The sequence below is a fragment of the Lutra lutra genome, chromosome 3, assembly GCF_902655055.1.
Source record: "Lutra lutra chromosome 3, mLutLut1.2, whole genome shotgun sequence".
Classification (NCBI taxonomy): domain Eukaryota; kingdom Metazoa; phylum Chordata; class Mammalia; order Carnivora; family Mustelidae; genus Lutra; species Lutra lutra.
In genome coordinates this window covers 176,792,788-176,864,876 of record NC_062280.1, presented here as the reverse complement: position 1 = coordinate 176,864,876, position 72,089 = coordinate 176,792,788, and positions in this window count along the sequence as shown.

The following is a 72,089-nucleotide window of genomic DNA, read 5'->3' as shown; positions in this document are numbered from 1 at the left end:
TATTACAATTTTACCTAGAATTACTCAAGCCTGTGATTACAAAGCAAAGCCATATGTCCTTCACTTTTTGTGAAATTATGGTGGCCTCTGGAACTTTATTGTTGGGAATTACACATTCTTCATTGTGTTTTTCCCAATCTTAGGGGAGTTCACAATCAAGTGTTTCACATATGCTCAAAAGCAAAACAAAAACAAAACCTTGTCATTTCTATTCACTTTAATGTCTGCGTTCTTTCTTCTTTCCAATTTTGACTCTACTTGTTTGTGTCTGCTGCTCACAAAGTGATTTGGGAAGCCTCCTTGTTGCTGATGTCCATTATTGGCACATTAGTATTCATGCACAGCCTACTTTTCTTGATGCTATGAAAATTTCTAAGTATTCTTGAAACCCAAACATTGATAACTTCTATGGAGAGGTAAGAAGAATGGCTTTATTTATGACACTCTGCAAAATTTTATCACTTGTGGCCCTGCATATAAAGGTTTACACCAAGATACCCCAGCCATACTAGTTCCTTCAGCTACAAACCATAATTTCTTATCAAAATTTCACCAACGTCTCTCTATTAAGATTTTTTTAACCTCTAAACATAGGAATCAACTCAAATTTAAGGAGATATAAAATATAGTTGCAATAAAACAATCTTCATCATCTGATATCACATAGTTCCTCTACCCCCAGTATAATGGGTGTAAATCAACCCAAAACAACCCAACACGTTGTTGTTGTTGTTGTCGTTGTTACATGATTACCAACTATTCAGGACATAAATCAAAAATTGGGAAGAAAGAAAAAATGATTCATAAATATTCAAAAAAATATCGTGCCAATGAAATATAAGTCAAAACGTGTGTGTGAAGACAGGATGCCAAAAACATTAATATTGTACCTGAAATACACTATTTTCCTTTGTAAATTAATAAATACTTTCCACAAAGCATTTTTGAGTTTTGTCCTTTGCCATAGTAAGATTTGAAATGCCCTTCATGAGTGGTGCCTGGGTGGAGCAGTCAGTTGAGCGATGGACTCTTGGTTTCCGCTCCGGTCGTGATCTCAGTGTTGTAAAAGGGAGCCTCATGTTGTGCTCTGCACTCAGCACGGAGTCTGCTTAGATGTCTTTCTCCCTCTACCTCTGCCCCTCTCCCCCACCTCAAATAAATAAAAAATATAAATTAATCTAAAAAAATACCTCCCTTAATGATATCCAATGCCACAGAGCTTCAACAGTAAAGATAATTATCATGTCTAAAAATATTCATATACTGGGAAAAGGGAAACAAAGTCATCATTTTTTGACATGTCTGATATGTCTGATATGACATTTTGATATGTCTGATTTTGACATATTGGGATATAAGTTAAAGACATATATTGTAAATAATGCATTCAAAGTGTTTAGTATTTGTTGATAATACCAGATAAGCATTTTCTCCTTTATGCCTTGCCTTATATTTATGAATATTCTGTTGTGAGAAATGTCTTACCCAAAGGAGATTTGAATGAATCTGAATCAGGAACACAAATCACACAACGTTGCATTTGTGTACTTTTGTTAAGGAATAAAAACAATTTCAAATATTACAACAGATTAGTACAAACAATTTACATATGGCATCTTGTACTTTCTATCATCCTAGAATTTGTAAAATACTTACACTTTCTCAAACTGTTATCACAGTTGTTGAGACACATGATGTTGACAGGTTATGGGTAATTACTTCTATTTTATAATAAGAGAAATGGTAAGATTGGAATACAATTTCATTAGTTTTCTTAACAGTATATTATTTGAAAGATTTGGACCAGTGAAACACTAATGGAGGGATATGACTGAAGTGGTGGTGTGAAAGATACATGATATAGGCAATAATAGATGACCCAGAGAAGGGACACAGGCTTACAAGTGAGAATCTTTTGATTTCAATTTCAGTGGTCTGTGATGTGTGAAAATTCATTTACTATTTCAGAATCAGTTTTCTCCTTAATAAAAGTCAGATAATAAAGAGTCCCCCATTGGTCTTCTGGGAGGATTTAATAAGGAAAAAAACCTCATTAAATTCCATTTAAGTGTTTAGCACATAACATAAAACCTCAGTCAATAGTTTTCCTTTGCCATTTTGTTTATGTTAGCCACAACCACAATTGTATTAATCACTTTCCCTGGACCCACTAAAACACACACATGTACACACATGCACACAAACACAGTTTATTTGATCTTCTTGTAAATAATTCATAAATAACTAAGGTCTGAGAATGTTTTGTTATAAATAGCTTTATCTTCTGATTTTTTAAAGAAAGCTTTCAAGCTATTAAGTCAAACTTAAACCCATGCTTTTTAGAAATGAACATGGTGTCTACTAGTTAAATAATAAATGCATATGTTTTCATTCCTTCTAGCCTAATGGATACTTAATGATAGAGAAATCTATTTTAAATACTGTAGAATGTTGTTCCTTTGAGCAGGGGTTGAAGATGAAATTTTATATGGCATTAGAGTGGCTTACAATCTTCAAATTATTCTTTTTTTTTTAAAAGATTTTATTTATTTGACGCAGAGAGAGATATCACAAATAGGCAAAGAGGCAGGCAGAGAGAGAGGGGGAAGCAGGCTCCCCACTGAGCAGAGAGCCGGATGTGGGGCTCTATCCCAGGACCCGAGATCATGACCTGGACTGAACGCAGAGGCTTAATCCACTAAGCCACCCAGACACCCCTACAAGTCTTTAAATTGTTCTTAAGGCCTTCCACTCCAGAATTGCACTTTCTTTGTTACCTTATGATCAAAAACCAAGAGTGGAAAAAAAAATCAGTTAGTGATCACTTGATAATGATTTAAGCAAAACTTCACAAATAACAGCCCCATGTTGCTTTTACTTATATCTAACCCCTGCTAAATGTGTTAAAAGCTGGTCATCACTAGTTCAGAATTTATTTTAAGTGTGTATTTATAAATGTAATATTGTGTAGACATTTAATCTTTGACAATTCAAAGGGAATTTCTTTTTTGAAAAATCAATAAAGTAGCAACAGCTGCCTTGGCATTGTATACCAAGTGGACAGGTTTCTAAGATCAAGGAGTGGTTAAGGTCAATATCTCAATTACCCTTTGTCCTGTAAATGATTCTTTCTATGTACAAAGAAAAGTGTCCTGTCAGGATAACATGAGAGAAGATTGTACACTTAGTGCCCAGAATCTATTTTTCTTTGGATAAACAGAATACTTCACTTTCTTCCCTTTCTGCCAATCTTCCTTTCACAAGGACTAAATTACCTAAACGGAGAGCCGGTTGTTACCTGTCTGAATTTCAAAATCCTTAAAGCAATGGCAATTTGCCATATTGAAGACATGACAAAGACTGGCCTTGTTTTTACTTAAACACTCCTCCCCATTTAGATATTGACAATGAGTCTGTCCTGTTATATCCTGCCACTGTTTATGTTCATTGGGAGGAACCAATATCTTCATAGAACTTTTGTTTTTCATTTCTTTTCATTATGGCTTCTTCTAAAGTATTCATTAGAGTGGAAATTTGCACAGATCTGATTACTCTAAAAACAGGTATCAGAAGATTATAACCCTGAACTATAGTTTTAATTATTGCTCTACCTGGAGTGAATTGAAAAGACAAAATAAAAACAGGAAAGTAGGGACTGGGAAAAATGATGACAGGGGTATGAAGAAATAGGAAGGTGGTACTATCTTCAACTTAGATAATACTGATATCTAGGTCTGGTCACCATATTCCCACTGAAAGATAAACACTGCAGTATATATACATCAAAGGTTGGATTTTAATCCAATTTCCAACATTTATTAAATTTGTGACTTCTATTTGAGGAGTTTGCACACTTATCTTTGCTTCCATTTATGTATTTCCAAAATAAAGGTAAAAGGAGTCAAGTATGTAAAGTGTGTGGGTAGCTAGCTAGAGCGTAGTAAATGGTCAATGAATTTGCTGATATTGTCATGGCCTAGCTTCTTTCAGAAATATTTCCCTTGACAAATCCCTTCAAATTTAAGCCATTCTTTGGTCAGATTTCTTACAGTAATTCTATAGTGATACCGTATCCCAAATCTGACTGCAGCTAAAAGTATGAAGTGCAATTTTCTTTTATCTCCCTCTTAAAAGTTATGTAAAAATTCAGAAACATGTATTTAAAGAGTTTAAGTAGCACTAACAAATTTTATAGATTTTTTTATGGGGGAAAATACTACTTCAAGTGACTATTACTCAACTCCTAATTTTCCCAAATTTTACCTTGTTGCCAAAGTGCAATTTTAAATTGCGAAAGCCTAAAATACCAAGCAGAGCACAGGGGATATTGCAAAGAAAAAAATAAAAAAACACATAGATAAACATAGGAAGAAGCAAGCATTTTGTTTGAAGTGTCTGTGTTGGACTTATAGCCTTCGTCATTGTGTGTGAAATACCTAGTTGAGGTGATTCACAATAATGTATTCAGCTATATACAAATAACATTTTTTTTTAATTTTATTTATTTATTTGACAGAGTGAGAGATCACAAGTAGGCAGAGAGTGGCGGGGGGGAGGAGGCTCTCTGCTGAGCAGAGAGCCCGATGTGGGGCTTGATCCCAGGACCCTAAGATCATGACCTGAGCTGAAGGCAGAAGCTTAACACACTGAGCCACCCAGGTGTCCCTACAAATACCATTAATTGCTCATTTAGAAAGAGCTGCCAGGTGAAACAGAAAACATGCTAAACACACTAGTTTAAAGATATCCTCTGATACTTTCCAAATATCATATTATTAAATAAATTCATTCCAAATGAGTAGAAAATGTTGAAATTTTGAACTATGAATCATCTTGCATTAGTCTCTCTCATACACACACACACATGCACACACATACATTTTACATATCTAATATTTTATGTACAAAAATATAAATTTAATATTTTGATGGTTTTCAGTACAGTCCATGTGTTGTAAGTATATTGCATGCGACAGAATGAAGTGAAATGCCCTTTTGTTCTTCTTTCTTTTTTTTTATTTTTTATTTTTTATAAACATATAATATATTTTTATCCCCAGGGGTACAGGTCTGTGAATGCCAGGTTTACACACTTCACAGCACTCACCATGGCACATACCCTCCCTAATGTCCATAAACCCAGCCCCCATTCCCAACCTCCCTCCCCTCAGCAACCCTCAGTTTGTTTTGTGAGATTAAGAGTCACTTATGGTTTGTCTCCCTCCCAATCCCATCTTATTTCATTTATTCTACTCCTACCCCCTTAGCCCCCCATGTTGCAGCTCCACTTCCTCATATCAGGGAGATCATATGATAGTTGTCTTTCTCCGATTGACTTATTTCACTAAGCACGATACCCTCTAGTTCCATCCACGTCATCGCAAAAGGCAAGATTTCATTTCTTTTGATGGCTGCATAGTATTCCACTGTGTATATATACATCTTCTTTATCCATTCATCTGTTGATGGGCATCTAGGTTCTTTCCATAGTTTGGCTATTGTAGACATTGCTGCTATAAACATTCGGGTACACGTGCCCCTTTGGATCACTATGTTTGTATCTTTAGGGTAAATAACCAGTAGTGCAATTGCTGGGTCATAGGGTAGTTCTATTTTCAACATTTTGAGGAACCTCCATGCTGTTTTCCAGAGTGGTTGCACCAGCTTGCATTCCCACCAACAGTGTAGGAGGGTTCCCCTCTCTCCGCATCCTCGTCAGCATCTGTCATTTCCTGACTTGTTCATTTTAGCCATGCTGACTGGTGTGAGGTGATATCTCGTTGTGGTTTTGATTTGTATTTCCCTGATGCCGAGTGATATGGAGCACTTTTTCATGTGTCTGTTGGCCATCTGGATGTCTTCTTTGCAGAAATGTCTGTTCATGTCCTCTGCCCATTTCTTGATTGGATTATTTGTTCTTTGGGTGTTGAGTTTGCTAAGTTCTTTATAGATTTTGGACACTAGCCCTTTATCTGATATGTCGTTTGCAAATATCTTCTCCCATTCTGTCAGTTGCCTTTTGGTTTTGGTAACTGTTTCCTTTGCTGTGCCAAAGCTTTTGATCTTGATGAAATCCCAATAGTTCATTTTTGCCCTTGCTTCCCTTGCCTTTGGCGATGTTCCTAGGAAGATGTTCTGCAGGTGAGGTCAAAGAGGTTGCTGCCTGTGTTCTCCTCGAGGATTTTGATGGATTCCTTTCTCACATTGAGGTCCTTCATCCATTTTGAGTCTATTTTCGTGTGTGGTGTAAGGAAATGGTCCGATTTCATTTTTCTACATGTGGCTGTCCAATTTTCCCAACACCATTTGTTGAAGAGGCTGTCTTTTTTCCATTGGACATTCTTTCCTGCTTTGTCGAAGATGAGTTGACCATAGAGTTGAGGGTCTATTTCTGGGATCTCTATTCTGTTCCATCGATCTGTGTGCTGTTTTTGTGTCAGTACTATGCTGTCTTGATGATGACAGCTTTGTAATAGAGCTTGATTTCTGGAATTGTGATGCCACCAACTTTGGCTTTCTTTTTCAATTTTCCTTTGGCTATTCGAGGTCTTTTTTGGTTCCTTATAAATTTTAGGATTATTTGTTCCATTTCTTTGAAAAAAATGGATGGTACTTTGATAGGAATTGCATTAAATGTGTAGATTGCTTTATGTAGCATAGACATTTTCACAATATCTGTTCTTCCAATCCAGGAGCATGGAATATTTTTCCATTTCTTTGTGTCTTCCTCAATTTCTTTCATGAGTACTTTATAGTTTTCTGAGTATAGATTCTTAGGCTCTTTGGTTAGGTTTATTCCTAGGTATCTTATAGTATTGGGTGCAATTGTAAATGGGATTGACTCCTTAATTTCTCTTTCTTCTGTCTTGTCGTTGGTGTAGAGAAATGCAACTGATTTCTGTGTATTGATTTTATATCCTGACACTTTACTGAATTCCTGTACAAGTTCTAGTAGCTTTGGAGTGGAGTCTTTTGGGTTTTCCACATATAGTATCATATCATCTGCGAAGAGTGATAGTTTGACTTCTTCTTTGCCGATTTGGATGCCTTTAATTTCCTTTTGTTGTCTGATTGCTGAGGCTAGGACTTCTAGTACTATGTTGAATAGCAGTGGTGATAACGGACATCCCTGCCGTGTTCCTGACCTTAGCGGAAAAGCTTTCAGTTTTTCTCCATTGAGAATGATATTTGCGGTGGGTTTTTCATAGATGGCTTTGATAATATTGAGGTATGTACCCTCTATCCCTACACTTTGAAGAGTTTTGATCAGGAAGGGATGCTGTACTTTGTCAAATGCTTTTTCAGCATCTATGGAGAGTATCATATGGTTCTCGTTCTTTCTTTTATTAATGTGTTGTATCACATTGATTTGCGGATGTTGAACCAACCTTGCAGCCCTGGAATAAATCCCACTTGGTCGTGGTGAATAATCCTTTTAATGTACTGTTGAATTCTATTGGCTAGTATTTTGGTGAGAATTTTCGCATCTGTGTTCATCGAGGATATTGGTCTGTAGTTCTCTTTTTTGATGGGATCCTTGTCTGGTTTTGGGGTCAAGGTGATGCTGGCCTCATAAAATGAGCTTGGAAGTTTTCCTTCCATTTCTATTTTTTGGAACAGTTTCAGGAGAACAGGAATTAGTTCTCCTTTAAATGTATGGTAGAATTCCCCTGGGAAGCTGTCTGGTCCTGGACTTCTGTTTGTTTGGAGATTTTTGATGACTGTTTCAATCTCCTTACTGGTTATGGGTCTGTTCAGGCTTTCTATTTCTTCCTGGTTCAGTTGTGGTAGTTTATATATCTCTAGGAATGCATCCATTTCTTCCAGGTTGTCAAATTTGTTTGCGTAGAGTTGCTCATAGTATATTCTTATAATTGTCTGTATTTCTTTGGTGTTAGTTGTGATCTCTCCTTTTTCATTCATGTTTTTATTTATTTGGGTCCTTTCTCTTTTCTTTTTGAGAAGTCTGGCCAGGGGTTTATCAATCTTATTAATTCTTTCAAAGAACCAGCTCCTAGTTTCGTTGATTTGCTCTATTGTTTTTTTGGTTTCTATTTCATTGATTTCTGCTCTGATCTTTATGATTTCTCTTCTCCTGCTGGGTTTAGGGTTTCTTTCTTGTTCTTTCTCCAGCTCCTTTAGGTGTAGGGTTAGGTTGTGTACGTGAGACCTTTCTTGTTTCTTGAGAAAGGCTTGTACCGCTATATATTTTCCTCTCAGGACTGCCTTTGCTGTATCCCACAGATTTTGAACCGTTGTGTTTTCATTATCATTTGCTTCCATGAATTTTTTCAATTCTTCTTTAATTTCCTGGTTGACCCATTCTTTCTTTAGAAGGATGCTGTTTAGTCTCCATGTATTTGGGTTCTTTCCAAATTTCCTCTTGTGATTGAGTTCTAGCTTCAGAGCATTGTGGTCTGAAAATATTCAGAGAATGATTCCAATCTTTTGATACCAGTTGAGACCTGATTTAGGACCCAGGATGTGATCTATTCTGGAGATGGTTCCATGTGCACTAAAGAAGAATGTGTATTCTGTTGCTTTGGGATGAAATTTTCTGAATATATCTGTGATGTCCATCTGGTCCAGTGTGTCATTTAAGGCCTTTATTTCCTGTTGATCTTTTGCTTGGATGATCTGTCCATTTCAGTGAAGGGAGTGTTAAAGTCCCCTACTATTATTGTATTATTGTTGATGTGTTTCTTTGATTTTGTTATTAATTGGTTTATATAGTTGGCTGCTCCCACGTTAGGGGCATACATATTTAAAATTGTTATATCTTCTTGTCGGACAGACCCTTTGAGTATGATATAGTGTCCTTCCTCATCTCTTATTATAGTCTTTGGCTTAAAATCTAATTGATCTGATCTAAGGATTTCCACTCCTGCTTTCTTCTGATGTCCATTAGCATGGTAAATTGTTTTCCACCACCTCACTTTAAATCTGGAGGTGTCTTCTGGTCTAAAATGAGTTTCTTGTAAGCAACATATAGATGTGTTTTGTTTTTTATCCATTCTGATACCCTGTGTCCTTTGATTGGGGCATTTAGCCCATTAACATTCAGGGTAACTATTGAGAGATATGAATTTAGTGCCATTGTATTGCCTGTAGGGTGATTGTTCCTTTATATTGTCTCTGTTCCTTTCTGATCTACTACTTTTAGGGTCTCTCTTTGCTTAGAGGACCCCTTTCAATATTTCTTGTGGAGCTGGTTTGGTGTTTGCAACTTCTTTCAGTTTTTGTTTGTCCTGGAAGCTTTTAATCTCTCCTTCTATTTTCAATGATAGCCTAGCTGGATATAGTATTCTTGGCTGCACGTTTTTCTCGTTTAGTGCTCTGAATATATCATGCCAGCTCTTTCTGGCCTGCCAGGTCTCCCTGGATAAGTCTGCTGCCAATCTAATATTTTTACCATTGTATGTTACAGACTTCTTTTCCCGGGCTGCTTTCAGGATTTTCTCTTTGTCCCTAAGACTTGTAAATTTTACTATTAGGTGACGGGGTGTGGACCTATTCTTATTGATTTTGAGGGGGTTTCTCTGCACCTCCTGGATTTTGATGCTTGTTCCCTTTGCCATATTGGGGAAATTCTCTCCGATAATTCTATCCAATATACCTTCTGCTCCCATCTCTCTTTCTTCTTCTTCTGGAATCCCAATTATTCTAATGTTGTTTCGTCTTATGGTGTCACTTATCTCTCGAATTCTCCCCTCGTGGTCCAGTAGCTGTTTGTCCCTCTTTTGCTCAGCTTCTTTATTCTCTGTCATTTGGTCTTCTATATCACTAATTCTTTCTTCTGCCTCATTTATCCTAGCAGTGAGAGCCTCCATTTTTTATTGCACCTTATTAATAGCTTTTTTTATTTCAACTTGGTTAGATTTTAGTTCTTTTATTTCTCCAGAAAGGGCTTTTATATCTCCAGAGAGGGTTTCTCTAATATCTTCCATGTGTTTTTTGAGCCTGGCTAGAACCTTGAGAATCATCATTCTAAACTCTAGATCTGTCATTTTACCAATGTCTGTATTGAAAAAATATAAAAAAGATAAAAAAAATATGCATATTAGATAAACTAGTTAAAAATGTTAAAAAAGAAAAGGGTAAAAGTTAAAAAAAATTTAGCAGAAGAAGAAAAAAAATTGAAAAAAATTAATTTAACTGCAAGACTAAAGAATCATGGGGAGAAAGCCATGAGTTCTGTGGTTTGTTTTCTCCTCCTCTGGAATTCCACTGCTCTCCTTGGTATTGAACCTGCACTCCTTGGTAGGTGAACTTGGTCCTGGCTGGATTTCTTGTTGATCTTCTGGCGGAGGGGCCTGTTGTAGTGATTCTCAAGTGTCTTTGCCCCAGGCAGAATTGCACCGCCCTTACCAGGGGCGGGGCTGAGTAATCCGCTCAGGTTTGCTTTTGGGACCTTTTGTCCGCTGAACGCTTTCCGTAGAGTTCCAGAGGACGGGAATGAAAATGGCGGGCTCCCAGTCTCCGGCCTGGAGAAGCTGAGAGCTTGGGGCCCCACTCCTCAGTGTGCTTTCAGAGAATAGCACCCAAATCTTCCGTCTCCCTGGCATCTAGCTGTGCTCAGAGCTCACCCAGCCTGTAACCGGTTCAAGGTAACCCTGAGCTGAGAGCTCACTCCTTGGCTCTGTCTCTGTAGCCGGCTTCCCCATTGTAATACCTGCAAGCTCTGCGACACTCAGACACCCCAGATCCTTCTCTGACCCTGCGGGACCTGGGGCCACACTGACCCCGCGTGGGCTTCACCCTGGTTTAACATCTGGAGCGATGTCCCTCAGCGGAACAGACTTTTAAAAGTCCTGATTTAGTGCTCCGTTGCTCCGCCACTTGCCAGGAGCTGGCCCCTCCCACCGCAGTCTATCTTCCCATCACTTTCATTTCACTTCTCCGCCAGTCCTACCTTTCAGAAAGTGGTTGATTTTCTGTTTCTAGAATTGCTGTTCTTCTTCTCTTCGATCTCCCGTTGGATTTGTAGGTGTTTGCAATCTTTAAATAAGCTATCTAACTGATCTTCTGCTACCTGATGTAGTCTCAGCCTGCTACTTCTCCGCCATCTTGACTCCTCCCCTTGTTCTTCTTTCTTTATGGTTTTGATTCATATCTCCTAATTTATTAAGAACATATTTTGTTTTTATTTTCTTTTAAGCATCTTCCAATGTCTTTGAGTATCCTTCAGAATATTATAGTTGCATCAAACAAATTAAAGTTTAGATTTAAGCTCTACTGTCATACAGCTTTCTTACCATAGTGATTTAGAGGTGCCACTCTATTGTGCACTTAAAGATCAATGTAATAAATAATAAGAAATGATCCATAAAGGGTTATGTATTAAGTACTCAAGAGTATAGATCTCCTATCCTTTTTTCCACTAGTCAACCATTGTTTTCTTCCTTCTCACCATCCCCCATTACTAACAAGAAAAGTTGTAGTCTGACATTTTATTTGGATTACTGAGACTTTTTCTAATTTCTTTATTAATTGTAGTTCCTTTGAATGTAAATTATTGTTAAATTGCACATCTTCTTTCTTGTCTTACTTCCATCCCTGTTATAAAAATCCATTTATAAATAAAAGCAAATTTATTAAGTAAAAAAAATAATAATAATTACTGTTAAGTTTAGTCAACCAGAAGTGCACAAATCAAAGTTTGAAGTGATACTGGGTTTCTCACAAATATACATGAAAATAAATAATTTCTGAAAGATTTTTAACACATATTTTAATGAAAGCCCAGCTTTCTCAAGGCCAGGAAGGCTCTCTATTCAGTCATAATGTCTATAGTTTTGCTAGCTCAACTTGAGACATCACTTGCGAAGGTGCACTAAACCAGCTTTGAAGCATTACAATGATTTCTGTAATCAAAATATTTACTAACTTTGGTCAAAAAGCTAAACATTTAATGAAATCTAAAATCATAAAAGCAGTATAAATGTACAAATACTTCATTCGTTCATAAGAAGTGCAGCTTATGTTCCAGAAGTCTCCTACCTGATATCTCTTTCCTCCAATGGAACTATCCCAAATCTTTGCTTTCATCAAATTTGAATAGAAGATTTAGGAAAACTCATTTTCTTACAAACTCGTGAAGTGAACTTTGGATTTATGAAACTGTATGTATGAGAAAGAAGTGTTTTGAATATTTGCTATTTGTACTCAGCTTTCTAATTTATAGAGGCACACATTTCTGAATTTTTATTATGAATTTTAAAAATAATTTTTCAGTGAACATACTGAAAAGTCAGCAATTTTACATATAAATACTTTTTTATCAGCCAATTTATCAGTTTAGCTGATCCTTTATATGATTACAAAGGCCTAGTGCATTCATTTATAAACTTCAAAATCTTTTCTATTTCGTTTAAATATTCTTTTTCCAAACATCTAAAATATATAAAAACAACCAAATAATCACATTGACTCTGTCTAGAATGTTCAATGTAAACATTATCTTAAATGTATTAATACACCACATAATATACTGAAAGCAGTGCTGTTAAAAATAAAAATATACTGATCAATAGAAGATCATTTAAAATAAATGAAGAATGAAATGACCTTTAATATGTAATTGCTTCTAAAATAATATCAACTTAATGGCAAATGGGGTGGTAGGTAGAGGTCATTGTGAACTGAAGTATGCATTATCACTTTGATTTTACTGTGGTACAGTAACTTAATCATTTGACCCTGCTTACGGCCCAAACATTTGGCAGTCCTTGCTATTCTTGCACTTTCTTTATTTGAGCACTTTAGAATAGTATGCCTTTTCCCCTTCTTTTCATCTAAACCATATTGTTCTTCAAGGTTTAGCTCAAAATCCACAATATGCTCCTCTAAACCTCCAGCCTGCTTTCATTCAGCTCTAGGTCAATGTGCCTAAATGTGGTTCTCCTCATTTTTGTTTTTCTTTCCCTGCTTCTTTCTCTTCTTTCCTCTTCTTCTTCATCTTTCATTAAACTCACTCATCATCAACCTTCCAAAGATGCATAGTTGCTGCTGTCATTATTTGGATCTTTTCTTCCACAATTAGATTTTAAACTACTATTATGTCTTAGTGCTTTAAAAATGCAATTATAAACTTGCAAGATCATTATTTTACTCTATTACATTATTTACTCTATTGTTTCATTAGTATATAAGGTGAAATGAGTAATTCGGTGACCTTCAAATTTTATTTGTTAGAGAAGTCATAGGTGAATAGTCAGTTTAAGAAAAAGAATAACATAGAAGATGTTCCCAAACCTGAACAACTGAAGAGGTTGCAATATCTGTTTATTAATATGAGAATATGTGTGAAATAGTAGTTTTGGAGTGGAATTTAGAAGTTTTGCTTCAAGTCTGATACATTTAAAATATGATAAGGGCACCTGAGTAGTTCAGTCAGTTGGGCGACTGACTTGTTTCAGCTCAGATGGTGATCTCAGGGTCCCCTCCCAGTGCTTGCTCACTCTCTTTCTCTGAAATAAAGAAATTAATTTAAATAAAGAAAGTATGATAAATTTAAAGTGGTTATTGGAGCAGGTAGTTTATATATCAGTATGGAGTTCAGAGGAGAGTTTATGTTAGAGATAAAAACTGGATATATCAATCAAGGTTTAATTAGAGAAGCAAAAATATTAGCATGTGTATATTGTATTGCATATACACACATACACACTTCATTCATTCATTCACTTTTGGTTATAGGAATTTGAGCTTTAAGCAATTTGGGATGCTACTTATTAGTCCCTAAAGCTCTTCTAATAAAGTATGATGCCAAAAATAAAAGCAGACAGAGCAGGCAAGTCAAGAAAGAAAGCGGGATGTAAAGTGGGAGAGATCATGAAAGATCAAGCTGGAGCCCATTAACATGAGCTGACTCCCATTAAGATGGACTCTGAAACCTGGATCCATTCCTGTTGCCTCTGATCTTGATAGGGGAGGAAGCTTGTAGAAATTGGGTCCTTTGTCATTCCAATAAACACACTCTTTGGACCCAGAAGTGTGAGAAGGAAAGAGAGAATCCAAAGGAAAGTGAAGGCAGTCCAAGCCCAGCCACTGCCTCAAGTCATTGAATAAAGCCAGCAGATAAGCAACAATATGTGTGACCTACAGAACAGCCACTGCTTTACTTTTACCTTACAGTTGTCAATAGGATATCTTTTGTGAAATCTTTGAGAAATCAAGGTTTTTCTGTTAAGGTAAGTAGTGGTACCTTAACGAAATTGAATGTTGACAGAGAAGTTCTGGGACTGATTCTTGAGACATTCCAGGCTTTTTATATGGTTTATCTTCTAGAATTGTTTTTAAGAGAAAGAGAGAGAATACTTAGCCATTTTGTTTACTGGAAACTATTTAAAAAATATTTCCAGTGAGAATGCATTAAGGTCTCTATCACTTTTTATTTAGAGCATTAGTAATGCCCATTTCTTTTTCTTTGTCATGGAGAGATAAAATAAGAAAAAATCAGATACTGCATAATATAAAGATGGAGGAAATATACTATATTGAAGCAATTTTAAAAATACCTAGATATTAGGACACTATTTTCTCAAAAGTTAAATGAAATCCCAAAGCACAAGCAAGGCTCTGGGCAAGACATTCAATGTCTCCATAAGAAGCAGAGTGAGAATTTGAAGGATTTATAGCCTAACTGGAATTGAATTTTATCTAAGAAGTAATACTTAGGTGAAGAATGAAAGAGAATAGATCCAGAAGTTTGAAATTTACCTGCTTTGGGATGTCACCCCCTTTGTCTATTAGCCTATTCCAAATGTATGTGCTTTCTTTAATTCCATCACCCATCTCCACATGGACGCTCTCTGAAAAGGTTCCTGTCTCTATTAAATACTCATCACTCTCAATTTGTTAAATATTTATTCATTTCAGTAACAAGAGGGACAACAATGTAGAACAAATGTCTCTATGCTTCTGACCCTCAAACTCTTTCTCCTTCACTTTTCATTCAAATTTAGAGTCATTTCTTGGATCTCATTCACTTCTGACATTTAAAAAATCCAACAATTTAATTTCTTGCTCCATGCCTGAATTCAAAAATATTCTCCGTAAAGAAATTAAAAGCTTCCTAGGTACCAAGTTTAATGAAAAGCATTTTCATCCCTGTATGACTGTATCTTTCTATGGTTTTGTCAACACTGCAGAACTCTAACTCCATGTTCATCTGTACTCTCTTTGTTTGCTTTCATTAATCTGGTGCTTATTTGACAATTTCTTCTCAGTTTTCTTTTTGCATCTTAAGTTTATAATCTCTATTTTCTCTTTTTCTCTTGCTTTTCTTTTTCTCTCACTTCTCTGGGTGCTTTACACATTTTACACGTGAATATTTGATTGTATTCTTGACATCCTTTCCTGAGCATACAATGGTTTCATCTTTACTCCTGCCTAAATTGTAACTCTAATTACAATTCAATTTACCAAAAGCTTTTATGCTAGCAATGAAATCTAACATGTGCCACGTTCTTCTTTGTTTGTCTTTATATCAATTAATTCAATATTATGATCTTAATCTTCATATTAGCAACTAAGAATGAAGACATAAGTAACTTGGCCAAGGTCACACAGTTAGCACATGGTTAACCTGGAATTTGAACCCAAGCAGATTGTACCAAGAGCCTTTTTTTTTTTTTTAAAGTACTTTACTTTAATAAAGAACAAAACAGATCAATACACATTTTAAGTAGATACAAAAATAAATATCCCTTTAGCCCATTCAAGATCTATCCTTTACTGTTTGAGCTAGAGACCAAAACCCGCTGTTCTGACATAATTTCAGAAAACAGATCTGTTCTCCTTAACAATACGATGTCAGCTTTGTTGGCCAAAGAGGAAAAGCCACTTCTGTTAATCTCCCTCGATTTTCAGGTGGATTCAAACACAGCTCGAGGGAGCCACAATGACTAAGTCTTGATACACATGCGAAGGCGGCATCACCTTCACGAAGTGGCCATGGGGAATGTGAACAAGGCTTCTCCGGCTTGGATTTCCAGAGACCCTGGTTATAAGGCTGCCGATGGGCTAATTGCTCTATTCTGTGCCCCCTCAACTAGTACAATTACTTGAAAATCACACTCATTTAACTCCCTGTCTACATCAGATGGAATACCCCTTTGGAAAAAATTAAATAAATCAACCAAAATGACATTTTATTTGAAGATTTACTTAGCTCTTGTTCAGTTTATGAAAACTGCAGGTTTGAGTCTCTAAGACTTAGAAACAGAATCCTCAGTTGGAAAGAATTCAGTTATTTCAGCCAGTAGGTAAAGTTTAGGCACATAAAAGCACTCAAAAATATGTGTTGAATAAGCCAATGAGTGAATGAATAATGAATCATAGGATGATTGAAAATGGAGTTCATCTAACAAAGTGAAATTTCTTAACTTCAGAATATATCATGGAATAATTAGAAGTCTTAGGGATTTATATCACTTTTTTATTAATATTCTAGATTAGAACTGAGCCTGTTTATCGTTGGCTTTCCCATACTATACAATTCAAGAATTTGTACTGGTAGCTCCTAGTCTAGGAATACAGATAGAAAATAAAAACCTTTAAGATAGATTTGTCTATAATTAAAATAATAAACAAATAACTCTTATCACTCTCATCAAATTCATTTACATTTCCAAACTCATTCTATCCTCTTCATACACTGAGTGGAGAAACTTCCTTCTGTTGGATGACTCAGCACCAGAAAGAGCGGTTAGCAAAGCCTCTAATATGTAGGGGATCAAAAATCGAATAACAAGCTCCTGGAACATGAAGGTGGAAGGAAGCATTATCCCTTAAAATGATCTTGGGATTTTAGAAATGTGCTTTTATTATATTCTTTCTGGGATTTCTAGATAGATGGGACAAAGTGTTACAGCAAAAAGGAAACTGGACTTGGAAGAAGAAATGACTCTCATTTTAAGCACTTTCACTCTATGACCTTGGCAATAAAAAGACAAGCTCGAATGATGTAATGTTTAAGGTTTGCCCAGCTCTAATGTTCTATGAATTAAATAAAGATTCTAGCTTTTAAGCAACAGAAAATCATTAGCTATCTCACATGTGTGACTGATTTGTGCGCCTGTGTACATGCATATGTATAAGTTTAGATAGCAAGTGGATTAGTGTTTGACTGCAGGGTTTTTTCTTTATTCTGCAATTTACTTTTACTGCCAAAATAAACAAAAAGAGATTTAACGTATTCCACTGAATTCCAAGTAAGATATTGATTTTTCCCCAAACTTCTAAATAACACTTTTATTCAGTATAAATAATGGCCAATATTGCCAGTAATTCTTACAGTGTACATTTTGATGTTATTGTTTGTATCCATTAGTAAACCAAATAAACTATCACATGTCAAGTGTGACATTAATACATCAGTATGATACAAATCATTTTTTTGTCTCTGCTCTCTTTCTTTTTGAAGAGATTACAAAAATACCTTAGTAAATAAATGGATGGAGTTCCAAGAATGAGAAACTAAAGCAGGATTACTTGGTTAACAAAAACAAGGTACCTGCTATCTTTTAAGTTTTTATTTAAATTCCAGTTAATTAACATACAGTATAGTATTAGTTTGAGTTGTACAATATAGTGATTCAGTACTTCCATACAGGTGCTCATCCCCATCACCTATTAAACCCATGCTCCCACCCACCTTTCCACTGGTAACCATCAGTTTGTTCTCTATAGTTAGGAGTCTTTCTTGGTTAGCCTCTCTCTCTGTGTGTGTCTCTCTTTCTCTAATTTCCCCTTCTGCTCATTTGCTTTATTTCTTAAATTCCATGTATGAGTGAAATCATATGGTATGTTTCTTTGACTGACTTATTTCACTTAACATCATACTCTCTAGGTCCATCCATGTTGTTGCAAATGACAAGATTTCATTCTTTTTATGGCTGAGTAATATTCTGTTGTGTATATATACCACAACTTCTTTATCCATTCAGAAGTTGATGGACACTTGCACTCTTTCCATAATTTGGCTATTGTAGGTAATGCTACTATAAGCATCAAGATGCATGTATCCCTTTTAATTAGTATTTTTGTATTTGTGTAAATATCTAGTAGTGCAATTGCTGGATCCTGGGTAGTTCTGTTTTTAACTTTTTGAGGAAACTCCATACCATTTTCAAGAGTGGCTGTACTAGTTAGGACGTTTTCTCTTTGTCCACACCCTTGCCAATAACTGTTATTTCCTGTGTTGTTAATTTTAGCCATTCTGGTAGGTGTGAGGTGGTATTTCAGTGTAGTTTTGATTTGCATTTCCCTGATGATGATGTTGAGCATATTTTCATGTGTCTGTTGGCCATCTGTATGTCATCTTTGAAAATATGTTTATTCGTGTCTTCTGTTCATTTTTTAACTGGATTATTTGTTTTTTGGGGTGTTGAGTTTTATAAATTCCTTATATATTTTGGATGCTAACCCTTTATCAGATATGTCATTTGCCCATAACTTCTATTCCTCAGGTTGTCTTTTAGTTTTGTCTATTGTTTCCTTCATTATCCAGAAGATTTTTATTTTGATGAAGTCCTAATAAGTTTATTTTTACCTCTGTTTCCCTTGTCTCAGGAGGCATATCTTGTAAGAAATTGCTATGGCCAATGCCAAAAGGTTGTTCCCTATGTTCCCTATGATTTTAATGGTTTCTATCTCACATTTAGGTCTTTAATCCACTTGGAATCTATTTTTAATGTGTGGCATGAGAAAGTGGTCCAGTTTCATTCTTTTGTGTCCAGTTTTTCCAGTGTTATTTGTTGAAGACCCAGTCTTTTTCCCATTCGATATTTTTTCCTGCTTTGTCAAAGATTAGTTGACTGTTTGGTTGTGGGTTCATTTCTGGGTTTTCTATTCTGTTCAACTGATCTATGTGTCTATTTTCATGTAGTACCATACTGTTTTGTTTACTACAGATTTGTAATGTAACTTGAAGTTAGGAATTGTGATACCTCCAGCTCTGTTTTTTTTTTTTTTTTTTTTTTTCAAGGTTGCTTTGGCTCCTTGGGGTCTTTTGTGGTTCCATACAAATTTTAAGATTGTTTGTTCTAGTTCTGTGAAAAATGCTAGTGGTATTGGGATAGGGATTGCATTAAATGTATAGATTGCTTCAATATAGTGACGATAGCTAATTGGATTTTTCAGGGTATGTTATGTCATGTATTGATGTTGAAATACAAATCCTCAAATCTCAATAATCAGAGCAATAAAAACTTACTTCTCATACTGGGCACACATCTTCCATGGAGTATAAGGGATCACTGTTCAATATAGTCCTTGAGAGAACTAGACTGACAAAACAGTTACCATTTTAGTTTTGCTGGTTACATTGTGAGAGGCAAAGAATGTCCTGAAGGATCTTGCATTAGCAATGAAATATTGTAGCCCAGAAATGGAGCTTATCTTTTCTGCTCAGTCTTATTTAGCCATAAGGCCCCATTCAACTCTGAAGGAGTTAAGTACAATCCTACTGTGTTTTTGGAGTCTGGGAGTTAGTAATACTCAGCAGGAAATTCTTAAGACTACCTATCTGAAAATACTTTTATGTTAATGCCCATTCCTTCCCTTAGAAGATGTATTGCTTACTTATGAGCATGCCACACAGATTACTCAAAGTGAGGTTCCATGGGTTATGGCGAGTATTTGTGATTAAACATGAAATACAAAACATCATTCCCAAGTCTCAATCCTCATGTTGGCTCTGTGTGATTAGCAAGAAGTCATAAGAATTGCAGCTGAGACAAAAAGTTTGCTCAGACTTTCTTGTTTGGGAACAATGAACTCAAGATTATTTTCTTATTTTCTTTCTTCTGTCCATGGTTACAATGTAAAAAATTAAAATCCTTAGAAAGGGCATCAAATTAACTAAACAGTAATTATAGTTTGAGAGTGGAGAAAGGGATTGCAAAAACCTGATTAGAGAGAGGGACCTTCTAGGAACTCCCCTAGGATTCTGTTCTGTAGGATAGGCAGCTAGATTTACAACTCTATCAAAGTTACACTACTTGGGAAGCAGTGATTTCCAAAAGGAAAGTAGAGTTAGAAATGAGAACTGAAAAACAACAATTAACTCTTGCTAGGGAATAAAATTTGCTCAAGACCAGTTTTTACCAACAAGTAAAATGTTTTCCCTGATTCATTTCCTAAAAACAGTGCTGTTGGGGACCATTTGTGTACACAAAAGACCCTGAATATGGTCAGTTAGTGTTAATTAACAGCAAATATTTTAAGACAAATGTTGGTCTACCTTATTTAGTTTTTATCTACATAAAAATAACATTTCTCTTACTAAGTTTAGACATATTGAATGAGTTCCAAAACTTTTCAAGTTTGAAAGGCCTTAGGATTTAAAGTTTACTAAATTATCACGTTGTCCAGTTGATTCACATTGGAGATTTCAAATCTTATTGACCATATTAACAATGAAATCTACACTGACGTCAAGGTTATACAAACATTAATAGTTCTTGAATTCTTTATCTGATGGAACTCTAACTCATCACTAGATGGCACTCTAAATTTAGACTGTAATGTATGTTCAAATAGAAGCTACTCAACTTGTGTTTTATAAGGAATTCATCATATGAAATAAATAATCTGATTCCCTCCCCATACACAAAGTTGCTATTTCTTCTACTGTTTTATCAGCAATAAGTAAGGAAACCTACAATACTTAATTTAACAAATTAATGACTGCCAGTATAAGAATAAAAAAGACTAGAATATGAAGAAAATATTATGGTTTTTAAAAATATTTCTCACAAACTTTTTAAGCTTTTTGTTTAAATTTTTCATTTTAGAGCAGCATTTAGAGCATAATTTATATATTTTTTGATATATTTATATATCCAAGAAATAATTAAAGCATCTTTATTTCTATAAATCTAAAACGACTTACCCACCTTTGAACAAGCTGCCTTATTAAAAATTACATTTTCTTTCACAAATATACAAATAGGATGGAAACAATAAAAAGGAATGTACTTCAATTAAAATATGCTTTCCTAATCAAATATAACTCTATGTGTGCTGCCTCAAATACAAGACGATAAGCATGATTCCTGTTTTTCCAGATGCTTAAGTTCATCAAATTCTTAGTTTCTATAGAGATTTTTAGCTTCATGTAAAGGCCAAGTGCTTTCTTATCTTACTCTCATGTAAGTGATGACATCCCACATGAAATTATAAAAATGAATCTTTGGAAATGTGATCATGAACATTTGAAAAGTAACCAGGCAATGATCTTCTGACTCTGGCATAATTGAAACTATCAACTGTTCTCTGTCCAGGGACATCGGCCCGGATGGTTAACATAAGGGGTGGTGAGGTGGTTCGGCCTCACATTCAGACTGTCAATTAGATCACATTAAGGAACACTTCTAGCAGAGCTAATGTCACTGCTAGAGAAAGGCAGGCATTTAAAGATAGCCAATACTGACTTAGAAATATTCTATATTAGAAGCCAGCATTTTCTACGGATGAAAGTCAATATATTTATCTCTTATTCTATGCTAAGGTCATGACTCCAATTATTATGTAAAAATGGATGAACTCTGAATGGTTTTGGCTTTGCTGATGACTGCAGATTTTTTTTTTCTTTTTCTGACTGCACACTAAAGTTTGACTCTTTAATTCTCTAGGTCAGACATGTGGGAAAAGACTGTTAGAGTCTTTCTTTCCACATCAGAGAATGAGATCTTCTGGACAAAGGAAAAAAAAAAAAAGAAGAAGAAGAAGAAGAGTCATATTTCATTACAGCATAATTTCTTTCCTACTGCATAAATTTCTTTACAATGTAAAATGAGAAGAAAATCCATCATTGTTAACACTGGCAAATAGGTAGAATTTTAATATTCAATAATATTGCTAATCAGTTACATGAATGTGACATAAAAGAAGAACGCAAAATACTATGTTGCTTTGAGATACCTGAAATACATATTTCAGAAGAAGGATAAAATACTCTTAGGAAAGAATTATAATTCCTTTAAATGCCCCCAAAAATGTTTAATGTATTATAAAATATAAAGAAAATTAATTTACTTTAAGATTTCATTTGGTTTTAAATCAAAAGTTATCTCTGTCGATACTGATCTATTATGGATAATTTTTAAAAAGACCAGGAATTTGGGAAAATTATTATTATACATAGCATGTGAGAACAAAATTTAAGACAAATATTTACTGACTAATATTAAGTTTATAAAATTTGACACAGGATGCAATAAAAGCTTTATAAAGTTAAAGTGCATTGTTGAAGAATAAAGTATATTTTCCAAATGGTCAAAAACAAAGAGAAATAAAGAATTGTGTCAGAGGATAGGACTTTAGAAAAGATACCCAAAACAAACACAAACTTTGACCTCAAATTCCTCACAGATATCAGATTGGAAGCTACAAATGTCTCATTCGATACATCAATGCATCAGAAGTCTTTCCAATAACCGCAGGCACATTTGTCAAAAGATAAAGACACTTGGAATTAGCCAACCTATTTTTGAATCCTGACTTTGTTCTTGCTAGTTTTGGGAACTTGGACACGTGATTTTATCCTTCTAAGCCTAGGCTTCCTCATCTTAAAATAAGAAAAAATAATGCCCAAACAATCCTACTGTCAATTGCCTATTTGGCAAAAGACCTAGAATTGAAATGTCTGGAAACCATGACCAAGCATTCATTACTTAGATTAACTCTAGCTTCTTCAGGAAGTAGAGTGGAAATGTGTTTTTGAATTATTTTAAAATGCTACAAGTAACCCTATTTATTATATAAAAATGTTCTGCTTATTGCAAAATGTGTTTGAGGCAGCTGCATGTATACTTTGCTTTGAGATATATATTGGCTAATACACTTGGTGACTTGTTGATTTACTTACTAATTCCTTTAGGAATAATTACCCAGGAGATTACCAACTTTAGAACATACTTTTTTAAAATCAAGAAATAAAAAAACTAAAATATGCATAAATGAAATAAGAATATGGGAATCAAAAATGTGTGTATTCTAAGGATTTGAGTTAGAAAAGAGTACTGTAGCTCAGACAAATGTAATTCCACTTCTTGATGATCTGTCCTAAACTCTTGCTGACCAAAATGTTGGTTTACAGATGTGCAGCATATGTACCACTTGGGGTCCTATGTGTAATGCACATTTTCAGGTCTTATACCAAACCTATGTTTTAGCAACATCTCCAGATGTTCCATAAAGACAAAGGTTTGAGATGCATTGCTACTTATATAATTTCCATGGGTTAATAAATTGAACATATTATCTTTCCATTATTTTACCCTTTTGTCATCATTTCAGCATTTCATAGAGCCCATGGAGAGCAATAAACTGTTAGTCACAAGTGTTTATGATGGGGCACCTGGGTGGCTCAGTTGGTTAAATGATTGCCTTCAGCTCAGGTCATGATCCTGAAATCCCGGGATCAAGTCCCACATCAGGGTCCCAGCTCGGCAGGGACTCTGTTTCTCTCTTTGACCTTCTCCCATCTCACGCTCTCCCTCATTCTCCCTCTCACATAAATAAATAAAATCTTTTTTAAAAAAGTGTTTATGACAGAGTAACTCAAGCCTGCTTTTCTTTACAAATAGAAAGATGGAGCTCATGTGGTTCCATTGTTTTCAAGACTGCAGCCATTGGATAAATTGAAAAACTTTCCATACAGTGAGAAAAATATTCAACTATTGATTTTCCTCGAATGAAAAGTCATTGAGTTTATTCTACTTACATCTCTATATAGCAGTCTGTTCCTTCCTGAACCAGTGTGGTTTCTGAATATACATAAGAACAATCATCTTTTCTCTGTCCCTTTTCAAACTTTCTTCTTATCTTTTTATCCTCCAACATACAATACATACAATATGGTCAAGGAACCATAGTGGATAGAGAACAACCTTACAAAAATGTTTCATTTCTAGATTAAAAGCCATCTTTGGTTTCACTCCTAGGCCAAATAATTATAGTCATTATCATTGCAAATATCTGTGTTTAATGTAAAATGACATTGCCAACCTACTCTTGGGGTGGTGACAGTTTAATACCCAGCTCAACCCTCATCGTTGTAGGGTGATCTTCTCTGCTTCATACAGGAAAATTGCATTGTTATGTTAAATTTAAATTTGTTTGAAATTAAATAGCATACAATGTTGACAACAATAGCATGGCTTAGAATATAAACCACTTTGTAAGCAATTATTAAATATCAGACTTGCAATTGTCAATTTATTTCCCGTAGCACTGTGAAATAGTTATCTTTATTATCCTCATTTTATAGATGAGAAAACAAAGATTCAGAAAAGTTAAGTAACTTTCCCAAAACTTGAATCTTCCTATGTACTTTAACTCCAAAAGTCTTTCTAATAATTGTAACTATGCCCTACCTCAACCAAAAAATTCACACCTTAAGAGGAAAACAAAATATATCTTTCTATATTTCCATAAGACTTAAGCATTGAAAATATAAAACAACTATTTGTAATTGTTCAAATGGCTTTGCCTCAAAATATATTGGTTTAGAAATTTTATAAATAGAAAAGCATGAATGGAATTATTAGGTAAATAAATCTTGTATATAAATTTTGTGAAGTTCCTGTATGCATTTACTATTTGTCCAAATATTTGTTTCCTTTAGTTATTCAAGTTGCCAAACAATAGTCTATGCTTCTGAAAACAATGAACTAATCCTTCTATTTAGTCAATTTTGTGTTACACACTGAAGAGAACCAAAAATAGATGGTTAATATAACGTAATACCATATAGGTCGTGACCAGCTTATCTAAAATTATACTCGTTCTGCACTTTCAATGCATCACAGTAGATTTGTCTTAAATATTTTGCACTACCAACAGAACTAGGAGATAGATTATCTGATTTCTATTATCTTCTTCAACTACAATCTGCAAAGGAAGCACTGATAAGAAATTTTTCTCATGGATATAGAGATTGAGAATTATCTTCTTAAGTATCATTGCTTTTGTTAATTTATTATTATTATTGAAGATTTTATTATAATATATAAATAAATGACTCAAATTTCATACAGCAACATATCATATAAATGATAATACAGTCAATGGCTAAATTTAGAGGGAAAAATCCAGTTATTTATAAATTATCACCTGTATTTTGTTCATAGAAAATCATATTTACTATTGCTTATTTTTTCTAGTTAAAAAATCTTTAAAAAAATCTTATAGAGAGGGGAGGAAGAGGAAAGGAAGAGAGAGAAAGATGGATGAAGGGAAGGAAGAACAAAAGAAGAATATTTAATACATTACTTATGTTCACAGCATGAAGCACCAACCCTATAACAGAATGGGTACTTAATTAATGGCTTTTTTTTTTTAAGATTTTTTATTTATTTATTTGACAGAGAGAGATCACAAGTAGACAGAGAGGCAGGCAGAGAGAGAGAGAGGGAAGCAGGATCTCTGCTGAGCAGAGAACCCGATGCGGGACCCGATCCCAGGACCCTGAGATCATGACCTGAGCCAAAGGCAGTGGCTTAACCCACTGAGCCACCCAGGCGCCCAATTAATGGCTTTTTTTTTTTTCCTGCTACTAACTAGTTAGGCAACATTTGGCATCTAGTTTAGTCTGTTAGTACTTTATATTAGTAATCTATCAATTTAAAAGATTGGTTAGGTGATATACTCAGGTATATTTAATATCATTAATCATGCACTTTTAGTATATAATGTAGCCACATTTGTTAAGAGAACATAATTTCAAGAAAAGTTTGTTGTGGAATATGGATTATACTAAATGCTGCAAAATCCTTCCGAAGTTTGAGGCTAGATTAGTTAAATAACATATAACAGTAAAATTGTAGGCAGTTATACCCTGAGAATATTTTTTAAGTAATCATATTTAACTTTCCAATATGTAGTAACCTCTAATTTAATTCAGTAGGATACAAAGAGTTTGAAAATCACAGGCTTACCAAAAAAAAAAAAAAAAAAAGAAGAAGAAGAAGAAGAAAGAAAAAGAAAAATGCAAGGAAAGCAAAGAAAGAAAACGTACTATGACCCAATGGCTAGTGACAAAGAACCACACAAAAGAAAAAAAAATTAAAACCACAGAAAAAAACAAAACAAACAAAAACAGGAAAACAACACTTGTGATACCCATATTCAATTACAGCTGACCCTTGTGGTCCCATTTAGTAGGAAAAAAGCTGCAACAGAATGTGTTTTTCAAAACTGGTTGTAGGGACGCCTGGGTGGCTCAGTTGGTTAAGCAGCTGCCTTCGGCTCAGGTCATGATCCCAGCATCCTGGGATCGAGTCCCACATCGGGCTCCTTGCTTGGCGGGGAACCTGCTTGTCCCTCTGCCTCTGCCTGCCACTCTGTCTGCCTGTGCTCGCTCTCGCTTCTCTCTCTATGACAAATAAATAAATAAAATCTTAAAAAAAAAAAAAAACTGGTTGTATTCCCCATTGCAGATGTACTTCAAGAATTTTACCACCCTCCTACCAACAAGAATCTATGCCTTCTCATGAATCTAAGTGGACCCTTGTGACGGCCATGTGATTTCTGACACTAGCTCATAAAAGGTAACACAGAAGTTGGGTCCAGTTGTCAAATGGTGAATAATAACTGCTCTAACCTTATCATGTTGAATAGAACAGAAATCTGATAAAATAGTAAGAAGGACTTTAATTTGGGAAAAATGGATATGAAGATGGAGATCAGATTATGGGACAAAAGAGACAGTGGAAATAGTGATATATCAAATCACACTAAATTAATATGCATATTTAAGGAATGCCAACTTGAAGCAAGTTAAGAAAATATGAAAGGAATACAAATTTCAGCTGTGAAATCTACATGGTGTAACATATATAGCATATTAATAGGAACTTTATATACATGTAAACAAATACTTTTGAAAGAAACAAGAAAAATAGCATTTCAAATATGTTATTTATATGTTATAACATTTCAAAAGCCGTCGTCATATTTTCAAAGTTTTCTATGCTGACTTATAATTGCTGTTTATATATTGAGCATATGCTAACTAATAATATAATTAGAAATGTTTCTCATTTTATGCTTTTCTTTACAAATTGACATTCATCCTGGAGAAAAAATTTAGTTAGAAATATACTCATAATAATATCATATCTAATCTTCATTGTTTCCTGTCTTCGTTTGCATGAGTTTGTTTTACTACATAAAAGTATTCCCTTTTAGAAATCAAAATCTTTTTTTTTAAGATTTTATTTATTTATTTGACAGAGAGAGATCACAAGTAGACAGAGAGGCAGGCAGAGAGAGAGAGAGAGAGAGAGAAGCAGGCTCCCCGCTGAGCAGAGAGCCCAATGCGGGACTCGATCCTAGGACCCTGAGATCATGACCTGAGCCGAAGGCAGCGGCTTAACCCACTGAGCCACCCAGGCGCCCCTAAAAATCAAAATCTTAATTATTCAATGTTTTAACTAAAAATTGAATTCAGCATAGAATGGAAATAGTAACCTTGGTATTACCAAGCAGTTGAGTGATGTTTTAGGATTTATGAAGGATTATAAGGTTTTTTTAAGAAATAAGTAACATAAATATATATGCATATATATGCAGAACACTTTTGCACCTGTATTTTTAATTGTCTATTATGAAGAAAGATAAGTTTTAGTATTCAATGTAAGTCACACTTTTAATCATATAATAATGCCTAGTTCTGAAAGTGAAGGGTGAAAGAAATTCAAATAGATGTTTTTCATGACACTGTGTCATCTATGGGGTTATCTGGGATTATGCAGTTTTTCATTACACAACTAGGCTTTAAAACATATTACCCTCTAATTTGGAAAAGAAGCTGGTAAATCATGATCTGTGGAAGCAATGAAGCTAAGTTTAATCATAAATTTGCCTCTTTCCAGCTATGTCACTAAGTACCTCTAAACCTCAGTTTCCAAATCTTTAAAATGAATATAAGTTTCACTAAGCTACTTTAAAGATTAAGTGGAAATATATTACAATAGTTCATATAAGATGTGACTGTCATAAATAATCACAAGATTCAGTGTCTCTCTCTGGGAAAAAATGGGCAAACAGGCTAATCACTGCCAATGGGAACCAGGCTTCTCATACATTTCACTTATGCTTGTATTCAGTTTGGGGTTTATATGAATCTTAGGATAGTATGTGTTTTTCAGCTGCAGTGATTCAATTGTCAGGAGGCAGGGAAGAGGGGTATGAAATAAATTTTGAAATATTTTTATGAAGGATTAAAATTTCAACTGTGAGTCAGATATTCTAGTTAAAATTTTATAAGCAGATTATCTAAGCTGATTTTATTTTGACTTAGCGTTTCTGGTCCTTCATATTAAAATATAGCCGAATTTATTTAATTTCTATCAATGTGAGCATAGGTTCCCTCCTCCAGGTAATTGTGGCTTCCACAGATCTCACCATGAAACAGCACAGGTGTTTCCATACAGTGTGAGCAACCATTTGGAGAATCTGGTTCATTATCACCAAGGACACAATTTATTCTGCACTTGACACACTTTTCAATAGTTTGGGGATCATTCTTCATGCGGTGGTAAATCATTGAGGTTTCTTACCAAATGGATAACACAAACAAGATGGTATCTTACCGATGTATAAAAATGTGCACATATTAGATTTTTGTGTATGGCCTCAAAAAAACATGTTTGGGGTTTAAATATCTTACCCATAATAACAAATAACTTGAGAGGGGATGAGGAATGATTTTTAATTGAATATTCAGGGCAATAATCTATTTCAATAATCTGTATGAAATAATAGGATCTAGCTTATATACCGTAAGATTAAAAAGCATGAAGAAAAGGTCAACGTTATAAAGGTTATAAAGGCCAACATTATAAACATTAAAAAGCTCTGATAAATATTGAAACTGTGACATGGAGAGATGGAGTTCAAAGATAGATAATGAGGCAGAAAGAAGACAACAGAGAGGAGACTTTGCAAATAATAATGTTTTGTTATCATTATGTAGCCATTGATGTGCATTGGAATTTGCATTGTTCATGTTCTGCTGATCTTTATCTTTCTTTCCTTTTCCCTAGGGTGGTGTTTAATTTCTCTAGACTGTGGCAGCTGGTAGAATGTACTTGTTTGGGGACTGGGGTAATGCATAATCTTAAATTACTAGTCCTTATCAGCACATTTAAACCTAGATTCACTCATTCCGATGTTCTGGAAAAATGACACCTGTAGTCAATTTTTGTCATTCCCAGTAGTTATGTTCTATGAACTCTCCACAAAATCTGAATTAGGAAATACTGAACCATTGTTCCCAGGATAAATCCAATACTAGGTTCCTGTAAGCTTCTCGTGATAACATTTTTTTGCCAACAAATCAACACTTAACTTTGTTTTATGTGTGTTTCTTTTAAAGACATCTTACTTAATATATAGTTGACTTATTAACATGGAACTTAGAGCCAACAGCACTAGAACTCATGCCTGAACAAAGCCTGATACACATACCTTGTATTTATATGATACATGAGAAACTTCTTGCATTTAGGAATGAACACTAGAGAGCAATTCTGCATTATGCTTGGAGGTCATATTAAAAATGAAATCATCAACAAAAGGAACAAAAGTGGGGAAAATGTAGGGTGCCTAGGTGGCTCAGTTGGTTAGGAAACTGCCTTCAGCTCAGGTCATGATCCTAGAGTCCCAGGATTGAATCCCACATTGGGCTCCCTACCCGGCAGGGAGTCTGCTTCCCTCACTGACCTCTCTCCTCTCATGCTCTCTCTCTCTCTCTAATAAATAAATAAGAAAAACATTTTTAAAAAATAAAAAAAATGGAAAAATGTGACACTAAATAGACCAGTGAAAGGTTACTTGTTTGTAGTATAAGAACTAAAACAAGAAGGTAGGGCATCATCTTGTTTGACACCAGCTGGGAATAGATGTGTTAAGTGATTCAAATTTCTTGCTACTCTGTACATATCCCCAAATGACCAAAAAAAAAGCACCATGAGTATTGAACTGGGAGGTCATACAGAAATTTTAGTTAAAAGGGGAGTTCTCAAATACAGAATCTGTGAAAAATGAGAATCCATGATATACTGTTTTATTTATCATCCTTAGAATGACTGTTTTTTTTTTCTTGAAAATTGAATTTTCCTCTAATCAGATGTTTTCTTATCTGTGACTACTCAATTTTTATGTGTGTGGGGTCTTTATGGTGATTTGGCATAAGAAGAAAATATTTAAATGAAATTTTAATGAGCAGAGTTGGTTTCTCATTTTTTTTGTTCAAGCTGAGAAAGGCAGCTCATCATAACACCACTTTTCTTTATCATCACTAAGCATCTGTCTCCCATTGAGTCTTGGAGCTCAGGAAATGTTCCTATGTATATTTTATGCTCAGTATTATATAGGTTGTACTACATTGGTAAAAGCACAAAGTTAAGAAAATAATACAATTTTGGCAATCATATAAACTACAAATAAAAATTTACGCTGACATTTATTAACTCTACAACTTTAAAATACTGGCGTATATGTTCCAATACCTGCAATTCCTAATTATTAAGTAGGCTTAATATTTTGCAATAATGTCCTTCAGATTTAATGAGAATATATATTTTAAATCATGCATTGTTTCTGCCATAGAGTAGGCAGTAAATAAATGTTATACTTTCTCCTATTCAATAAATTTGTATTATGATGAGGCACCTGGGTGGCTCAGTTGTTAAGGGTCTGACTTTGGCCAGATCATGATCCCAGGGTCCTGGGATTAAGACCCGCATCTGGTTCCCCATTCAGCAGGAAGCCTGCATCTCCCTCTTTCACTACCCCTGTTTGTGCTCTCTCTCTCTCTCACTGTCTCTTTCTCTATGTCAAATAAATAAAATCTTTAAAAAATGTATTATAGTTATAAAAAGGCACAATACTGGGGCGCCTGGGTGGCTCAGTGGGTTAAAGTCTCTGCCTTCGGCTCAGGTCATGATCCCAGGGTTCTGGGATTGAGCCCCGCATCGGGCCCCCTGCTCCGCAGGGAGCCTGCTACCTCCTCTCTCTCTGCCTGCCTCTCTGCCTACTTGTGATCTCTGTCTGTCAAATAAATAAATAAAATCTTAAAAAAAAAAGGCACAATACAAAAAACACTCTCTTCCCACAGGAAATAAAGTCTACTTTACAAAAAGTTAAAAACTTAAAATTTAATTAATTTAGATCTCTTAAGCATACATTTTTTAAAAAGAAGAAGAAAGAAAAATCTTATTATCTACCACTTGTTTTTCCAAATGCAGTGATTTGCAGAGCGAGTTCACAGGGTCATGAGGGAAGTATGGGAATTTCGCTTGATGACATCTGAAATATATCAAGTAATACATCATTTTTTTTTACTCTAAAACAAAATCAAGTTGAAAAGTGGTTGGTTTAAAAAAACGTAAAAGGTTTAACAAGCTTCAAGTGAACTTGGCAAAGCATTTCTAAAAAGCACCATTAAGGGAAGTATGTCTAAGGAATCAGTTGTCAGGTGTGGCAAAACAACTTGCTGAAAGTGGGAAAATATATCCTTGGGCAAAGCATCTTGACATAGAAAATTTCAAAAGCATCAAATACAATATGAACATTTTTCACTTCCTTGAGTCACTTCATTTGAGCTACCTGACTCACAAAGGAATATATTTTTTTAATTAACCAGGGTCATCATGCCTAAAGCTATAAAATAGCAGGCCAAAAAAAGAAAAAAAGTACAATCAATAATAGCAACAGAAGGGAAAATATGGTATTTTTCCCTTTTATCTAATGATAATGAAGGAACTTTAAGATAGGCAAAATATATTATCCCCATGGGAGTTTTACAGAGTCTCTAAGAACAAAAGATTTTTCCTGATGATAGTAAATATTTGAAATGAGGTTTTCCAAGACATTGTTGTAATGCATTACAAAATAGACATGTGCTAACAGAAGATAATTAATAGTTGATTGGTTAAAAAAACATGATTTTTTCCTAATCTCTCAAAAAGAAGTATAACAGGCATTTATAATTATTCCAGCATAGCATATTTTATTCATTTAGAACAAACACCCAGAAAGTTTTATAGGTAACAAATATCATATTACATTATATGATGTTGCAAAAGTTTATAATGGAAACATTTGTTCTTGTAGCTTGGCAATAAGAATCTTTAAACTAGGAATGAGAGTCATTTTAATGGACCTTTGATTTCTACAAGTTTCAGTCCTCCAAGTCCTCCAATAAAAAACTCAAATGGTATTGAAGATAAATGGTTTGATGAATTAAGCCAGTGCAAACACTGGCATCAATATTTTGTATCATTCAGATGAAAAAGTGGTAGGGAAAGGAAGGAGTTTTGGAAAATCCTAACCATGTCACACATCATATATATGAGAAATGGCAGAAAGCAAGCAATCTCATTCTCTCTCATTTTCTCTTTTAATCCAAAGCAGTGAATTTCAGAAGTAACCAAAGTGAACTAGTTTAAATGATTTGTATTAGAGAAGACATTAAATAACCAAGACAGCATCAAGGATTCTATTTGTGTCTCAGAGTGAAGTGTTTCCCTTCACTTGTTTAAACTTTTCAAAGCAACATGGGAGGATTACCTCCATTCCTGTTCAGCCTTTTAAATCCACCTGCAAATTTAAGTTTTGTAAAATTTTTGCCAGTTCTGTCTTTTGAAGTTTTACCTTTTCAAGAATGTTTGATGGACTCCATTGCATTTATGTCGGGTAGTTTGTGGCCAGAGAAAAATAGAAACTACTGATGGAATTGCTGACCTACATGAAACATTTTTTCACTGAGATGCAGAGGGCCACACTGGCAAATATAATGGGTTTCCTATCTCAGCTTATCTTGGGTATGCTTTGCTGAGCCTTTTACTCTGTGTCTGTTTATTTGCTAGTCTCTCCTTGACTCACTTTGAACTATTTTTCACCCAGATGATAGGAAGTATTTTGGAGTTAAGCAGGCACTTCAGTGAAACCAAAATGGTTTCTGTGTTCAGTGTTCTCTAAGCTGCCCCTAATAATTCACATTGCAAAGTTCCTCCATTTGGTGACTCTTCAGTTTCCAGAGCTAGTCAGGTGTGTCAGGCTAAGGGCTTGTGTTAGAAAAAAAGTACTGTATGTTCCCAGTTCTCCTTTGAACCATAGCTGTTTGGTAAAAGGACTTCTCAGTAGAAGAAATGCACAGAAATCAAAACTTACGGGTGGGCTGCTTCTTTTTGATTCCTAAAGAGGATGGTTCCACATCAGAATAAGTGAGGACCCAAGGCTGCAGCATCTACTTGAGCCTGGATGTGTCACCGCTACTTTAAGGAAAAAAAAAAAAAAAAGGAATTCAAATAAATTTAGTCACTAGACTAGTAAGAAATTGTTTTCACTTTGCCTTTTAAGCTGCTCTAGAATCACAATAATGCAGATGTTCTGAGAAGGAAACTTACAGTATGAGTCAATGAAATTTTGATTAAAATTCTACCTTCTCTGAAACATCCAAACATCGCTTCTCGGCCTTTTGGCTAAGATCAAGTGTGAAACATCTAAACATTTCCTGTTTTAAATGCTCTATATGCTGATGACTAAAGCTGATATAATTAAAAACCAAACTGCTAAGCGTGTAAATGTGGATATTTAGAAAGCTGGGGAGTATTCAAGGTTCTAAGAGCATACCTTATTCTTTAAGTATTTTATCCATATTAAAATATGTAATAAGGGTTGTTCACAGTTAACTAAAAAAAAAACAAACAAACAAACTTGGAATAATCGATTTAAAAAGGTCGACTCTAATAGGAATTTGCCATGATTTCTCCTATGACTAATGATTCACTTTATAAGCCTAAGTTTATTTTTCTATAAACTAGGACATACTCTAAATATTCTGCCAACTATTGAGTTGTTTTAAAGCCAAAAAAAAAAAAAAAGACTTCATGTCAGTGAACTTTGAAATGAGCTGTCTTATCTTTCAGATAAATAAAATTCATATAAACTATGAAATTGGAGCTTTTCATTTTCCTTCCTTCTTTACCTCCTCTCTTTTATTTCTTTCATTGGCTTCTTTGTTCATAATGATGTTATTGTGGTATAAAGCCACTATTATATTGAAAAATACAATTTGGCACTTATATGATATGGATGTTAAAGGATATAGTTTTTCATGATGATGACTTTGACAAGCAAGTTATCCTTGTTAACAACTCTCAGATCTTATTTAGAATATGAACTCTGAAATAGTTACCTAAGGACCTTCATATTTAACTTTAAAAACTGTTCTCAGTATACAAAGAACATTATTTGTATTGTATTTAACAATCAGAATACTGAATAAAAATTTTGAATTCTGCCTAGTCATTAATGCATTAATGGGATTGAGTCCCAAAATTAAAGCCAATCTACAGAAAGATATGCTATCTAAGGTAATGCCATAACAAAATGTGCTGTAATTTAATTCACTCTCCATATAGAAGAAAGAGAATCACTTGAAAATCTATAATGAAGGCCCACATTTGCTATTGTGGGAACAAATTAAAAAAAATATTTTCTAGAATTATTTTTTAAACTATTAGCTTCTGTGTTCTCATGTTATACTATTAACAGTAACCTAACTGAAACATTTTTCATTTGTTTGCATGTTATTTTGATTGTTGCTGTTGTTGCACTTGACTAAAGAAAATACAAAACATTTACATAAATTTACCATAATGACCGAAAAAAAGGGGGAAAAAGGGTTATTTGTTCAAGTAAAACAATATATATTAATATGCAACTTCAATTCTTTAAACTCAGATTTAAAAATATAACTTCTGACTAACCTATTTTCTTCTGTATAATCACTGCTTTCTTTTGGGCATGAAGGGAGGAAATTAGCATTTTGTCTCCTGATTAATAGTGATACAAACTATCAGTAAAATGTAGCCAATTAATACACAGATATTATCTACTGTCTCCTGAAATTCCAATAATGTAAGAGAAAGGAGAAAAAAAGCAGAGGGGTGGCTAAGGGGATGAAATTCACAAAACCAAAGAAACAGGAAAGGAACATAAAATTTTAGAAGTTGGTTGTTAATGTATATGTGGTAACTGATTTATCAGACAAGAAAAAGCTTAGACTTAAGTTGGTGCATTAGACTGCAGGTTTGCTCTCTGGAAGGTTTGAACAACATGCGTCATGTTGGACACGCTAAACATGGCTTTTGGCAGTAACACATGCTGAAAACAGAGATGAGTAGAAACTTGCACATTGAAAGTTGAGAGGGCTAACCAGTGTGTGCTCAACTCCCCATGGGAGGTTTAGATATCCCCCTTCTTACCCATAGGAAGGACAATCAAAGATTTCTCTTTAGAAATTAATCAGGGATAATGAATTATAAATATTTTTAGTCAGAGGCCCAGCCAGATCAATCTATAGAAATGTTCCAATCTATAACCATGCCTAGTCTCACAGAGATTTTGGTGGATTTTATTGTTCTTTATTCTTGACTATGGATAGAGGACCGGGAATCCTTAGGCAATTGAGGAAATTTTCTAATATGAAAGATTAATTAATATAATGAAGAAACACTCTGGAAACAGACAATGCATGGGATAGTAAAGATCTTTTAAAAATCTGACTATTGTATATTTGGTATCTTTCAAAAAAGTACAATGATATTCTATCTATTCTAAAGGCTGTATATAGTAAAATATTTAGAAAACACTTGCATTGAAAATAAATATGATGGCAGTAAGAAAAAAATTAAGATAAGTATTGGAACTTAGAGTTGAGAAACTATTCCATATTGAGAACAAAACTACATCAATATTAAAAATACAAGAAGAGACATAAGGTTAGAAAACCAGGGCATGTTATACTATATGGTTAATAAGAGTTCCAGAAACAGGGAGTAGAGGAAATGATAGGATGTTTTCAAGGGATTGTATTTTACTTACCAGAATTAAGGCATGTTTTTCTTGATTGAAATTGTCCTTAGCTAAGTGGCAAGCAACAAAGAAAACCCACACTGATACAAAATATTAGCACCTTAGGATTAAAGCCCTAAATCATCCAAATTTTAGAAGAAAGTCCTTACTTCAACCAAAGAATAGAAAAAAAAAGGCACATTCTACTTTATCCAATACCATAAGTTAGAAGATAGTACTCTTTCTTCAAAATTTTGATGAACCTTATTCCCAGCCATAATTCTATATAGAAGCAAACTGGCAACTAATTTACTCATTCAATTATTCAATTATTCAAGTATTTTTGAATGCCTATTATGACTCAGGCAGTCATAATAAGAAGAAAATGTATTATAAAATAGAAAAAATTCTACTTTAATGTAGTAAATATTTTAATAGTGGAGAAAAAATAAATAAGTAAAACTAGAGAATTTGAGACCATGATAAGTGATGAGGACAACAAATAAAGTAGACCAAAAAAATTAATTAATTAAATCAGTCCTAATCTTCTGAACAAAAATAGCATATCTTTAATAAAATGCAAATTATAAGATAAAATATGCACCAAATTTAGACTTTTAACATGTGTATTCACATTTCTGAATGAATCATTAGAAGTATAGATACATATAAATTTCAAATTAAAGAAAAAAAACCGGAAAGGATAAAATTTTTGAATCCATTTAAAAGATGACAGGAAAAGTAAAAGAAACAATGTTAAAACAATTTTGACAATTCTGAGATGACACAAAACTGAGATGGAAAGTAACCCACAGTTTCAGTGATTCCTTGAGCAAAAAATGCTAGGTTTTTATTTTGTTTTAGTTGAAATATATTTAACATGTAACATTGGATACATTTAACATTGAAATATATTTGACATGTAACATTGTACACATTTAAAGTGTATAAATATTAATTTGATACATGTATATATTGTAATATGATTGTCATTTTAACAATAATAACACCATATAATTACCTTTTTCTTTTTCTCTTAGTGGTTGGAGTAATTACGTTCTAATCTGTAGCAAGTTTGATTATTGTAGTACAGTATTGTCTGAATTCACTATAACATGTATTAGCTTTGTAGAACTTACTACTGTTATGAGTTTGTATCCTGAACATCTGTCCTATACCCCTACCCCTTATCCCCTGTTAACACTCAGATGTGGAATCTTAAAAAAAAAAAGAGAGAGAAAAAACAAACAAACAAAAACAGTTTTTTTGTTTTTGTTTTTGTTTTTTTTAAAGATTTTATTTATTTATTTGCCAGAGAGAGAGGGAGAGAGAGCAAGCACAGGCAGACAGAATGGCAGGCAGAGGCAGAGGGAGAAGCAGGCTCCCCGATGAGCAAGGAGCCCGATGTGGGACTCGATCCCAGGACGCTGGGATCATGACCCGAGCTGAAGGCAGCTGCTTAACCAACTGAGCCACCCAGGCGTCCCAAAAACAGTTTTAAAGATAGAGAAAAAAAGATTTTGCCAAGTACTTTCTAAGACCTAAACAAAACAAAACAAAACAAAAAAGTTGTTGTTAGTAATCTTGGAGTTGTTCTTTTTAGTTCTGTATGTACTCAGATATTATTATAAAGTAGTCTTTTGTCCTGTTCTTTCATAATCACCAAGTAACTTTAAAAGATGTTGGTTTCTCTGAAATTGCTTATGTTCAAGAGAACACCATAGATTCTCTGTTAGAGTAAGGTCAATTTTCTCTTGAAAATAACCAGATGCTTTTATTTTTCCCTCAGTTCCTGCTCTTCTTAGTCACCATTTAAGACAAAGAATAGCTTCTTTGCGGATTTGTTTTGCAGTCTTCTATAATAAAAGAAATATAAAAATATGTGGATAAATAGAAAACACAAAGTAAAATCAGAAACTTGTGAATCAATATAAGTGTAGTAAATTTTTTATATAAAAGATGAGGATGCCAATTGAATTCAAAACCATAATTATATTCTGTCTATGGCAAAGCTAATTAAATTATAAGGACACAAAGAATTAAACAGTAAAAACTAGAAAAAGAATAATACTAAGATAATACTGATACAAACCAAAGTTCATATAGGTCACCTGCTAATAAGTAAAATAAGCTTTAAAATGAAAACATTGCTAGAGATAGAGTCACTATTTTCCTGTTAAAACGTCCAGTTTATCAGGAAGATACATAAATAATAAACTTGTAGATTTTAATAGGATAATTTCAAAACAGATAAAAAGCCCAGAAACACCCATTCCATCCAATTTTCAAGGTCATGCCCATCTCCATACAGAATAGTTTGTTGATGTTATTCTTAACATATGAATAAATTAATAGGAATTATACCTAAAACTAGGTTTCTACCATAACAAAACCTTAATTAAGAAGTTGGTAGTGGGAGGCAAAGTCTTTGTTGAAACTATAGTTTATAGTAACTCAAAAGGTTTCTTACAAGTCTGCTTAGTCAAAAGCTCTGGGGGAACAGTTAGAAAGCTTAAACAGCATTTGTTGGTGTGTCTATCGCCTTTGGTTATTTACACAAAAGAAATGAACCCAGGGAAGAATTGGCCAGTTTTCAGTTAGAAATTGAAAGATATAGATTTTTTTTGGTAATACTGTTCTGAAAATATAATTTTGCCTAGAATAAATTATTCAGAGGGTGATTTAAATGATTTAGAGGAACAAACACTGAAAAAAAAAACAAAAACTTCTGTGTTCAATCAGTTCTTTGAACTATTTGATATGACAGAAATAAAAGATCAAACACCAAATTAATTCAATTAGTGAACTCCTAAAATAAGTACAACTTTTGGGTGAGAAACACAAAGGCTAAAGCTATTGAATGATCCCAATTCTATTTAAGTTTGAAAATCTTTTCAACTGAAACTAACCTGTATAAGAATTTGGGATGGTTTCAAATTTTGAGATTTTTAACAAATATAAGATAAATTTATGTCAGACTTAACTTGAAAAATAGTTGTATTTAATATTTTTATTTTAACCTGCAAGACAGTTTTGTTTGTGGACATTTATTTTCTCTCTAGGAGATGTCTTAATACACAGTGTGAATATGTGAATAGCATTTTTTTAAAAAATCAGTACTTCTCATGGTGTTACTTGATTTCATTGCAGAATTTTAATAGACAATATTAGACAATTTGGTGGCAAATTATTTGAGAAACTTTCATTCTTGAGTACTGTGTGATTTCAGAATGTACTTAATTAATTGAGTCATTCTTCTGACCCATTACAGAAATTTCTGGCCCTAAATTCTACGCTACCTATCCTAAGTTTCTGGTTTCCTCCCTGTTTGTTGCCCACCTCTTTTTCTAACTATTATAAAGGAGGTTAATTATCATGCTGTGTGAGAAAATGACAGCAATGGGTTCACATTTCTGAAATCAGCTAATTTAGCAACAAAACAATGCACAAGGAATTCAGCCCATTCTTTTCTTGTCCCTCAAAATCAACAGAAAATATAGAAGTGCATTTTTTGCAGACACTGCATTCCCTTTGACTGGAGGGGGTTATCCTGTGTAGAGTTTGGGATCATGAGGGAGACCTCAAGCCTATTTTACACTAAAATCAAACTGTCTTCCAATCTAGCTTGACAAGTTATAAAAATTTTCTTTTAGTGTCTTACTTGATGAGTGTGCTGTTTTATTTCTCAATTTATTCATAACTGGAATAGGGAAAAGGAGTGCTATTTACTGACCTCTCAAAAAGAAGGAAAAAAAAAAGAGAAAGAAACACATAATGTGACCTTTAGATAATCATGTAAATTCTCTAACTTGGGACAAAATCTTTAGGCTGATGATTCTGATTTATATTTTTCTTCCCATCAACTCACTTCTAAAACTGAATTTCTATAAGTACATTTTCTATACAGTCATCTCATAAAATAGGTCAATCTTAATAAACTCAAAATTAATTTCATCCTTATATGTTTATCTTACTATATTTCTTATTTATGTTTATAAACCTTAAAGCATCTAATCCAGAGGTTATACATGATACTGAGGCCTAATGGAATCAAGGCTATTATAGGTATAGCCTGTCATAGACCTAGGAACTTATAGAATTTCATAGTCCTACAAATCCACTACTTATGTAGGAAAGGTTGGCATAGTATAATTCAACAGTTAATTAAAATGGAGGATTTTTCTTAGCAATGAATATCTTCCTTGATCACTCCCAATAGGAATGATTACCAAAGCATAGAAGAGGCTATAATTAGAGTTGAGGTGTACTCAGTGTGGCATTTTAGGAAGCTGATGCGGTTGGTAAAAAATTAAATTAAAGGAAGAAATTAAGGTCAGGAGTAAACAAATGGAGAAGATGAGGTAAAGAATATAGACATTTTATGTGGATGAAAAAGTGAAAAAGGCAAGCGTATACTCTCCAGAACATGAAAAATTCTAGGTTTAGTACACACTTATCCTTCTAGTTTCTCTAATACATTGGCCTGACCATGGCTTATCATGTAAATGATTAAAATGTAGTCAATCAAAAAATAAATAAATAAAATATATTCAGTTAAATAAAAAAGAGCATAATATTCAGAACTGCTACTACATAATATTCATAACTGCTACTAAAATGAATTTAAATAGAATTTGTCTCTCCATAAAGCCAACAATTGACTTATTTCCTCGAAGGACTAAACCTCTGTCAAATATCCAATCTTAAATATTGAGTTTCTGTAGGCAGAAAATCACAGGTTTCTTTAATTTGTCTGAGCACATCTCCCAGAGGAGTAAACTAAATATCCACCTTTATTTACCTCTTATCTCCCCCTCCCCATTGTATCTTTTTAATTTTCTAGAACTACTTTACTCTCTTGAAGTGACTCATTTTAGATATCATAGTACACGCAGTGTTACAGGTTAGCATTGCTAGAGTTTGATCTAGTCTAAATGAGTTAATACTTTTCATTAGTATCCAAGGGGGCCATTTAACTCTCAAGTGTCCTCTGATTCCCCCAAAGGCACAATGAACTAATGATAATGCCTTCTATCTTTGAAAATGTATTTTCCTTAAAGGAATACAGTAGTCTTCCCTTATCAGAGGTGCCGTATTCTGCAGTTTTGTTACCTGTAGTCAAGTCAACTGTGATCTGGAAGTAGATGGTCCTCCTGATGAATCATCAGATCACTAATAGTCTAACATTATGTCACAGAGCCTACGTCATTCACCTCACTTGGTCTCATCATGTTAGCCTTATATCGTATCACATTATCACAAGAAGAAAAAGGTTGAGCAAAGTGTGGTAAGATTTTTTGAGAGTGAGACCATATTCATATAACTTTTATTGTAGTATATTGTTATAAAGTTTCTATTTTATTATTAGTTGTTGTTTTTCCTACTGTGCTTAATTTATAAATTACACTTCATCATAGGTACATATGTACAGAAAAATCATAGTATTTATAGAGTTTGGTATTATCTGCAATTTCAGGCATCCACTGGGAGTCTTAGAACCTATTCCCCGTGGATAAGCAGGTCCTAATGTACTCTCTCATCACTGAAAAGTTACAATATATAACCAGTAAGAATACAATTGCTGGATCCAGAATGCTGGAGTGCAAACCTGACTCTTCAAATAACTGGATACATGTCCCTGAGAAAGTATTTTAAACTATTCTTTTCTTTAAAATGGGGAGATAGGGGCGCCTGGGTGGCTCAGTGGGTTAAAGCCTCTTCTTTCGGCTCAGGTCATGATCCCAGGGTCCTGGGATTGAGCCCACATCAAGCTCTCTGCTTGTCAGGGAGCCTGCTTCTCTACCTCTCACTCTGCCTGCCTCTCTGCCTACTTGTGATCTCTGTCTGTCAAATAAATAAATAAAATCTTAAAAAAAAAATGGGGAGATAATTTCAGCCTTTATTTCGGTGTAAAAGTTAATATGTGCTTAGCAATATTAAGAACTGGCAAGTGTTCATTATTACTCTAAAGTATTATTATCAAATCTTTATTTTTAAAAGAAGAATTTGAAGTGGCATTATTTTTGCAGAGTAGGTATTTTATATTAACAATCATTTGAATTCTCTAAATAATTATGGCGAAAATATACATTTCTTAGGAAAATTGTGCTGACAGTCTACTTAGCTCCTGCTGGTTTTCATATATTCTAGGCTAATTTCAATTTTAAGGATGCCACCTTCTTTATTGCATCTGTATATCTCCATTCTCAATGATATTACTACTAGGTCAGAACTGTCCCTTCAGTTAGTCACATCATTTCTAGAATATTTCAAAACATCCAGAAGTAAAAGGCTATTTTTCTTTAGGAAAGGGGCAGAAAGGAAGGAAAGTGATCAGCAGATTCAAAGCTCCTTAGTTAAACAATATTAATTTCATATAACAGCTCATGGGAAATTTGTGAGCTATACATTTTACATTATATATGTACACACATGCAGTGTATAAATTATATATTTATTTTCAAGTTTTGGTTATTAATGCTATCAAAGCTATTAAACAAAATATAATGTACTAACAATAATCACTAGAAATTTTTCTTCCTTTCATTAAATGAGCTGGCTGATTACACAATGGAATTGCTCAAGTTTGCTGCTGATTTTATCATTGAATTAGCTTGTGAATAATATATAAAGGAAAAAGAAAGACCCAAATTCCATCCCACTGCCATCTGGCTTGAGAGGATAAATGTCATATGCAATTGGTATACTCTTGCCTAAGATAAATCTCTAACCTTTTTTGTAAATTCTAAACCATGTTGTCTTCACAAGCACAGAGGGAAGAATGATCTTCAAAATTATTTTTAGAACAGAGAATGCCAGACTAGATAAATCACCAGTGTTATTCCAAATGACATAGTCTATATTCCCAAGTAAAAAGGTAATAGGTAAAGTTCTCATGTTCTCACTAAGGAAAATGAGAAATAGCTAAATATATAGTATAATGTGTTTATTATTCTGGAAGGGTGAATCAAAATATTAACGGGAAACAATTCACATAATTTTTTTTTTAATTTATTTGACAGACAGAGATCACAAGCAGGCAGAGAAGCAGGCAGAGAGAGAGGAAGGGAATCAGGCTTGCTGCGGAGCAGAGAGCCCGATGCGGGGCTCGATCCCAGAACCCTGGGACCACGACCTGAGCTGAAGGCAGAGGCTTTAACCCACTGAGCCACCCAGGCGCCCCCACATAAAAATTTTTATGATTATTTTACACTCTTGAAGTTGTATTTTATTCATAATATGTTTTGAAATATTTTATATTGCCATTCATCACATGGTGCTAAATTAATTATGTAGCTGTGTTTTTAAGAATTTCATTCACACTGAGCTGTGATACCATAATACTATATGAAACATATAAATATAATGAAAATTTTATGTCACTAAACTTCTTTGTTTAATTTTTTTGTAAAATTTAAGCTGTAAATTTGTATTGCTCATATATAACAGTACCACTGTATCTTTATCAATATACTTTACAGAAAAGTTATGCAACTTTTACAAAAATTATAACTAGTTGGGTTTTTAAAAATTACTTTATGGATTCCAAAAACATAACCTATTCAGAGTAAAATAACTATAACAGTAAAATACTTCATTTACATATAAATACAGGCAAAGAGAGAATCACATATAAAACAGGCTTATAAAAGTATCATGTTATCTTATCACCTAGAGATATATAGTGTTTAAATATTGTATAATTATATGTATATTAAAATGCAATAATTACTATAAATGTATGTGTATAAAAAAATTATAGCATACTATATTTTTTGTCATTGGACAGTATATCCTGGAGTTTTTTTCTTGTTAGTATCTCTAGAACTGTCTCAATATGTATTTCTTTATTTTTTTGATAGAGAGAGGGAGGAGGGGTAGGGGCAAAGGGTGAGGTAGAAAGAGAATTTTAAGTAGGCTCCATGCCCAGTGCAGAGCCCCACATGGGGCTTGATCTCACCACCCTGAGATCATGATCTGAGCCTAAATCAAGAGTCACATGTTTAACCCACTGAGCCATCCAGGCATTCCAGAACTCTTTCAGTTTTTTTTTTTTTCTTTTACTAGTCCTATACAATTCCATTATATCATTGCACTATCATTTATTAAATAGGAGAGTGCATATAATTAATATTATTATCCTGATACATAAAATGGAAATATGGGCAAAGGATAGTGAAAGTTAGCACCAAGTAACTGCACTTACTGATGGCAAGTATGGTGGGTTTGTTGTTCAATCTGTAGTGTGCAAAGTCATCAAAGAAGCAAAAAGGGGGAGGCAAAACCATCATTTTATTTTTCTTTCATTGGCTAAAATATAGCTGTCAGACATAAAACTTTCCACAATGGGCACTTTGGGTTCAGATAGTTTAAACTCTATATTGTCAATAAACAGAAGTACTTTTTTCTTGTCAAGAGGAAAAATAGAGAGGAAAGGAGATGACAAATAAAAGAGTAAGAAAGAAGATAAATAGTTTTGCTTACTTCAAGGATTGAACTTTAAAAGTCCTAAGGACACAGAATATATCACATTGATATTTTTGATAGTTTTCTCAGAATCTTTTACTATACTTTTTCTTCTCTATTTTCCCCCAAACAGCCATGATTTCTTTCTAATTCAGTCCTATTGTCAGCATCTCCATCAATTTGGTTCTTCCATTTTTCCTCTGATTCCACAAAGAACACTGAAAGTCCCTTTTAGACTATAAGTAATATTTCAGAGTGCTAAGTATTTCCCAATGATTTTTCTTGTTTACATGAAAAAGTAGAAAATTGTGCCATCAAATAAAGAGCTGCAATTTTCTTGCTAAATTCTTTTTTGGAGATGTAGAGTTACATCTTTCAATTGCACATTTAATCAATAGTTATACTGGTTTGGTGGATAAAGTATTGAAATTTTGAGTGGATTTATATACTGAAATTTCTGCCCATTCATACTTTAATGGAAAGCATCCAACTGGCTTATATATTAGGTCCCTAGCAAGCACAATGCTGATGCCTACTCTACCTTCCTGAAAATAGCTGATGGAAAAAATGGATGGGCACCTGACCTAAGCTGGCCAATCAGATTCTGCTTTCAGTAACCTGGAAATTGGGTGGATGAATAGTAGTTGGTGTCTATATGCAATTTAATTTTTATTGGCTTTTAGCAAATTGACCCCTACCTCCAAAGAAAATTGCCTTATAATTAATCACAATTTTAGTTAGTCCAAAATGGGGAGAAACAACTAAACAAAAGAAAAATAGGAATGAAAAAACAAATCATTGTTAAAACCAACACAGTTCAGAGCTTTTTGACATCTGATTTAAAGCAAGATGAAGACATCATGTCATATTCTACATGTGCTACACACACATACACACACACACAAAAACACACAGAATTTATCTCCAATTACTTTCTCACTGGTGGACTTAAAAAATCCTGGGCCAGGGAGATTATCCAAAGGAAAATGAGAAATATACTATAACAGGCAGAATGGCAGTCTAAGGGACTCAAAGAGATAGGCTGATACTTGATGTTATCACGCATATCATTTTCCATCTAAAACAGGAAATATTACATGTTTTAGATCATTGATCAATCTATAATATGACATTTATTTCTCAGTACATTCTCAGTTCTAAATGGAAGCTACATTTTATTTATTTATTTGTTAAAATACTATTTTTCATAATTTCTACACCAAACGTGGGACTCAAACTCACAACCTGGAGATCAAAAGTCTCTTGCTCTTCCCACTGAGCTAGCCAGGCATCCCTTTAATATATTTCAATGATTATATTAGGATTATTCAAAGTGTCCATATTCTACAGAATAAAAATGTCACACTTGTATTAAAATGAGAATACACTAATGAAAATATGGAAGTCATCTTAATGTCATGGACTCAAAGAAAAGGGCTTCATGCCATGACTATGAATGCAATAGTGTGATCAGATTTTAAGCTGCTTCCCAAAAATGGAGGGGGTATTCTTGACATTTTACTTAAAATGGTTGTATTTTGATAAAATATTTTATCATCGGAATTAGATATTTGGGAGAAAATATCTGTGCACTGATTAATCAAGGGAAATAATATCATGAAAATGTTTTTTTATCACTAGGTTCTGATTTTCTGGGTACTGTTTCTCCATATAGTGGGGTGTTTCCTCACCAGCAATATTTGTACTCTGTGACCTTATTCTCTAATGACTGAGTGACTAAATAGTCTTTGGAAGTATGTTTGAGCTAATCACGAGACTATTAAATTTGAGAATTTGAGGTGCGATTGTCAGAGAGCAAATTGGGCTCAGTAAATGTTAGGAAGTTTAATATACACGCATTATAGAAGGTGAAGGTATTTTCCCGAATAGAAATGGAAAGGGAGGAAAAACTAGTCCAAAGGAGAGATGATCTTAAGCAAATGTGAGTCAAATTTTAATGAAAGTGCTTATGTGTACATACACACTATACCTGCATGCTCTTTGTAGCTCTATAATTCTTGGTCCTGATTTCCTTCAGATTTCTTGTTCTACTTGTTCTCATGCATCCTATTATAAAATAAAAATCATAGCAAATGATACATTTTATTTAACTTTTTCTCTAAAACTACTTTATATTATTTTCTTATTTAACCATTTGGCAAGAAACATACAACTTCTTTATAACACTTTTACTGACAAAATGCACCATAGTCCTGAGAGCATCTACCAAGAAGATCAGGGGGAAACATCAGCATAGATCAGATTGTTTCTTTTTGTCAGTTCAACAGTCCCATACTCTTTTACTGAGCAATAACATAAATCAAAGACAGACGTGGAGGTACTACGATTTCATAAATGAATAAGCCATATTGTTCACCCCAAATCAGCTGGTTAAGAATGATAAATAGTGGATCAAAAACAAAAATACTAAATAATATGGTTATGACACAGTGTCTTTGTATGTGATTTTCTCCATTTGAAGCACCTTTTCTCTCATTTCCCAACATTACTCTGTCTTTCCCATGGTGAATATAACTCTTAAATTCTACTGGTATGTGTGTTCAAGTTCTTATCATACTGTATTTTTTTTTTCTTTTCCCTCTGTTACTAATCCCTACGTTCTTGAGGCCAGGAATCATCTACTTTTTTTCCTGTTAGTCTCCAATGCTTCACAAAACAAGCTCTGAATAATTAATATAGAGAATTTTTTAAGACATATATTAGCATGAAATCAAATCCCCCCTATTAGAAGATGAAATAATTTACACAATTATCAGTAAATTAATCAGATAAAATTAGAAGAAATAAACATAAAATACCAAAGTCACAATGTATTTTAAAAAAAGGAAAAGCAGTTTCATATATTTTCTGCTAATAAATTCCCAGTTGTTATTTATGACAAGAAAAGGTGACTTCTACTTTACTGTAACAGCCAAAAATTTGTATTTAGAACTTTCTCTTGATAAAATGACTCAAGTAAAATTTATTTTTGCTTCCCTAAAGAACCTTCCTTCAAATAATCTCTATGCTCATTTTACTGGTTGCAGAGTCAGTTTCCTGTGTTAGGTTTGTACACCTCATCAGAGAAAGGATACGGACTGCTTTTCTCTATGAATGACTTTTCTCCAGTGGTTCTTAGCTGTTTACTACAGGGCTGAAAGAAACCAAAACTACCCTATTCAAATGTGGAACTCAAATTAGCAAGCACTGGGGGCTCCAAAGGTATGGTAAATCCTGTGCTATGACCTGAGATTATCAAGATTAAATACTACAGTCTCTGTGAGGGGGGGGAAAAAATCTAATGTCTGTTCCCCCAAAAGGAAATTCATAGACAGACAAAAAATTATCTTAAAAAAAAAAATCACACCTTTAAAGAGCATATGTATCCATAGCACTTCTTTCTCCCAGCCATCACTTAGCTCCTATAATAAAAAACATCATCGTGTCCCTACGTAATCCCACTTAGATCCTCTTCAAAAAATATTATGTGTAGTCATCAATTTATATACTTTGTTTAACATTAAATATAAATGTTCATTAGAAACATTTCCATATAATTATTATATGAGATGATTTAGTTCTTATTCTTCTCTAAGAAATCTATTTGTTCCATAATGTTCCTCATGTATTTTATTGTTCTCATGAAAGCATAAAGCCAAATAATTTTACTCACCAATAATTCTTTGAAGAAGTGTATTTAGAGCTTAACTTGGAACTCTACATATACACCTCTTCAATGCAATGCAAACATTCAAGATTGCATACTGTTTCATAAGGAACTATTGGCTTATTATAAATTATAGATTGATGAAAAGACTTGGAAAAATGGACAAGTATACAAGCACTTGACATAAAGATAAATGCTAATCACTGGTGGGGTGTGTCACAGAGACAGAGGGCTAGTGGGACATCTAAGGCTTTAGACAAGCCTATAGAGCTGTTAATGGGCAGTGGTTGTGTTTTTACGTTCATATGAGACCAGCTCTGGACAATAAAGTTAAATGACATTGGTCACAATATACCTCCCTTGTACTCTTTCAACTTCTCTCAAATCATGGGGACCACGTGTAAAAGATGGTGATGGCATAAATTAGAAAGAATCTAGATTCCTGAATTACTTATTAAAGTAGAGCCATGAATTTCTCAACCAAGGATATCTGAGATGAACTTTGTATGAGTGAGAAATAATTTTTATCTTATTAAGCCACTGAGATTTTTTACTCATTTATTACAAACCTGTATTAATTGTCCTAACTAATGTAAGGGTCAAAGAGAAGATAGGATTTGAATAAATTGGCATGCAGGACTGGAATTAATCAGAACCCCACTCTTCCCTGCAATATGTTTTTCTTCGTATACTTTACACTGTTTCCACATTTTGCCCTCATTTCATCTTGAAAGACTGGTGTTCAGGAGAACTCAATAGGGTAGGAGTAGAGAGCAGGATGAAATAGGGGATAAGAAAAGAGAAAACAAGGGGCGCCTGGGTGGCTCAGTGGGTTAAGCCGCTGCCTTCGGCTCAGGTCATGATCTCAGGGTCCTGGGATCGAGTCCCACATCGGGCTCTCTGCTCAGCATGGAGCCTGCTTCCCTCTCTCTCTCTCTCTGCCTGCCTCTCTGTCTACCTGTGATCTCTGTCTGTCAAATAAATAAATAAAATCTTTAAAAAAAAAAAAAAAAGAAAAGAGAAAACAAAAAGAGGACTTTCTCATCTTTTCACCCTTTGTTCATGTTTCCAACATATAATATGGGAGGCAGGAGAAAGCGGGCATGTGATTTTGTACGATGAAAAATAGTAAAATGGATTTTATCTTTCTTTCTTTCTCACCCTGTATTTGGCTCCACAATTACCAACCAGAGTTAAAGTCATAAACTGTGAGTGGGCTGAGAGAAGAGTCAAACAATGTAAGGATGTTCCTATGCTATCACTCTCAGTGAGTGAGGAAGCACAAACACTTAATATTGGTACCTTAAGTGAAGAAATGCATGTACTAAGTTAAACCATTCTCATAGGCATTTCTCATGATGACTGCTTATTAGAATACCAGTTAAATCTTTTAAATTTTCTTAAAATGATTCAAACCCTTTATGTTTAATAACATGCTAAATGTAAATATGTTGCCTAATGTCAGATGAAGAGAACTGAGATAATCAAAGCTAGATTGCATGGCATTGTACTATTATTGATATGTGCAGTTGCCTTTTTTATTTTACATATCTATTACCTTTTAGCATGATAGCCTCCATTTCTCCTTTCCTCAAGACAACCATTCTATCCTCACTACTGTATTCATTTTCATTTGTATGAGTTTCTTTAGGGATTTTATGAGTTTCTTTTGGGTAGCATAATGATATTTCCAGACCCAAAAAAAAAAAAAAAAAGCCTACTGAAAATGATCATGGAATATTAACTTATAATAGACTAAAACTAGTGTACTTTGCTATCTCAAATATAAGCCCTCAAGCCATGCTCCCAGGAAAACATTTGAATACTGGTCCAAAAATGCTACCAAGGTAAGATCAGGTAGTGACAATGTCTCAAAATTTGCAAACGCACACATGTCGTATATTTATGAATTAATTAGCTTGGGCTGCCAAAACAAACTATCACAGACTGCACGGCTTACCAAAAAAAAATGAAAAAAAAAATTACTTTCTCACCACAGTCTTGGAAGTTAGAAAATTCAAAATCAAAGACTGGCAGGGTTTGGTTTCTGGTAAGAGCTCTCTTTCTAGCCTACAGATGGCTAACTTCTACTATGTCCTTACATGGTGTAGAGAGACAGACATTATTTTCTCTTCCCTCTATTCATAAGACCACCAATCCTGTCAAATTAGAGTCTACCCCTAGTGACCTCATTTAACCCTGACTTAACCTAATTACCTCCTAAAAGCCCTGTCTTCAAATAAGATCACATTTGTGGGTGGAACTTCATCAAATGAATTTGAGAGGGGGCACAATTCAGTCTTTAGTAATGTGTATCTTATACACACATAGAGACCTACAATTAGTCATACAACTATCTAAGGGAAGAAGATTCTAGGCAAGAGAATTATGAAAGCAAAGTATCTAAGGAAAGAATATTTAAAGCAGGAAGAAGACAATGAGTGTCGCTAGAACAGAAAATTAAGAGGGAGAAAAGTGGAAATGAGGTCAGAAACCAGATTGCATAGAATTGCATAGGCGTTTAGCTGTAGACACTTTGGCTTAAACTCTTAGTGAAAATGAGAACCATTGGAGCATTTGAACAGAAGAGTAGTATAATCTGGCTTAAGTTTTAAAGTAATTAATATTATTGCTCTGTTGTGAATTGAAGATGGAGGATGGCAAAAATGGAACCAGAGATCATCTAGGTGGCTGTAAGAGTAATAGAGACAAGAAGCAACTATGTTTCTGATGAGGTTGGGAGCACTGGAGGTGGTAGTAAGTATCAAAATTTTGGATATACCTTGAAGGCAGTGTTCAAAAGGATTTATGGATGTTTTATATGCAGGTGATTTAGCACAAAAGAACATAGTTGATTTAACTTTATCATATTGTTATCACTATCTTCTGCTGCAAAAAGCAATAGGACTTTTAGCAGGTCACAGACCTGGTTATAAAACCAATATTCTTGAAAATAAAAATGTTCCAATGAAAGTATGCTGTGGGCAGACTCAGCACTGACTAGCTCAGCGTATCTAGTGAGTTAGGAATCACTGGTGCTCTAGGGAAAATGTATCTTTAGAGTGTGTGAAATGACTATCAAGTAGGTAGTTTGTATATTCGGTGATATTTTTCTTCAGGTGTGAAAACAACTTCAGGTTTTGAAATACATCAAGTCAGTTTTGAAGTACATCAAATTATTTGTAGATAATGGTGTAATATATTCTGTTGGCCCAAAGTACCTTAAAATGAGACTTATCGAGGCCCATCAGTTGCTTGGGCACAAGAGTCCCTCTGAAGGCATACTTAGAGAAACTTAATCCTGGGTAGTCTCACTTTTGGCCACATTCTGGTTTGAAGATCACACTACAGCAGCTCCAAGAGTCTCTGCTGAATAGAATCTAATCTCTTTATATGCCAGTGACTCCTAATCTATTTCTAGAGGTCAGCTTCTGGCTACATAGGTGATGTTTGCCTTCATATCCAAAGGAAAGTCTGCTGGTTTAAATATGAATGGTTTAAATATGGTTTAATGTTTAAATATGTTCTGGTTTAAATATGAATGGCCTCAGTCAGAAGGCACTGAGAAATAGAGATTTTGCCTTTTACAAGCTCCTGGGAAATTAATTTCTAGTTCTGATGGTTCTTACTGAAGGTACACAATCCTGGAGAGTCGCAGGCTAATAATGCTGTTGGACCACATTTGCCAGCATGTGGGGTTCCAGATCCTGTTTCGAATCTTTAACTTGCCAAATGCAAGTATAATGCATGCACCCAAAATTAAAATAACAATCACCCTAATATTTTTTTCCGAATTTAAAAATGTAGGGACAATTTTTTAATTTTTTGATAAAAAGGGAAAATATAAAAATATTAAAACAATATTTCTGTGAGTAAATGCTTAAGAGAAGTCTTTCTTCTGGGCTGGAGAGCTATGCCACACTGGCAGGGGTCCCTATGCTATGACAGAGACAAAAGTTTTGTTGTGCCATGCAGATGCCTTGGGTTATTTTAACAAGCCAACATAGAAAATAAAACTTTTTTACATGTGATTCTGAAAATCTCCTACTTCAGATTACAGATTATTGTGTCCCAAGATTTTGCCTCAGCTATTTTCTTACCACCTACCAACACAGAAGCTTGATATAGATTGGGTCCCCTGTCAATGTCAAAGGTAATGTGAGTGCCATTGAGAGTACCAACACCACAGTAAGCATCAAAAGGAATGTAGACACTGACCACAAGAGGGGAGAGAGAAGAGTATGTCCATCATGAGCATGTCTCCCAGTTGGTCAGGCACCAGGTATAGAGGATACTAGTTGGGAAAGTAAGACCCGAGGCTGGAAACATATCTACCTTATGTTATAAAGTATTGTTTTATATTTGTAACAATGATGATATCAGCCATTTTGCCTTTTATGAGTAATTGTATCAAGAAGTACCGAAAGAGCAAACAAAGGGGACACAATAGAATATACACAAACTCTTTGAAGAGGGAGCATTTTCAAAGTGAAAAGTGTGAATAAATCACTCTCTTGGTCTATTTGGTTGCTATAATAAAACACCACAGACTGGGTAACTTATAAGCAACAGATGTTCATTCCTCACAGTTCTGGAAGCTGAGAGTCCTGGATCAAGATGCCTGTATGGTCTCATTCTGGTGGAAATCCTCTTCCTGGTTCACAGACTTCTTGGTTCATAGTCTTCTTGCTATGCTTCACATGCAAAAGAAGGAGTGAGGCGTTTCTCTGGGGCTTTTTTTTAAGGACATTGTTCCTATACACAAAATCTCCACCTTCATCACTTAAGCACCTCCCAAAGGTGCTTCCCTACATCATCTTTGGGGTTCGAATTTCAACATATAAACTTAGTGGGAGTCACAAGCAGTCAGACCATAACAATCACCATCTTTATCCACGGTATGATTTTAGGTGCTATTAGATTTGGAAGAAAGACCTTGTGAGGCTATGGACTGGTCTACTGAAGTACGTCCTTGATTCTTTTTCTCTCCAAACTCTGACATCATCAGATCACATAGCCATGAGTAACCCTAACACAGATTTACTTCAACTGAACTTTAGAAGTTGGTGGATGACATGATCTTCCTAATACAGTTTTTGAATGTAAATTTAACTAAACGTTACTTGTTCATGCTTATGTTGGTTTTGTTATTAAGGTCATCAGGGGGTAGATCTCCAATGTATTATTATTACTGTCAAAGAAAATCTAGCCTTTTAAATTTATATGATTATATGTATAAGTATGCTGTTAAAACAAGTTCTATTGAAATACAAAGAAATATAAAAGGAGCCTCAACACAGATTCCCAAACATTTGCAATGGGGAAAATAATGTTCTATATACTAGCAGGGGTTTTAAATAAAACAGGCAATTTTTCATAAATTTAAGTGAGATGAAATCTGCTGCAACGCAATAACAAAATTTACCTGGGTAAAATTAAGTAATCAGAGTAGAAAGGTCATATCATGATGTGAAATAAGGTGGTCTTTAAGGTATGGTACTATGAAAATCTGATTACCATTAATATGTCCTTCGGTCCATGGGATTTGTTTCTGTTTTCATTGCTTGATACAGAGATGATTAAAGTTTGGGAAGAATGAAGAATAAATCAGTGAGTTAAGTGACAGAGTAATCTTTTGATCTAGGCTTCATAATTATAATTTAATTTATATTTTGTCATCAGAAATGAAAATTATTTTAATGGGCAATTTGCATTCCATTGCTAACTATTGGAAAATAGATCATGGATCTAAAGTTAATTTTAAAGATTTAATAATCTTAATCATATAGAGGCAAAATATAAAAATTTAGGTAGGAAGACCTAAGAATTAAATAAATCATATTTTGACAGAAGACTCTGTGTAAACCAGGCAAGAAGTAACTGAGGGTCTCTTTTAAACATCAGATCAGAAAACTAAAAACACTTTATCATTTTTAATTCCATTTCTTTAATTGATCTTTTGCTGAACCAACAGACTGGTATGGGCCAAGAAAACATTTGGCAATGGATGCAAATCATTTGGAATTTCTATTTAGTTAATGCCTTTTGGCTCTAGAAGCAATCAGTACAGCTTCCATTTTTATTCTATAAACATATATATTGGTAATCACCTCCTCCCTATTTGGTAAAAATAGCACTAATAAAAGAAGAAAAAATTGCTTAACATTTTGACAACCTTATCATTTACTAGTATCTTTGCTATTTAGTTTATTGGGAACCACTCTATATTTTAATTTGATTTGTGTATACATATGTGACTAAAATCATTTTACATATATTTACACTTATATATAATTAGTATAGTTTGTTACATAATATAAATATTAGAAGGTTATTCTAGTCATGTGTGATATGACATCAATATTTTCAATAATACTCCTAACAAAAGCAGCTATTATATAACTTCTTTAAATGTTCTGTGATTTACAACACACTTTACCAAAGCACTCCACAACAATATCATCTCTGTATATATTAAAAATATAAAATTTTCTGTCTCCTATTAGGGTCATAGCCTTGAGTAGATAGATACACAAATGTTTTAATACCCAGATATTATCGCAAAAATAAATTATGTGGCTAGAAATAAATATGGAGATCAAGTGAGGTGAAATTGTTATGAAACAATGGACAAGGACAAGGAACAGAAACAAATATTAATTACAGAAAACTTGAGAATTGGGCAGGACGGAGGGGAAGACAATAAAAAGCAGGAATTACAAAGAAGAGAGGAGAATTGAGATGGGTAAAGTCATAAGGGCTGGAGAGAGTGGTATTTAAGCATGTAGAGTAGATAAGAATGGCATATTTAAAGAAAAACATAAAGGACATTGAGAGAATAATGCATCTACTTTTCCTAATGTTTGGATGTATAATCTTCCAGTTTGTTTGAAATCTACAACTCATTAAAGAGCATCCATTGCACAGATAGGCTTGTGTTTGATGAAAAACAAAATAGTTTCTTGTTCAAATATGTAATTCCCCAAAATCTCATCATGTTTTTCATTTTTTTAGTATAAATTCACGTTAATTGCATGCTGCTTAAATGTGGTTTTGCATATTTACTCTCAGCAGCTCACTTTTAGAGCTACATTTATTTTCCCACAAATGAGTCTTTCAACTCTTCAATAAATGTTCTTTCAATATCTGATATGGTGGTATATATGCGTTTGCTGTCTTATCCTAAATTAAATGTTTATTCGAGGCACTTCATTTAAAGTGTTTTCATTTTCTACTCATTTTAGTTGGAAAAGCAATCATGCTGTCTCTTACAAGCTATCTTTTCCTTTGGCGTTATTGTTCTTGTTAGTGGTGAAGTAACCTGAAAAAGGAAAAAAAAATTAAAATGAAAAATACATACAAACAAATTGTAGCTTCCAGTCTTCACAATGGCTGTATTACAAACACAAAAGGTTTAGCGGTAATCCCTGGCTGTGCAAATTCAGCATACAAAGATCTATTTGTTCATTCATAACAAACAAATAAACAAAAAAACCCAAAATGAATTCCATGGAAATCCTTCACTTAATAGTCACATTGATGACATGTGTGTTTTTGTTTTCATGCATTAGGACATAGGGTCAATGTGATTTCATGTAAATAAAGAACTTTTCTCTTAAAATGGCTAGGTAGTTGAAAATATTTTTTCTGTTGATTAAGATCACAAAAAAGATGTCACACAGTCTACATAAAAAGCTGTACCTCTTTATTTTATATTTGCAGATGATGTTCGCTGTATTATTATATATTCCTATTGCTCCCAATCCTTACTCCTCAGGCATAATTTCACCCTTTTTCCCATGTTAAGGATAAAACCTGTGATTCCTTCTCCTTTTTACTTCCGATTTGGTATTTTAGGAATAGTGAAAAAAATGATTATGAAGGCATATTCATAAATCCTGAGCCAGTATATATTTATTTCAGTTTGATGAAAATAGAAAAGCATGTATTTGAAAGAAACATTCCCTAGAGACTTTAGAAGTAAGGATTCTAGAATTTAACAAACAAAAATCCAGGGTGCCCAGGTAATTGGAATTTGAGATAAACATCAAATAAGATTTTATTGCAAATATTCCATATAATATTTAGGATATACTTATACTAAAAAATGGAATTGTTGTTTATCTGAAATTCAAATTCAAATGTCTTTATTTTATTTGGTAATCCCATTCAGGAGAGACATTTTGATCTTAGCCGTAGAGCTTTGAGTCCTAATTTTTCTCTATCATTTCAGGAATGACTGACAGGAAGAAAGACTTATATTACACAATTTCTCCTCTATTATTATGGTTAATTACTAAAGACTGAAATAGAACAAAAAGTACATGATTAAAATTCACAGTTTAATCATTCTATTAAATTAACAAAATGTTAACCCATTCCTTTTATGTTTCCTAAGTGAATCTGATTGAAGCAGTATTTATTCTGTAATTAATTCTGTTTGTTTATTATCCTATATCAGCTTAAAATTCTATGGTTCTATGTTGTGTATTTCAAATCTTATAATTTTCCCCCAATACTATAAATATTACCAAGTATTTATTTTATAATCTAATAAGATAATTATATAAGATAATTGTTGATCTGTGTGTAGTGCCCTTTGAGCCTTTTTTCTGAGTTTCCTTTGATAAACTTTGGAATAGGACTGAAAATGAAAATAAAGACCAGGAGAAAGAAAAAGAAAGCAAGCTTCCTTTGAGTAACTTTTCAATTAGAACTTTCTTTTAATAAACACTTATTTGACCTGGGCCATCCAATATGGTAAGCAGCACTTTTAAAAGAATATTCAAAGACAATGTTCTTAAATATTCTCTCCATTTCAATAAATCTCAAATAATTTGTGCTAACAAATATTCCTTCCCTTTTACACACATCTCTTTCTCTTAGTAACTTGATAACAGTGTGGTACAGAATGAATGAAGGAGACTTTGAGTCATGATGGTTAACGTTATCTACGGTTCCTAAAAGTAGCACATGAATTTATGGGTTAAAAGTTGTACTTACGTTTAAAGAGACCCAAAGTATCCTCTATTGTTGCTGGCTTTTTTTTAACCTAAAATATTTTCTTATAAAATTTAAATTACCCACTTTTGTATCATCCAACTACATTAATGGCATATATCTTTGAATTATAGACTATATATATATTTTTTAAAGATTTTATTTAGTCATTTGACAGACAGAGATCACAAGTAGGCAGAGAGGCAGGCAGAGAGAGAGAGGAAGGGAAGCAGGCTCTCCGCTGAGCAGAGAGCCAGATGCGGGGCTTGATCACAGGACCCTGAGAGCACGACCTGAGCCAAAGGCAGAGGTTTAACCCACTGAGCCACCCAGGTGCCCCGAATTATAGACTATATTGATACACTAGTTTATTGTATTAATATATCGTGAACTAGAATAAACATAGTCCATATTTTTCTTTTACTTTTTACCAGTTACAAGTGTCCATCTCTGCACTTGGATTTAAATGCTATCTGACATCATCAAGTATTTCCTTTTATCTTATAGAAACAGGCTCTTCTTGGACCCATGTGCAAGAGACTATCTGTCACCTTGGTTTAAAGTGCACCTTATATGTGTGTCTGGGTGGCTCAGTTGGTTAAGTATTCCACTCTTGATTTTGTCTCAGGTCATGATCTCAGGTCATGGGATCAAGCCCTACATAGGTCTTCATGTTGGGCATGGAGCCTGCTTAAGATTCTCTCCCTTTCCCCTTGCCCTGCTCTCCCTCAACCTCCACCCCCACATCCCACCCTCCCGCTCTCAAGTATATGCACTCTCTCTCTTTCTCAAATGAAATAAGATAAAATAGTTCTCCTTCTAGTATTCCTTTTTTTTTGTTTTCCTCCCTTCATTCCAGCAACTCGAGTAGTTGTTTGGCTTCTTTATTTATGGAGGTGGCAACAGTATTCTGTTTTGTTATTGCAAATGCCTAAAAACATCCTTTTATTCTAAATCTCCTTTGTAAAAATCTATGGAATTATTGGCTCCTGCCTACTTGAATTTTAGAAATGTCCCTAGAGATATATAAAGATCAATAACAAAGATAACAATAACTTTAGCAATAAAAATATATCAAGTTCATCTGTGTTAAATTTAAAACACTATACTATAGAAAGGTAGAGGATTTAGTTATGAGAAGCATTTCTTGGGAGGAAAAAGGTTGGTGGTTGTTAAGATACTACTTAGGCAACATTTTCTATAGTAAAACCCAATAAGGACAGGAAAGACAGTCTATTATTTTCCTGTACGCCTGTGGCCACAGCATTAACTCCTGGTTCATGTGCATAGTTGCAAAAATTTTGTTGAATGAATATATCCCCTTTAAAATCAATTACTTGATAAGAGTTGGCTGAGTTATCCACAAATCATAGCATCTCAGCAGGTGAATTAGAGATCAATGAATTTCACAAAGAGTAAATATTTAAGATACTTTCCAAAGCTTCTAATGCTACAAGATTCAGCTTTGTATTAGTAAATTAATATGTTCATTTTAGAAATACTTAAGATTGGGTGCCTAGGTGGCTCATTCAGTTAAGCATCTGCCTTGACTCAGTTCATGATTCTAGGGTCCTGGGATCAAACCCCATGTTGTTGGGCTCCTTGCTCAACCGGGGGAAGGTCTGCTTCTCCTTCTCTATCTGCCCCTCTCTGAGCTCCTGCTCCCTCTCTCTCTCAAATAAACCAATAAAATCTTTAAGAAAATCAAAAAGTACTAAAGATTTAGCATTCTAAATCATTCCTTATTCATGAGACATCACTCATGAGATAAGAGATACTATGAATTTTTCTCCACACTAACAACATTTCAAATGTTCTCTGAAAAATGGTGATTTATAACATGACGTTTACGTCATCACCTTTTAAATAATATATGAGACCGTGTTTGTGGGGTGCAACATGAATTATATGTTAGTATTACTATAAAGATGAACAACACTTTGCACATTTACCTTTATATCTGCCTGTATATCTGTTCTTGCTTTCAGGTTTTAAAGTTTAACATTCCACAGGATCCCTGGATGGCTCAGTTGTTTAAGCGGCTGTTTTTGGCTCAGGTCATGATCCCAGGGACCTAGGATTGAGTCCCACATAGGGCTCCGTGCTCAGCGGGGAGCCTGCTTCTCCCTCTGCCTTCCACTCTGCCTGCTTGTGCTCTCTCTCTCTCTCTCACAAATAAATTTTTAAAAAAACGTAAAAAAATGTAAAGTTTAATAATCCAAAATTTGAGATACATATACACTTTTTTAACAAGCTCACCTAGCATACAGATTACTTGTAATGGCATAGCAAGCTCATTTAAGTAAATACAAACACTTAAAAGAATCATCTACTGTAGAACTACTTATATAATCCTTGTTAAAATGAAGTGTTTTAAATTTAACTTACTTATAATAATGCAACCAGTGTTCTTTTCCTGGTCTAATTATCTACTTTGTACCAACCATTTAAAAATACTCCACATTCTGCAAACTCGATGACTGCCAGCCCAAGACTGGCCATATGAGCCAACATAAATTCAGTGTAAAACATAGCAAGATATGAGTTCTAGACCCAAATAAGTCAATATCTAAATTGTCTTGTATCCAATTACCCAACCTGAGGGAAATGCAAAAAATTGTCTCTCCCAGGTGATAGGTAAATTTAGCTTGTCTCTATCAGGACACTGCTTAAAAAATACTAAATATAAACTATGGGGATATCTGAATGGATAATTTTAGAGAATTCTACATATTTGTTTTCTGTATTTTTAAAAAATATATCATAACCTGTATTTGTCTTTTTGAAAAATGTTATAAAAGAACTGTTCTCAAAACAACCCCACTATAAATGTTAGAAGTCAAAACAGATCAAATGTTCTAGGCCAAACTTGTACTTTATTTGCAGAATAACCTCTAACAAGATATTTAACATGTCCAGTCTTCAGTTTCTTTCTTATGGAGTAAAATAATTATATAAAATTCTCTATACTGTAAAAAATATTTTTTAAATCTATAATTTGACAACTCAAAGATGTCACTAGTATCTCCTTCCTCTTTTACAAAATGACAGAACTAAATAATCTTTAAGATCTTTGATATCCTCAGGGTGCCTGGGTGGTTCAGTCAGTTAAGTGTGCCTTTGGCTCAGGTCATGATCCTAGGGTCCTGGAATAGAGCCCCACATGGGGCTCCCTGCTCAGCGGGAAGCCTGTTCTTCCCTCTTCAACTCTCTCTGCTTATGTTCCCTTTCTCACTGTGTCTATCTCTGTCAAATAAAATTTAAATAAAGATCTTTGATATCCTCAAAATAGAATTGTATGAATATTTTGATGTTTATATCCAATGATTAATGAAAAAATGTAATGGATTCAAAATTTTAGTCTGACAAATCATCATTAACAAGGATTGGTCACAATATTACATTTATTAATCAATTTATGCTAATACCAAGCATAGAAATTTAGACCTTATTTTTTTATTATGATAAAATCAGAGTTTGTAATTTGGCCTCTCTGTGATTCCCCAGTGATAGGATGTAAAAGGAGGACAAAACAAAGAGGTTACGAGAACAAAGAAGGTAAATAAAGAATTATTAAAAAAAGTAGAACTTGTATGATGATAAGGATGACAGAAAGTTTCAGAACCTGTACCACACTCATTGCAGTAAAATGAATTAAAAGCTTTCTCTTGCCAAGCTAGTATAAACGTTGTGATGAGATTAAAATCCTAATAGATTTATAATGAGTCTTTTGTTATAAAAGATTATGTAAATGGCCAGCATAGGCAACACATAGAGATTTTTTAACATTATATATATGATTGCTATTCTTATTTGTTATATGAAAGTTTAGTTATTACTTTCATTTATTAGATCAAGACTAGCATTATTTAATATTTTCATGTTTTCTTTATTCACAGGTTATTAAATCCAACCAACTTATTTTGGCTTCTATAACAATTGTGGGGTTATGGGAGATAAGATAAAAAATAGTATAGTGAGTAAGACTGTGACAATAACCTCTGCAAGCTTATGGTATACTATGGAAATGGGAGAAGGATTTAAAGAGAAAAACAATTCATTATGTTGTGTGTAAAATTTTTAAAACATATAATAAGCAAAACATGAACAAATGCATAAAAGCAGGCATTAAAATATTAACAAATTGAAAAGCTGAAAAACCTGCAGAAGTTACATTTCTTCTGGGTCTTGAAAAGTAAGTTTTATCGAGATTTTATGCATTGATAAATTAAAGGTAACTTATAGAAATCAAATCTGAAAGTGTTGGACAGCATTGGTACTGTGAATGCTCTACTCAGAAAGGCTCACTGAAATAGACTACAACTTCCAACATGGTCTGTTGCTTTCAAATCTGATTTACATGTATTTTTATTGCTAAACCATTTCTCTTTCTTTCTTTAAAGCATTAGTTGACTTTTTCGTGAATTACTGTTTATACATATCTGCTTTGTATGTATAAGTAAAGAATCTGGGTTAAAGGTGCTTTGGGAAACAGCTTTCTATTGCCAATAAGTAAGATGTCTTCAAGTAGCACTAAGGGAGTCATTCTTCCAAAATTTATGTTCTAAATGTGTATGGAGATCTCTGTTTGTCAAAACTTAATATACCCATGGATCCCTCTAAAAGATATGAAATATTAATATTACATATAAAATTTACAGTTTAAAGATAAAATTCATGAAACAGTGCAGTAGCCACTCATTTCCATACGCAGATCATTATACATGCATTATACTAGGACAATGAAACAGCTGCTAAACCAGATTTCCTTCTCACACAAACACACAATAATATTGATTCATTCAACAACAATGTGTTAAATATTCCAGAGAGAGTGCTAGGTTTGTGGTTTATTGTTGAAAACAATAATGGACAAGACCCCAATCTTTCTGTTGTTTAGAATGTTGGCTGAGATGGAAACAAGATGAAGCTATATTGAGTCAAGTTCATGAGTTAATGAACTCCTATTCTGTTAGTTTGGATCTATGCTCTGTATCTTCTCTTGTAAGTAACTCAGAAAAATGGAATTTTATATAGTATGAAAAGGCCACTTTATGACCCTGAATTTTTGGTATCTTTCTTTCTCTAAAGATAATTCTTTCCCAGGCATCTGGGTAGCTCAGTTGCTAAGGGTTTGCCTTTGGCTCAGGTCATGATCCCAGGATGCTGGGATTGATTCCCACATTGGGCTCCCTGCTCATTGAGGATACTGCTTCTCCCTCTATCCTTCCCCCCTGCTCATGATCTCTCTCTTTCTCTCTTTCACTCTCTCTTTCTCTAAGATAAATAAATAAAATCTTAAGAAAAAAAATTTTTTTTCCCAAAAGCTCTAAAGAAGAGAAAATCATTACAAATAAGAGTAAGGCAGAACTAGCTTCCAGTGCTGCATTGGTAGAGAGATAGTGATAGTCTTATTTCAAAGACAGTATCTTTTTATCCTTTGCCAGTATATTACATAAACTATCTACCTTTTTACATTTGGGACTTTTTACCTTTAGCACACTCCTGAATTCCTTTCTTGAAATTCTTTAGAATTCCAGTAATTTTGAATAAAGTGATCATATAAAAATGAAACCTGCCTTGATTTCCCATCACACACACAATAAAAAGGAAAAGGAATCTTGGTGTTGACATTTGAGCTCCCTCTCTAAAACTATAGCATCCTACTCCTATACACATCCCACTTGAGTAGAACTTTCCTTGTTTATTGCTGGAGTAGAGAAATGGAAAAGACAGGCTGACTACAGACAGATTATTTTCCAAGAAAGAAAAGGACAGAGAGGAACATTAACTATTGCATCCACAGAATCTCTAAGCAAATCACAAATATCTTTTCTACTTCTCTGGATACATAGCAGAGAGGACAGTAGGGAGCCTGGATCTCCCTCAACAAAACATATTGGCAATGGAAAAGAAACTTCCATCCTATATCAATAATATACATAGTACCCACATGGAACCTAGCTGATCTGATCTCTTAATATTTTGGTCCTCCAGCTACAATGAACTCTTGACTTCTTCTTTTCTTTTCTTTTCTTTTTGGCACCCCTGACTTTTTCTTCAACAATGTAAGTGTGTTCCCATTTAGGGGAAGTCTATTCCCACCACTTAAAATGTCTTTTTTAGGATTCCATGATGTCATTTATGATTTTGTTTCTTTTAGGTCTCTTTTCAAATGTCACCTAATCTGAGAGTCCTGTCCAGACCGTACTTTCTTTTTTTTTTTTTTTAAAGATTTTATTTATTTATTTGACAGAGAGAGATCACAAGTAGACGGAGAGGCAGGCAGAGAGAGAGAGAGAGAGAGAGAGAGGGAAGCAGGCTCCCTGCTGAGCAGAGAGCCCGATGCGAGACTCGATCCCAGGACCCCGAGATCATGACCTGAGCCGAAGGCAGCGGCTTAACCCACTGAGCCACCCAGGCGCCCAGACCGTACTTTCAAAACAGATTATACCATCACAACCACACTTTATTTGGTTACTATGACTATGACTATGTAGTGACTAGGTAGTCACTATGACTACCTAGCATTTTGTTTTGAATTTAGGTTCTATATTTCATCATTTCCTATATCCGCAACTGGAACTTAGTTTCTTTAAGGACTTTGTTCAATGCTCTCTTTTCTTAGTGTCAAGTATAGTGCTTAATAACCTGGGTGGGTGTTCAACATTTGTTGAATGAAGAAAAGGGGATAAGTGAAATTATTATATCTAATAGGGGAAATCATAAAAGGCTGGGTTTATTCTCCTTTGAAGCACACATAGGTTTAAAATAATTGTAATTTGAAAATTTTTTAAAAATTAAGATTAGTATAGGTTCAGGTCTTTCTATTATATAAATTAATTTTAACCATCTTGAGTCATCTAAAGATGGGCAGTTTTTATTTGCAAGTTGTTTCTAATGTCAGAAAAAGTTAAATCATATGTAATAATTAAGGTAGATTGATTGGTAAGATTTAAATTTTGAAATCAGACAGATTTGGGATAAAATCTCTGCTCAATCACATCTTCCATCACCTCAGACATGTGGGCCAGTTCCTTTAATTCTCAGTTTTCAAAGCTGTGAAGTTGCCCTACCACCATTCTCCTCAAAAATATATATCCAATGCCACACCTACAATAAATAACCATTTGGTAGTGCCCCCTTCCAAATATTTTGAAACAGAGAAGGTAATATTGAGTCATAGTGAATTGCTTACCTGTATTAAATAATTTACAATATATGAAATACAACATATAGCATAAAGTAAAAAATAAGTAGGTTTTACAAAATAATAATACAGAAATAATATATAAGCAGTCTAAAATGCAGAGTTTATGTGCAGTTTTGGAGAATAATATCAATCAAAACTACTGAATGATATAAAAGTATTGTCATCCCTGAAGATTTAGATTATGTATAAATTCAAATGACTTTAGGAGTTAGGTGAGTAACACAAGTGAATGAAGCTGGATACAGGACAGGAGACTCATATGTTATCTAAAGGAGAGAGCTAAACTTATCTCTGGTTAGCTGTTGCCAAGAGCATACTTGGATCTGTATTGTAGACTCACAGTTGTTGCTTTTGTGTCCTATTTTCAAAATAATTCAACTATCCAGATATTTTTGTGAAATTTATGATTTTGAAATATGGACAACTCTGAGAACCAAGCAGAATGCATTTCTTATTGGTTTATGTTTATTGAGGTGTAGGGACTAGAATAGAATGCATTAAGGCTACTAGGTTTTAAACTTATTATAAATGGTTTTGTTGCACTTATCACATTGGTATAATTTATTGGATCATGTCTCTGTTGTTTCCAGCACCTGCTGGACAAGGTCCACTATCTTGATCACACTTGTGTTATAGTACTTGGCATAGTACTAAGTCTATAGAAGTCATTCTTGGTAAAATGTTAACACTGAATAAATCCATATTGAAGGACTGAACTTCTGTGTGATTGTACCTGAAGTGATTAGGGATAATTGCAGCTCTTAGAAAAATTAGTGAAGACCTTGGATAATATAGCCAAGAGACAGAGCTGTTATTGTAAGAGCCAGGGGATAGACTTATTTAAATGATAACATAGCATGCCATTTGTATTTCACAGTGCTAATAGAATCGGGGTTGAGACAGAATTTGCTGAAGTTGCCTCCACGAACTAAAGATATTTAACATCCCTGGGTTCTTACTACTAAATGCTATTAGAGTACCCTTATCACTGTAAGAATCCACAGTACATTCTATGACCCTGTTGAGAACCATAGGAGAAGGAGAGTGTAAATAAGAAGTTGGTTGCTAGCAGATATAAATATGGGAAAAAAAAACCCACTTCTTTTGATATTTGTCTTTTCAACTGAACTGAAGACCCAAGCTTTCTGAATTCCACCCATATTAAGTAGAGGGTTTAAGGGCAAAGACCTGGTGAAGTCACTGTCCATTACGGTGACAGCAATTCAAGCTATAGTCTTTTAGGGAAAACTTTGCCTTCCCTAAAAATTATATATATATATATATATATATATATATATATATATATATATATATATATAATACATATTATATAATATGTATGTGTAAATTCTAAATGCCTTGGCCAACTGTCTAAAGATCAATTTCAAAGCGCCCAGGATCTCAGAGTCATGAGAAAAATAAGCTTGGAACAAAAGTAGGTAAGGAATAAATAAAATAATTTAGACAATTGCCTAGGGATGTCCACCTCCTGTCCTTATCTCTTTAAGTCATTTATGTTTAACAGAGTTAAAGAGCTAGAAGCAAAATGGCAGAACCAAAGGAATTATTCGTTTCTGTGCCGGCCACATACCCAACTTATGATATCAAATTACTTGGATCTCTCTTAAAACTCTTAGAATCACAAAATAAATTTCTAAAACCTCTGACTCCTAAAACTGTTCTTTTTCAAGTTTTAAGTTGCTAATTCAAGTTACTGATCTGAATTTCTGCCTATTTCATTCACTCATCTCCTAGTATGTGCAACACATCTGTCATATAGTGAAGAATAAATAAATATCCCCTGCATAAATGAGTGATAACATGGTCACATCACTGATTTCCTTTTTGATTTCTTACTTTCCTTCAGCATGTTCATCCTCTGATTCTGATGTCACATTCCATCAGTAAATGCTGTATGAGGAAGGGTATACAGCTTTAATCTAGCTTTCTCTTTCTTTCTTTCTTTCTTTCTTCCTTTCTTTCTACGTATTTCAACATACTGATAAAGTAATTGCCTTTCCCTTTCTTTTCTCCTCTCTTTCTTCTCTTACTCTTTTATTCTCTTCTTTTTCTTTCTTTCCCTTTACTGTGGTAAATATGATACAAATTTTGGAGATTAAAGGAAGGCTAAGACACCAACTTTCTTCAAGTTGTTTTTAAAAACTGTTAACAAAGAGCATATCGATCTTTTCAGTTGCTAATGCCATAAAAGTTTTTTTGTTTGTTTGTTTTGTTTTTTAGTTTTAATGGATCATTTGGTTTTCTCTAGAGAGCTATCAGAGTTTATTTTAATACAAAGAAGAGACTCTTTATGAGGAAAGTGATAAACAGAGGGAGACATAAACTAGGAGGCCTCTGGGTAATGTGAGGTGGATGGGAATTGGAGGGAATAGCTGGAGGTCCTAGACAAGCAGGCTCAAAGAAACCATTAGAGGAACACTTTTGAAATGTATTGAAATGTTGCTGGATCAGACTTCTTACATTGCTCGCATATAGAATGCCAGTCTATATGCAGTCTGTAAGGGTAAAGCACTACCATGGCGCCTACTGATCTATACACATCTAAATAGACCACAAAGACTTGAACCACTGCTATTTGAGTCTTGGCAGAATGCCTTGTGATCATTGTGTTCTAGAAAGAACACAGAGATAGGAGTCTTACAAAGAGTGCTGTGAGGCCTCCTCCAGCTCAACTCTGTATCTCCCCTTGGAGGCTATATCACAGTTCTCTTAGGCTCCCCAAGTTCTGATGAGATAGGGGGTTTTTGGACTTGCTATCTCATATTAGAGCTGTAGAACATTGAACCATTTAACTGAAGTCTAGAATTAGCTCCATAGAAACAATTTGTAAGGTAGTCATTCGGGCCCCTTTGTTTTAGTATTCTCTTTTATAGTGCTTGAGACAAGGATACTAAGGAGCTAGAACCATTTGCTTATTCTTCTCTTTTCTGTCTTTACACATAATATGTGTGTGTGTATGTGTGTGTGTGTGTGTGTGTCTATTTTAAATCTAAAATTACCACTTTGTATCTTTAGCACTTGAGTTGTTCAGGCCTGGCCTCTCATGAATGAGCTTTACATTATCCAACAATCATTCAGGAGATAACTTTGAATCATCTGTACTAAGAATTCTCATCAGCAAAACATTCAGAAGGCTGTATGATCTGTCTGGACCATGATTTCTGTTACATCCTCATCAGGAAAACCAGTAAAGCCTTCCCTCTACAATAGCTCTAAGCAAACTATGAGATGTGGACATATTAAACAACATTGGAGAGGAATAGCAAGGCTTGCTTTTGAGCATACTCTCAATTTAAGAGTATGGGTTAAGTTAGTGAAGCATGTATCTAATTTTACTGGTCAAGTCTATGTCTAAACATACCTTGATTTATTCTCATATCTACGTATCCACTGTCACCAAAGTGGACAATTACCAAACAGATACAAAACCAGGCATAGGCAAAAGAAACAAAATTCTGATTGCAGATAAAACTTTTTCACAGACTTGGTCATTGATCTGTATTCTCTCAATCTAGGAACTGGAGAAGATAGAGAACTGAAAGAAATTCTAGGGCCACATCAGGACAGGTAGATAAGAAAGTGCATTTATGGATCATCAACTACTATTTACCCTGTATTTAAATCTGAAAGTACATGGAAGTGATGGCTCAATGAGACATGACTGAATGAGTAACAAAGAAGAGGTGGATTTGCTCAAGAAATAATGAATACAGATCTATACTGTTTAATAATTTAGGGGGAAATATAAATAAAAAATCTTCACCTATCAATCTGAACATCTTTAAAGCACTAAGTTACCTTCGGTATATGTTCCTTTTACTAGAGATGAAATGTTCTCAGAAGTATATGTGGAGGGGAGGAGCTGAGGGGTTGGGTGAACCTGGTGGTGAGTGTTATGGAGGGCACCTATTGCATGGAGCACTGGGTGTGATGCATAAACAATGAATTCTGGAACAATAAAAAGAAACTAAAAAAAAAAAAAAAAGTATATGTGGAATCTGTTATCTTTTCCCAGGTTGCAATCCTAAATCAAATGAGAAGGAAATGTTAACACTTTGAAAAGTTTCAATTTACATATATTGTTTTATTGCAAAACAGCATAGAAAACTGTTAAATTAAACAATTTGATTAAAAATACTACCTTTAGGGATGCCTGGGTGTCTCAGTGAGTTAAAGCCTCTGCCTTCAGCTCAGGTCATGATCCCAGGGTCCTGGGATCAAGCCCTGCATCATGCTCTCTGCTCAGCAGGGAGCTTGCTTCCCTTCCTCTCTCTCTGCCTGTCTCTCTGCCTACTTGTGATCTCTGTCTGTCAAATAAACAAATAAAGTCTTAAAAAAAAATACTACCTTTAGATAGAATTCTTTGGGAAGGTAAAAAATATATATTAAATAATGGATACAGGAAAATATTTAAAATTTCTCTCAAATAACATTTTTGTAGGATTTTTAAGTGAATGCATGATGGAGAGAGAGTATCAAATAACTGACATGTAGATTCTATTGGTTATATATATTGGTTATATATTTTTAAGATAGTTTAATTTAGATATGCCATTGGTTTAATTTTTTTAAATGTCACTATTTATAATACATTAAAAATTACTACTTTATCAGACTTAAATTTCTGACAAAATATATGAAATGTAATTTCTAAGTAAACAAAGTAGTATACTGATTTTCAAAAATTTCGAAAAAAAAAAAAAGAATACTGAAAATGACCACTCCATTGTAGACTTAGCTAGCTTCATGTGAAGGGGTAGGTAGACTCATTTCTGCAATGTAGACTCCTGATTAGCGTCTTTAAGATATTAACTAGACACTCTAGGAGTGGGAATTACTGATTTAGGGACTATAGGTATTATACAAATAAACAAATACCCTCCCCCAGTTTTGTGGTGTAATGTTAGCTTACACACTCTCACAAACTGCTTTGTCAATATCAAAGTATGTTCAGGCATAGTACAGACATTATAACAGTCCTCCACATAACAGTCAAAATGTTCCTTCTGAAAAATATAGATATAATTTTATCAAGTTGCTGATTAAAACCAATGACTTTTCTTGGCCCTGCAAATAAAATGTAAATTCCATAACGGTGTTTATAAGGCATTCCATAATTTCTTTTCATTACTTTTGCCACATCATTTCAAGACTCTTCTTTAATGTGCTGGGGGGAAAAAAAGGTTTTCTTGCCATTCCTAAAGCACCAAACGCTTATCCATTTTAGACCGTTGCATTTGCTACTCTCATTTTTCTATACATGGCTGGCTTTTCCTCGTCCTCTGATTCATATATATTTTGATTTAAAAAAATATTTTTTTCTCTCTGACCTCTGTCTATCTTGACTATGCTAAGAAGCCTTGTCCTCTCTAACCCTACTAATCTCCAACTCAGCATCTTCCATTTTTAATCAGAGCACTTATACTTTTTAATGACATTCATTTTTGTTGATTTACATTCTTTTTCTCTCTCCATCATGAGCTGCAGCTAACTAAATTTTATAAGGAGGGAGACTATGACTGTTTCATTTACCAATATATATCTCACTATGTAACATAATGCCTAACATATAAGTTCTTGAATGTGTCTATTAAATAAACAAATTTGTGGTGTTTCATACTTTTCAGTCTTATCAGAAAATAATCTCTCTCGGCAGTTGGATTGTAAAATCAACCTCTTCACTTAAGAAAAAGCTAATCCTGAACATGGACATTTTATGAAAATAAGACTCTGGTATAATTTTTGTTATAGTCTTCTAAAGGTTTAATTTCAAATAAAAACCCACTCAGCTTAATTTCAAATAAAAACCTATTCAGACATAACTGAGTTGGCAATATGGATATATAACTTTTAATCATATATATCTAATCTGGTTTTGACTTCCTAAGATTATTTTGTTCTAATTTGGTATCCTGTTCTTTTTGTTAATAAAGTGAATATATTTCTAAAATGCTAATCGTGTAACAAAATCTGTCAAATGTAATTTACCTTATTATTTCATTAAATCTTTATGACAATTCACTGGGACAGGCATTATCATCTGTATTTTATTAAGGAAAACATGAAGAGACACAGAAGAAAAGGAACTTGCTGAAGAATAAATACCTAGATACTTGTAGAGCTGGGATTTAAAAGCATATTTGTATGCTAAAGGGTTACTACTGAAACCTTGATAGGAATTTATTATACATTTAGTTTTATTTTCAACTTTACATAAAATTTATAAGTCACTTTAAGACACATGAGCATACTAAAACAAAGACTTCTCAACATTATATAATTTTTTTAAACAATCTCAAAATATAGACATACTTTATTGCTGGAGGCATCGTTCTTGTAAGAAAAGTGTGATTTTTTTTTATAGAGTAAAACTTTATATTTTTTAATGGCAGAAAAATATTCTTGCAAGTTACCACAAGAAAAATGAGAGCTAAAGAAGATACAGAACTGAAAAATAACTGAGAACAAGAGAACAAACATAAAGTGCATAGAGAACAAAATACCTCTTATTGTAAAAATCTCTGAAGGAGTACACTATCAGGAAAAAAAGGAATGTGCATGCCAAACTTCATTTTTCATTTTGCTTTGTTTCTCAGTTCAAGGTTAGGAATATGAAATCCAATATATTACAAATGACAATCCATACAGCCTACATGACAAGTACAAAATGTTGCCTTAATTCTTTCTTTTCTTTTTACTATTGTATCCTGTCATTAAAACATATACGCCTGATAACCAAATTATGGAAATGATTTGAAATCATCACTGCAACCTCATTTATAGAGCTTTTGATGCTTGCTGAATATGAGAGAAGAGTAGAAAATATATTTAAGCCAATTATGGTTTTTTCTGTAATTGTGATTCACTAGACTCCTCAATTTTATATAAAAATCTATATAATTATGGGAAATGAAATGGAATTACTTGATTTAGTTTTAATATAAAATAAGAATCCTCTTCTTAACTGCTACACAAAGGAGGCAGCAGGTTTCAAAATTCATGTGAACAAATCCAACAGCAGAGGGCAGAAGAGATGACTATCTCAAAGTGAAATATGAGAATATAAAAACATAACTGTTTTTAGTTAAATAAAATTATGCACATTTAAACTTTGGATTTTTTTTTTTTGCTTCAATCTACATTCTAATACATGTAGAAAAAGAGTCTTGCTAGTAAGGTAGAAAATTCATCAAAAATTCATAGTGACAGAAGCAACTATCACTAAGAATAAATAATCCCATGTCATGGATGCAAAAGTCTATATAACAATTGCATATACTGTCCATCTAATACTCAAGAACATACAAATTATTTGTTCATAAACAGGAAGATTTTTATGGAGCTTTATAAGTATATGCAGAACCAGCAGAAAACCCAAGAATGGCTATGTTAATAGTTTATCTTCATTCCTTCTTTCCTAAATTTATCAATTGAGGAAATATGAATTTTAGACAGACTTACTCAAATGATCTTAGTAGTCTTTATATCTCTTCTGTTCTGTATAGAGAAACCCAGTTATTTACCACATTATCAAATGCCCTTTGTAACTACTATACAGAGGTGTTTAAGGTCTCCACTCAATTTACATAGACTAGCAAATGAGACAGTGATCTCTGTCTTGTGAAAAAATACATATATTTTGGATTATATATCTCATTATCATACAGAGGTTACATTCACATGAATGAATCACATGTATCTCCAGTTCTTTTTTTTTTAATATTTTATTTATTTATTTGACAGATCACAAGTAGGCAGAGAGACAGGAAGAGAAGCAGGCTCCCTGCGGAGCAGAGAGCCAGATGTGGGGCTTGATCCCAGGACCCTGGGATCATGACCTGA